The following is a 72,089-nucleotide window of genomic DNA, read 5'->3' as shown; positions in this document are numbered from 1 at the left end:
AAACCCTCAATCCTGGACATGTAATAGCAACCACCACCAGTAAAAACATTATGGCCTTAATACCAAAAAATACTGGATCCTGGGGTCCAGCTCTCTAAAAAGAGAAGTGTTACATGCAAGACCTTGTTTCTTTGGATACAAGGCCCGGGTACCATTCAATTTGGCCAAAAAGACACTTTGAATGGATTCGGCTGCATGGCTAGCCCCAGCAAGGATTGCTCCAGTGGAGCTCAGCACAGCGCATCTTCACTCGTGACCAACACCTTAGACACTGGCGAAAAAACTGAGGTATTCACAGTAGCGGGAGGGGTTATATAGAGAGTGCACTTTTTGTCTTAGGGCGTGCCAGTGTCCATCACCTAAAGGTGGCCTATAACCCACATAGTAACTACTATGGCTCTGTGTCCCGTGGTGTATGATAATAAAGATAGGCACGTACTTTGCTACATGTTGGACCTTCCCCCCCACTCCCCCCCCCTTCTGTTTTCCCCTCCTCTCTTCTTCCTTCCCTCCCCCTTTCCCCCACCCCTTCCACTCTCTTCCCTCCCTACCCTCATTTCCCCATCCCTTCTTGCCCCTCCTCCCTTACCCCTTGCTTTCTCCCTCACTCTTTTTCCCTACTTCTCTTGCTTTTCTCTACTTCTCTTCTTGCTTTTCTCTTCCCCTTCCCTTTATTAGTCCATATTTTTCTATACACCCTTTTATATACATATATATATATATATATATAAATATTTTATCCAGATTAATTACCCTCTGCATAAATCCCCCATCTCCGCCACGGGAGGAACCTTTGGTGGCTAATGTATCTGCTTGGTCATAGAGTTATTGGTAAGTAGCTATACCCTTTATTGCTTTTCACTGTTTTGTTATACCCATTGTATATGCTGTCTGATATACTATATGAGATTTATATACTTATGACTGTTGATCCATACCATTTATTTTATAGATTTATCCTCCTGAAGAAGCGGTCCTATGATCGCAAAACTGTATAAATCTGTGAACATACTCTTTAACCAGTAATCAGTCTGGAAGTCTACAAGCAGGGCAGCCATCAGAAATTGTGGGGTCCCTTATACAACTTTAGGCCTGGGCCCCCCCGAGCCTGACCACCAACATTCCCCAGGGTCCCACCCACTGGCCATCCCTCCAAGTCCTTCAGTGCCTCAGCCCTCCTCACACCTGTATGCTTCCAGCACCACTCACATGTGTATATATGACATGTACACATACAGAGATGTGTACACACATAGGCATGTACACAAACAGGCATGTATACACACAGCAAAATGTACACAGTCACAGGCATGTACACACACAAGATATGTACACACAGGCATGTACACAGTCACACACACAGCACCTCCCCCTTGCACAACAGCCCTTACTTGTAAGGTGGCCCTAGTCCCAGCTCTTGTTTCCACATGCAGAGGGATGCACATGCAGGAAATGGCCAGAGGTGGCAGCAAAGAGCACGATGTCATCTCATGACAGAGCAGCAGCCTTCTAACTCACACACATACAGGAGCTTCCAGAGCTCCTCTGCACCTGCCTTCTCACATCCCTGCCAGTCGGCCAGGCCCATTTACATGCTGGGGCACCTTACAAGCGTATGGGCTCTAGCCTCTGATAGCAGCCCTGTCTACAATTATTGGATCATTGTATTGACCTTCCTCTATTGCTATGATAATGTTGTGACTTATGTATTTATATGTAATAAATGAATATTATATGAAACTCTGTGGTTAATGCTGAGATAGTAAATTTTTTTATTTTTGGAGGCCATAGTAGACAACTTAAGTAATGCCGCGTACACACGATCAGACTGTCTGGCGGACAAATCGCCAGAAAGTCCGCTGGACTTTCTGAACGATCGGACCTGCCCACACACGACCGGACTTGCCGGACTATGGCAGGAGTCCGCCGTACTTTTGAAATGAACGGACTTGCCCACACACGGAGGAAAGTCTGTTCATTGTTGCGCTGCGACTTATATAGGGACAATGGGCGGGGTCACCGGGTGATGTCCCCGCACATTATGATGTCACAGTCCCAGAGGATGCCCATTATCCCTATATAAGACGCCGCTCAACACTTCCCTGTCATTACAGCCAGAGACAGCGTAGAGTCAACATCTCAAGGCAGAAGAAGAGAATAACAGAAGAAGAGAAGGCGGCAAAGACAGCGGTGACAGAAGACCGGGCCACCGCCAGTAAAAGAGCTTGAAGAAGGAGCGGAGGCCCGGCAAGAAGAACCGAAGAGGGGGACAAGACCCCCGAAGTCGGAAGAAGACCCCCGGACGGCGGCGGCGACGAAGAAGAAAGCCAGGCTCCTCCGCTAGTGAAAGAGCAGAAGATAGTGGAGGAGCCCGGCGAGAAGACCCCCCAAGACGGAAGGCCACCGGAGCTGTGCAATAAATTATTTTAAACCCTTGTGTTGTGCTTTTTTTTTACATTTTTTTCACCAGGTGAATGGGTAGGGGTACATTGTAAATAAAACAATAAGATTGCGCTACGGACTAATTCTGTAACTATTACAAACAGAAAAAAGAAAAAATTCCTGAGCAAAGTCTTAAAGGGTTAAAGCTGCCTATGCCTAGATCCTCCACCTTTACATAAAGGAGGGGGCAAAAAGTAGAAAATTAAAATTAAGCTTTGCCGCTAGAACCCTATGTTTGTGCATCTAAGTGCGTACAAATGAGTGTCTTAAGATTATTAGAAAAACTGTACGTGTTTAGCAATTATATATCCAGTGTCGGTGTTGGTTTGCTTATTTCTTATGTGCGTGTTTAAGAAAAAAATTATTACTTATAAATCCAGTATAGATACTGGTTTTCTTATTACATACTATATAACAGTGTGGGTGCTGGTTTACCATGTATATAACTGTGTGATGCTGTATATGTGTTTTCTGATGAAATACACACAGGTACCAGATAAACAAAGATAAACGACAAAAAATTATTTTACAATTGTGCACGAAAGTGCTGATTAGCAGCTGGTTTTTCTTATTACATACTATATATCAGTGTGGGTGCTGGTTTACCTAATATATAACTGTGTAATGCTGTATATATGTTTTCTGATGAAATACACACAGGTACCAGATAAACAAAGATAAACGACAAAAAATTATTTTACAATTGTGCACAAAAGTGCTGATTAGTAATCTTAAACAAGTGTCATGCAACTACTAGTGCAAAAAATAATAGTGCCAAATAATCGTGCAAAAAACAAGAAAAAAAGTCCTTCAATATGCAAAGAAATTTTCAAAAACGCAGCCTGAAGTTGCTAGAAAATTGCATGCTGCTGTATCTCTAGAGCTGATAGTGGGATAAGGTGACTAGTGCAGGAAGACTAAGGACATTCCTCCCCGGTGCGCCACTCAGTGCTGTAAAAATGTATTTGCGCTCACCAGATAAAACAACCTCAGAAGGGTTAGCCGAGCCTTCACAGTATAAGCCACTGTGCTGCTTTTTGGACTCTGCTACGGATGTTCTGGGGGAATATTCGCCCTTCACTCTGGTGAAGTCTTGTCTTGTAGGTGTTAAAAAGGGTTAAAAAGCCAGCTCATTTGAGATGCTAATGGTGCTGGTGTGGAGAGATTCTAGCACAGGGAGCCTCCTCCCATTCCAGCAGTAGAGGATGGAGAGATGGTGCCTGTGTGTGTGTACATAGAAGAAGAACAACATAGAAGATAACCGAAAACCTGCAGGAAGGAGTAAGGACCTTATGGCACATACTCTGCAATTTTACTTTTTAACATTTATGTTAAAGCATAGGTTTGCTATAAAAGGGAATTGGACAAGAATTTGGGAGATCCAGGTGGCTTAGATATTGATAAAGTGGTTACTAGAATCTGTGCAACATGAAATAAGCCTACGGCTCTTGCTGCTCCCTGGATAAAAGACTACCAAATACTGCTTGCTATACACAAGCAGTATCTGAAGCTTGTGGGAACAAGGCTCTGAAACAGCTCATACAAATCTGCAGCTGGGTAGAGACACCCTTCAATATGTACAGAGAACACAAAATTCCACCACTGATAAAGTATCTAACCACACAATGCAATTATATGGCCAGCGTACAAGTCATTTCCTTTCAAGTGGTTGTAAAGGCAGAAGATTTTTTTTTATCTTCATGAATTCTGTGCATAAAGATAAAAAAAAAACCTTCTGTGTGTAGCAGCCTCCCCAGCACCCCCTAATTACTTACCTGAGCCCCATCTCTCTCCAGCTGTCCACAAGTGTCTTAGCCATCTGGACTCTACTCCCGATTGGCTGAGACACAGCAGCGGCACCATTGGCTCCTGCGGTTGTCAAAGTCAGTTAGCCAATCAGAAGAGAGAGGGGGCAGGGCCAGGGCAGTGCTCTGTGTCTAAGAGGACACACGAAACTGACTCTGCTCACTGCAGAGGTACTCTCACAGGAGGGAGGGGTCAGAAGCAGCGAAGAAGGACCCGAGAAGAGGAGGATCCAGGCTGCTCTGTGCAAAATCATCTGCACAGATGTAAGTATAACATCCTTGTTTAAAAAATATATATTAATAAGTAATGGAAACATGCATTTTTTCAGAAAAGCAGGGCTGTTAGGTAAGACAAAAAGGGAGTCACCATCTAACAGTTGCTTTTCTAATGAACAGTGAATTGTGCTATCCTTGGTGGCCTGTAATTTAATCAATAAAAAGGGTGCATGGCAAGAAAACAACTGCAATTTAGAGTTATGTTGTAACTGCAGATAAAATTTGGCTTCAGGTTCTTATAAAGCTCAGGAGTAGTGGAAACCATTTGCTTTATTCCACAAATTGGATTTGTAAAATTCAATGCTTATTTAAAATAAAGCATTACACTTATGTAATAAAATACCACAAAGGAGGGGCATGGCCAAGACCACATTCAAATCTGCTGAAATGTTATCCTTTTTAAAACATAACTTTTTTTAGCATATCTGGGTATGGTATAGTTCAGGGGTGCCCAACCTTTTGAAGGGGGAAGGCCACTTAAGCGACTTGGTAGTCGATCACAGGCCACAATGAGAAGAGCGGGTGGATAACAGGTCTGTGTTCCCTCTGCAAATGTAGAGCAGACACAGCCCACTCTACCCTATGGGTCCTCCAATCCGCCCAGAAATGGATCCCCTTCTGTTTTTTTTTTTAGCAATCGGATTGGAAGTAGGTAGAAAACAGAAAGACAGACCCAACTGGACAGATCGTGTGAAAGGGGCCTAAGGCTGCTTTTGCACTAATGCGCTGCAGTTCAGCCACGGGTGCAGCACAGTACACCTGTGGCTTTCCTTAGGATAAGCTGCACTTTGCCATAGACTTCTATTACAGTGCCTTGAAAAAGTATTCATTCCCCTTGAATTTTTTTTTACATGTCATGTTAAGCAAAAACGTACATGTACTTTATTGGGATTTTATGTGATAGACCAACACAAAGTGGCACAAAATTGTGAAGTGGAAGGAAAATAATAAATGGTTTACAAATAAATATCTGAAAAGTGTGGTGTGCATTTGTATTCAGCCCCCCGAGTAAATACTTTGCAGAACCACCTTTCACTGCAATTACAGCTGCAAGTCTTTCTGGGGATGTCTCTACCAGCTTTGCACATTTAGAGAGTGATATTTTTGCCCATTCTTCTTTGCAAAATAGCTCCAGCTCTGTCAGATTGTGAACAGCAATTTTCAACTCTTGCCAGAGATTCTCAATTGGATTTAGGTCTGGACTTTGACTGAGCCATTCTAACACATGAATATGCTATGATCTAAACCAATCCATTGTAGCTCCGGCTTAATGTTTAGGGCCAATGTCCTGCTGGAAAGGTGAACTTCTGCCCCAGTCTTAAATCTTTTGCAGACTAATGCCACGTACACACGACCGGACTTTCCGGCAGACTAGGTCCGATGGAATCAGTCCGGACAATCCGATCGTGTGTAGGCTAATCCGATCATAAAAAAATTAAAATAAAAAAAATCAGATGGACCTAGAAATAGAACATGTTTCAAATCTGTCCGACAGACTCAATTCCTATCGGGAAAACCGCTCATCTGTATGCTGGTCCAATGGACCACATACGACGCAAGGGAAGCTATTGGCTACTGGTTATTGAACTTCACGTTCAAAACAAACGGACTTTTGAACGGACTAAGTCCGTTCTTGTGTGGCCAAGTCCATTAGTTCGGAAAGTCTGTCGGAACTCCGCAGAAAGTCTGTTGAGAAAACCGTCGGACCTAGTCTGCCGGAAAGTACAGTCGTGTGTACGCGGCGTAACAAGTTTTCTTCTAAGATTGACCTGTATTTGGCTCCATCCATCTTCCAACCAACTCTGACCAGCTTCCCTGTCCCTGCTGAAGAAAAGCATCCCCACAACAGGATGCTGCCAGTACCATGTTTCACAGTGGGGATCGTGTGTTCAGGTTGATGAGTTTTCTGTCACACATAGCGTTTTGCTTTTAGGCCAAAAAGTTCAATTTTGGTCTCATTTGACCAAAGCACCTTCTTCCACTAATAGTTGTCATGTGGACAGATTCCCTCATCTGAGCTGTGGATCTTGCAGCTCCTCAAGAGTTACCATGGGCCTCTTGGCTGCTTCTCTGAATAATGCTCTCCTTGCCAGACCTGCCAGTTTAGGTGGACGGCCATGTCTTGGTAGGTTTGTATTTTGGCCCATACTCTTTGCACTTTCGGATGATGGATTGAACAGTGCTCTGTGAGATGATCAAAGCTTGGGATATTCTTTTTTTTTTTTTTTTTATAATCTAACCCTGCTTTAACCACTTCAGGACCGCCGTATTGCCAATGTACGTCAACACAATGGCACAGGCAGGCACAATCACGTAGATCTACGTGATTGCCTTCCAGCGGGTGGGGGGTCCGATCGGACCCCCTCCCGCTGGTTACGGCGGTCCGGTTCGCTCCAGGAGCGCTCCGTGATGAGGGGATGGCCGTTGGTTTTCGGCCACCCCCTCTGGATCGCTCCTGGCCAATGAGAAGCTTCCTCCCACTGTGTATTGTTTACACAGGAAGGAGGAAGTGATGTCATTCTCCTCGGGGCGGTCTTTTTGACCGGACTACGAGGAGAAGACTAATAGTAAGTGTGCACCAACACTACACTGACATGTAGGTACACACAGGCACACAAAACCCCCCCCCGATCGCCCCCCGCCCCCCCTCCCCCCCCAGTCACAGTGTCACTGATTGCATTGATCATTTCTTTACTGATCAATGCATTCAGTGTCAGTTGTGACAGTAAAAACTGTCAGGACAGTTAGTGTTAGGTCCAGGGTAGCCCCCTATCACCCCCCAATAAAGATTTAACCCCCTGATTGCCCCTAGAGTTAACCCTTTCACCCCCTTTTGCCAGTGTCACTAACGATCATTTTTCTGATCGCTGCATGTGTCGCTAGGTAGCTAGTTATTTTTTTAGGTTCACCGCCAGGTTTTTATATCGCTAGGTACCCCGATATACTACCCAATAATGGTTTTAACCCCCTGATTGCCGCTAGTTAACCCTTTCACCCCCTTTTGCCAGTGTCACTAAGCGATCGTTTTTCTGATCGCTGCATTAGTGTCGCTACAGTCGCTAGGTAGCTAGTTATTTTTTTAGGTTCACCGCCAGGTTTTTATAGCGCTAGGTACCCCGATATACTACCCAATAATGGTTTTAACCCCCTGATTTCCGCTAGTTAACCCTTTCACCCCCTTTTGCCAGTGTCACTAAGCGATAATTTTTCTGAACGCTGCATCAGTGCCGCTAGTGTCGCTAGGTAGCTAGTTATTTTTTTAGGTTCACCGCCAGGTTTTTATAGCGCTAGGTACCCCGATATACTACCCAATAATGGTTTTAACCCCCTGATTGCTGCTAGTTAACCCTTTCACCCCCTTTCACCAGCGATCACAGTATAAGTGTCACTGGTGACGCTGGTTAGCCAGTTAGTTATTTAGGTTCCCCGTCAGGTTTTTATATAGCGCCAGGGACCCCCATATACTACCTAATAAAAATTTGAACCCCCTGATTGCCCCTAGTTAACCCTTTCACCACTGATCACCGTATAAGTGTTACGGGTGACTCTGGTTAGTTTGTTTTTTATAGCATCAGGGCACCCACCATTTATTACCCAATAAAGGTTTAACCCCCTGATCACCCGGCGGGTGATATCAATTAGGTTTTAGGGTCAGGGTCTGCGTCGCCCCAGGCAGCGCTAGGTTAGTGCCAGTACCGCTAACACCCACACGCAAAGCATACACCTCCCGTAGTGGTATAGAATCTGAACAGATCAATATCTGATCTGATCAGATCTATACTAGCGTCCCCAGCAGTTTAGGGTTCCAAAAAAACGCATTGTTAGCGTGATCAGCCCAAATACCTGCTAGCACCTGCGTTTTGCCCCTCTGCCCAGCCCACCCAAGTGCAGTATCGATCGATCACTGTCACTTACAAAACACTAAACACATACCTGCAGCGATCGCAGAGTCAGGCCTGATCCCTGCCATCGCTAACAGGTTTTTTGGTAGCATTTTATATTCAAATCCGGAAGGCAGTGCTTGGTTTTCGAGGTCCCGTACGTGGCTAGGCTCCCAAAAAGTCCCCCACATGTGGTATCCCCGTACTCGGGAGAAGCAGCAGAATTTATTTTGGGGTGTAATTTGACTTCTGCCCATAGCATGTGTGAGCAATATATCATTTAGTGACAACTTTGTGCAAAAAAAAAAAAAGTTTGTAATATTCCCGCAACTTTTGGCAAAATATAAAATATTCCATGGACTCAACATGCCTCTCAGTAAATAGCTTGGGGTGTCTACTTTCCAAAATGGGGTCATTTGGGGGGGTTTTGTGCTATTTTGGCATTTTATGGCCTTCGAAACTGTGATAGGTAGTGAGGAGTTAAATCAAAAATTTGCACCCTTAGAAATCCTGAAGGTGGTGATTGGTTTTCGGGGTGCCGTGCGCGACTAGACTCCCAAAAAGTCCCACACATGTGGTATCCCCATACTCGGGAGAAGTAGCGGAATATATTTTGGGGTGCAATTCCACATATAACCATGGCATGTGTGAGCAATATATCATTTTTTTTTTTTTTTGTCATTATTCAATCCCTTAGGACAAAAAAAATAAATATTCAATGGGCTCAACATACCCATCAGCAATTTCCTTGGGGTGTCTACTTTCCAAAATGGGGTCATTTGGGGGGGGGGGGGTTGTACTGCCCTGCCATTTTAGCACCTCAAGAAATGAGATCGGCAGTCATAAATTAAAAGCTGTGTAAATTCCAGAAAATGTACTCTAGTTTGTAGACGCTATAACTTTTGCGCAAACCAAAAAATATACGCTTATTGACATTTTTTTTACCAAAGACATGTGGCTGAATAAATTTTGCCCTCAATGTATGACTAAAATTTAGTTTATTCGATTTTTCTTATAACAAAAAGAAGAAAATATCTTTTTTTTTCAAAATTTTCGCTCTTTTTCCATTTATATCGCAAAAAAAAAAAATCGCAGAGGCAATCAAATACCATCAAAAGAAAGCTCTATTTGTGGGAAGAAAAGGACGCAAATTTCGTTTGGGTGCAATATTGCATGACCGCGCAATTACCAGTTAAAGCAGCGCAGTGCGAAATTGCAAAAAGACCTCTGGTCCTTAAGGTGTTTATTGGTCCGGAGCTGAAGTGGTTAAATTTCTCCACACTAAACAAGGCAATGTGTAAATAAACAAAATAAAATAAAAAATCCCAAACTTCTCCACAATCCCTGACCTATCTGGTGTGTTCCTTGGCGTTCATGATGCTGTTTGTTCACCAAGGTTCTCTAGGAAACCTCTGAGGGCTTCACAGAACAGTTGTATTTATTTATACTGAAATTAAAGTACTCACAGGCTGAATCTATTTAGTAATTAAGTGACTTTTGAAGGCAATTGGCTCCACTAGATGTTAATTAGGCATATCAGAGTAAAGGGGGCTGAATCCAAACGCACGCCACACTTTTTCAGAGATTTGTTTTGAAAAAAATAAAAATGAGGGGGGGCGTGGCCGGAAGAGGTGGGGAGAGGACGCATCTCAGCTGAGCTCCGCCGGCCGAGATACAATCTTCATCCATCTGCCGCTATTAGGCAGGATTCTGGCTGGCGGACAACTCAGCTTACTCCCCGTGAGTCCCCGGAGTGCAAAACTTACCTTCTTGGAGCCCCAGACCGTCCGCGAGTCCCGCGATCGGGCCCGAGGCCTGCAACACTCCGCAAGTGCCGGCCGCCATCTTGCGGCCTACAGGGACGCCGGAGCCTCCGCGCTCGAGAGTTGCGAGCCGCGCGGATAGTGGCGAAATACACGCACCCATCGCGTGTCAGAGGAGCCCCCCTGAGGCCTGCGACAGGGATTCGGCAGCGGGGACCAGGATCAACAGGCCGCACGCTGCTGTGGAGGACACACTGGAGGCTGAGGTAGGCGGTGGCCATCTTGGTACACCCAGTCCACCATTACAGGCCCCTCACACTCCCAAAGGCAGATCCTGCTTCCCCCCAGTACTGCATACCACCCAACCAGATTACAGTGGCCCTGGAGGGCCTAGGGATGGACATGTAATAATATATAAATTGACTGGGGGTGCATGTGCGGTCGCAGGGACAATGGCAGCATAATTCCCTAGCACTGCGCCGTCGGAACATTTCACTTGGCAGATAAGGCATATTCAGCTAACAATTACTGTCACATCTACCCCAACCACTGCAGGCGCTATTGGGTAACCGGCGGGTATGTATAATACGCCCCGGAACCGTCCCCGCAACAGATCACAACAGAAATCCTCTCTGGTCCGGGGGAAGGCGAAAGGGAAGGGCAGGATGGCGCCCGAACCGCCGGAACCTGATGATACCACACAGCACTCAGACGATAGCCTGTCACAGTTTCCCTCTAACCTAGCAAGCCCTGTGGACACTAACTCTGAAGCTTTGCTACAGAAATTCCGTACCATAGTAAGGGACGAGATCACCACAGCCTCTCGCAAACTGTCTGCTGAGCTGGTGAAGGGTCTTAAAGAACTAGGACACCGCACTAATCAGTTGGAGGAGCGGATGGACCTAACAACCACGGTACTGGAGGGAAATGAGGAAGAGGTGGAGAAACTGAATGCTGAACTTATAACTCTCCAGGACAAACTTGAGGACTCAGAAAATAGGGCTCGCAGAGGAAATTTGCGTATACGCGGCCTCCCAGAGACCATTACAGACCTCCAGGGTACAGCTACAGCGTTTTTCCAGGAGCTTGCACCTGATATTCCTACGGAACGCCTGGAATTCGACCATATCCATAGGTCCCTCGCTCCCAAGCCAACTGAGGGCCCCCCCCCAGAGATGTGATCATAAAATTTCACTTCTATAGAACCAAGGAATGGCTTCTCCAAGTGGCCAGAGAATTACCAGACATTACATTTCAGGGAAACTCCCTCCAACTGTTTGCAGATCTTTCCCCGGTCACTATCGCTAAAAGGCGGAATATGAATCCCTATCTGCAAATCCTGCAAGCCAGAAACATCCGCTATAGGTGGGGGTTCCCCTTTAAACTCTCCTTTTATCACCTGGGATGTCAGTTTCATGCCTCATCTTTGCCGGATCTGAGGCGGCAATTCCAGGAGCTGCCGTTTGACCTCCCTCCTTCTCAACCCGAAGCATCAGTGGCCCGCCCGGGTCCCTCCCGGGCCCCAGCGAGATCCTCACAGCATGGATCCCAAGCCCTCCGTTCTCTCAAGGCTCAGAGGTTTCAAGAAGTTTCTACAGACGGGCATCGTTAGAAAAATGCTGCTTCCGCCTTTTGTTTGTTTGTTTGTGCTTTGCTTTTGTTTTTTTTTGCTTTTTTCCCTGACTTCGCACAGCAGGCAGGCATCTGGCTCTTGAACAAGTTGCAATTAATGCCACCAGGAGGCTGGAGCGAGACACCTCCGAACCACAACTGTGAGAAGTAGTAAGCTAGTCTTTGATTACAGACAGATTGTGCTGATCCTCAACCCTGGACTGTACCGACCCACCTTGCCGGCTGGTGATGACGGGCAGGGGAATCGTCTTGATCTTTTCTTGGACAATTGTTGCACTCAGGTAATGACTGCCGTCCCCCCAATTACATAAGCTTTTTATATTCCCCACTTCCTTTTTGCTTTTTTTTTTGTAGTGTTCACATTTTTTCCTTTTTTTTTTTTTCTTTTCGGTTCTCCCAATATAGTCTATTTTTATATATGGAGTTCTAATTATTATTTTAATTTTCAATGTCCTCGCTTTTGAAGGGGAGGGTGGGGGAAAGGAGGCGGAAAGTGAAATTTTTCTTTTTTGTTTTTCACTTGTTCTTTGGGTTTACACCTATATGCCATTGTTGACATGTTCTTTAATATTCATGGTTATTGTTTCTGTTAAGCCGAGTGGTTTCCGACGGACCACTGCACCCTCATGATGTGGTACTTGATCCGAACTAACGTTCGAGTCAACACCCGACCAAGTAGTGGGATGTTAAACCCACGACCCATAGCAATCTTAATGTTACAGAGTTATATGTTCACAGCATTGCATGATTCTACTACCTTTTCTGACATGACACTTTATTTCTCTCTTCCCTCTCCCTCTTCGCTGCTTCTACCCCTTTCTTTCCCCTCTGGGTTTGCAGGGTGTGCACTCTGGTTCCAGGTTATTGGCCACCTAGTGCTGTCCCAATGACAATTAACTGGTTGTCCCTGAATGTCCAGGGCATGAACTCTCCCCATAAGAGGGTGAAGGTTTTTAAATATCTGCGCAAGCAACAAGTTGACATTGCTTGTTTACAGGAGACGCATTTTTCTGAGACCTCCCATCCTAGGTACTTCGATGCTCAGTTCCCTCAGGTATTTTTGGCAAATGCTTCAACTAAGCAAAGGGGGGTTCTCGTGGCTTTTCGCAAATCTGTTCCATTTAGTTGCACTAAACAGATTGCAGACACTGATGGACGGTACCTGCTGCTCCAAGGCACCATTCAGGACACGGAGGTTACCGTACTGACGTACTATGCCCCGAATGTAAATCCAGGGCCCTTCTTGACCCATGTCTGCGCCCTGCTTATGTCCCACTGCAAGGGCACCCTCCTTCTTGCGGGTGACTCAAATCTCATATTAAACCCCAAACCCCGAGAGAAACGGTCAGTCGGCAGGGGCTAAAAAATTCACGTCCTCTTTGCAAACACATGATCTAGTTGACCTGTGGAGGGAGTGTCATCCACAGGGCAGGGACTACACCCATTACTCTCACCCCCATCAGGTTCACTCAAGGATAGACCATATGTTTATGCTCAGACGTCACCTTTCGTTAGTGGTTTCGGCCTCAATCTTGGCTGTTCCTTGGTCGGATCACGATCCAGTGCTAGTCGTCTGCCACTCTATCCTAGATAGACCCAGATTTTCTCCCTGGGTGATGAATGATTCCCTTCTTTCCCATGCAGGGGTGACAGCAGATATTGTTAAGGCTTCGGAGGACTACTTTCGTGAAAATTTGGGTTCGGTGCAGTCTCCGGTGGTCCTTTGGGAGGCTTATAAAGCGGTGTTACGGGGTCGGATAATTGGTCTGGCTTTGGCCCGTAAGAGAGCTAGAGAGACAAAACAGAAAGAGCTTGAGTCCCGATTGGTCTCACTATCTGAGAAGTTTAAACAATCTCCCACCCCGGGCAACCGTAAGTTGCTGGAACTAGCCAGATCGGAGCTCGATCTGTGCCTCACTGAGGGTGCGGAGCGTATTCTACGCTGGTCCCGCCAGAGATGGTATGTGAGAGCTAATAAGCCAAACCGTATGTTAGCCAACAAACTCCGAACCTTTGCCCCTAAATTAAACCCAATCACCCTACGAGATCAAAACAATGTTCTATCAGGGAACCCGAAACATGTCCTGGAGAAATTTGGGTTTCGCCTTGCGAAGCTGTACGCGGCGCCAGAGGGAAATGCTGCTCAGAGTACGGCGGACTTCCTGGAAAGCCTTTCGCTCCCATCCTTAACAGGGGCTCACGTTACCCTCATGGATAGGGATATTCAGCTCTCCGAAGTTCTACAAGCAATAAAAGAACTTAAGGTGGGAAAACGTCCTGGGCCTGACGGGTACACCGCGCTGTATTATAGGAAGCTGGCATCGGTAGTAGCTCCCCACCTGGTAGCAATGTACAATTCGGTGAAAAACGGCTACCCTCTCACCCCAGATCTTCTGACAGCAAATGTGGCGATTCCCAAGCCGGACCGTGACCACTCATCTTGGGCCAATTTCAGGCCTATCTCGCTCATCAATGTAGATATGAAACTCCTGACAAAAATTCTGGCAACTCGACTAAACTCTTTTCTCCCCCGTTTAATAAAAAAAGACCAGGTTGGCTTCGTGCCACAGAGACAGGCAGGCGATGCAATTCGACGTATAGTACAACTCCAACATAAAGCCCAAGCTCGCTCTCTGGAATCCATGCTTCTCTCCCTCGATATCAATAAGGCCTTTGACTCCTTATCTTGGCCCTATCTCATGTCTGTCCTACGGCACTATGGATTCGGGACTTCTTTCATGACTTGGATGTCAGCCCTATATGATTCCCCCCGAGCAAAAATTAAATATTACGGATTTGAATCCCCCATTTTTGATATCCGCAGGGGAACACGCCAGGGGTGTCCGCTGTCACCCCTTCTTTTTGTGTTGGCACTGGAACCTCTGGCGGAGGCAATAAGAGCTCATCCGGATATCAGGGGCATTGAAATAGCAGGTTGCCCCATAAGATTTCCTTATTCGCTGATGACATTCTTCTTTCTGTCACCTCTCCTAGAACTTCCCTGCCAAACTTGCACACACTGTTACAGACCTTTGCATCTCTCTCAGGACTCCAGATTAACTCATCAAAGTCGAAGGCATTGTCGACTAACCTCTCTATGGAGTTGCTGGGGGACTTGCAGTCGGCCTTTCCTTACCAGTGGGTCTCCTCCTTGCCTTATTTGGGAATCCGTCTCACATCGACATATCAGGCTTTATATCAGGCGAATTATCCACCATTATTTAAAAAATGTACGGATATGTTAGCATGGTCCTCCTTACCTCTTTCATGGTTCGGGAGAATAACAGCCATCAGAATGGCGTATCTCCCAAAGCTACTATACTATTTTAGGGTTCTTCCTATCCCAATTCCTTCACATGTCCTCAATACCCATCAGCGTAGGATCCTGCAATTTATCTGGGGATCGTCTCGCCCCCGTATTAATAAACAAATCATGTTCGCCAACAGAAGTAATGGGGGGCCTCTTGGTCCCGAATATAAGAGACTACTACGTAGCTGCTACCATTGCTCCGCTCTCTCACCTCCATGAGACGTATCAACTCCCACTATGGGCTACTATTGATCTGCTTGAGACTGACCCCGTCCCAATCTCTTCATTACCATGGCTCCCACCTATGCACCGCCCTAAGATTACAGGGCCTTGTATGATTCATACGCTACGAGTTTGGGACTCGGTGAAGTACTCGGCGGGGCTGGCTTCTCCCCATCTCCCACTGCTGCGACTTCTACATTGCCCACTTTTCCCCCCGGGCCTTGATAACCCAGCGCAATTCAAGTGGTGGACCATGAATGGATTCGGGGACGTACACTCCTTGCTTACTCCCACTAGGATCTTAACATATGATGTTTTACGCTCGTCACATGACATACCTCTACGAGAATATTTCAGGTATCTACAGATCCGTCATTTCATCCGGAGTCTCATTAAATCTCAAGACGCCCCATACAGGTTGACACCGTTTGAGAGCATCGGTAGATCCAGGCCCCACTCTCCTGGTCTGATATCTATGATATACTCAGCTCTGATCACCAAGAGGAGACCTCCAGTGCGGTCTTATCATCATTTGCAGTGGGAGAGAGAGTTGGGGAAGAAGCTGGACCCGGAGGATTGGCAGGCAATGACCCTAGCCATATCCATAAGGTGTTATACCGGTGGTATTATACCCTGATGCACCTGGCTCGCTTTGTCCCAAGCTGTTCCCCTCTTTGTTTCAGGGAATGTGCCCAAGAGGGCACTATGGCCCATATTTGGTGGACGTGCCCGCGGGTGTGCAGACTATGGGTCAGGGTGTATGCATTGCTCCGTAGCCTACTTCGAGTAAATCTTAAAAGAGATCCGTTTGAGGCACTCCTTGGCAAACCAATCACTCCGCTATTACGCCCAGAGCGACAGTTGGCGCAACATCTCTTTACTGCGACTAAGTTGACAATAGCCAGAGCATGGAGAACCCCAGCCCTGAGTTTCGAGGCAGTCAAGAACCGACTGAATGATGTTATGGTCAATGAAAAATTGTCTTCTGTTGTTTCTGACACTCATGCCAAGTTCCTACGTGTCTGGCAACCCTGGATCACATACCATTATTCTCCTAGATTCGATGTTGCTATATTGTCAATGTAAGGAACGGTTGGGCACACCCTGTGAACCCATTCTCTTCCCTCCCTCCCCTCTCTCTTCCTCGACTCCTCTTCCTCTTTTTTTGACCCTCACTACTCCTCCCCTGCTTTTCATTCTACAATCTCTTTTAATCAGCTCTTGACTCTTAGAACATCTTCTTCTCTCCCTCTTCTTCTTTCGTCTTACCAATTTACTGTAGATGATTACTATGGGCTGTCTATGTATTGTACGACACGCTTCTGTTGCAGTCACGTGAAAACCCAGGAAATGTTGGCGTTACTTGGGCAACAGCCTGCTTTAATTAACACTATACTGTAAAAACACCTGAACTGTAATCTGAATGAAAGCCTATTGTATTGGAATGTAAACTTGTTAATAATAAAAATTTTTGTAAAAGAAAAAATAAAAATGTGAAAAAAAATATATATAATTTTCGTTCCACGTCACAATTACATGCCACTTTGTGTTGGCCTATCACATAAAATCCCAATAAAATAAAATTATGTTTTTGGTTGTACCATGAAAAAAAAAAAATTGGGAAAATTTCAAGGGGCATGAATACTTTTTCAAAGCACTGTATATCCTGCAGGTAACCGGCAGCTGCACTGCACCCGTGGTTCAGTTTAAAACAGATATGCCCATATACTGTACACACTATGATTTTATGTTTTTCAACTGAACAAGCTCTCCTGTAAAGAGAGTTAAAGTACCGTATTTTCCGGCGTATAAGACCTTTTACACTTAAAAAAACTGGCCAAAAAAATCGGGGGTCGTCTTATACGCAGGGTCAGCCCCTCGGATGCCTGCTGGGTGTTCGGTAATACTGTATATAACTTTGGCTACATACAGTATATTCCGCTGAGCCAATTCCGGTGAGCGATGTATTCAAATGAATACAGAGCCTGCTCGGATTGGAGTAGCAACCTCTGCCAATCTAAGCAGGCTACTCTGTAGCCTGCTCGGATTCGCTTTGAGAGTCAGGAAGGCGCAGGCTGATTATGTTATAGCCTCTGCCAATCCAAGCAGGCTTTGTATTCATTAATAGAATACATCGCTCGCCGTGATTGGTTCCAGCAGGAAGAAGGATATGGCGCCAGCTCCAGCAAGAAGGAAGAAATATCAAGCGTCAGAAGCCTCGGAAGGGCTTATACGGTAAGTACAAGAAAAAAAAAATGCTTAAACAACTGTAAGATTAGGGGGTCATCTTATATACCCGGTCGCCTTATACACCGGCATATACGGTATGCTAAGAGAAATCATTTACCACCGTCAGGGGTGCTTACAAGAATCAGTGTGAGTGTGTGTGTGTGTGTGTGTGTGTGTGTGTGTGTGTGTGTGTGTGTGTGTGTATATATATATATATATATATATATATATATATATTTCTATTTCTCCTTTATCACACAAAAAAAATGATTTGCTGTAACAGCAGTGGGAGCTGGGGTTGGGCTCTAATTTGTTAATGTATATAAATCTGCTAGTACATCTTACATTATCCTCCCCCTAGACTGACAATGTTGCTGTCCAAAGGTGTGTCTGTTGCTCATTCATCCAGAGTGGGGGCACTCTTAATACAGGTGGTGTGTTACTGGCCAGATCACCAGGTAAAAACAGAGGAGAAAAAGTCTAAGAAAAAAAAAAAGAAAAGAAAAGAACAAAAATGGAAAAACAAAATGCAGCCACCACATCTAAGAATTGTTAAGCTGCACTATATTCCATTTTTGATTCTTGGGTTTAATATTAATAAAAAAAGTAAACAAAGGGTTTCAAAGTTAGCAAAAATACATTGTTTCGTACTATATAATCTCACTGGGTGCTTCTCCAGTTTAGAAAAGTTTGACAGTGCAGTGAGTTCCGGTAACGGGACTGTGTGATGTGTGTCTCAGCGCATCGCACTATTTACTTGTTAACTGTATTTGAAGTGAACTTCATTCCTGCCTCAGTACAGCAGGGCAGTGTGTGGTGAATTTCTGTGCACTGCACCTCCCAGTTGCCTTGCAAGGTAAATGAGAACAATTGTTCTCTGTGCTGAAAACAAAGTGAATGAGCCCTGAATGTTTGGCGAGTGTCAAATTCACTGCTTCATAAATATGTCTTCAAATGTAATAAAAAAATAGAACGTAAATGATCAAAATGTGTACAAAAATGTTGCACAACTAAAAAGGAGAGAGAGAGAGAGAGAGAGAGAGAGAGAGAGAGAGAGAGAGAGAGAGAGAGAGAGAGAGAGAGAGAGAGAGAGAGAGAATGTATATATATATATATATACATACACACACATACTCAAATTTTCCTCCAATCGATTACAAGTTTAGTGTAGCAAAAACTGAAGAGTGAAGCAGCAGTCTTTCCTAAGTTCAATAAATCTACCAACAAAAGAGTTGCTCATTGCCCGTTAGGCTGCTTTCACACTGGGGCGGTATTCAGGCGTTACAGCGCTAAAAATAGCGCCTGTGTAGCGCCTGAAAAAAACCGGCCCCTTTCACTCCAGTGTGAAAGCCGGAGGGCTTTCACACTGGGGCGGTGCGCTAGCAGGACAGTGAAAAAAGTCCAGCTAGCCGCATCTTTGGAGCGGTGAAGGAGCGGTGTATTCACCGCTCCTTCACCGCTCCTACCCATTGAAATCAATGGGACAGCGCGGCAATACCGCCGGCAAAGCGCCGCTGCAGCAGCGCTTTGCGGGCGGGTTTAACCCCTTTTCGGCCGCTAGCGGGGGTTAAAACCACCCCGCTAGCGCCCGCAGACTGCCGCTAAAACGACGGTAAAGCGCCGCTAAAAATAGCGGCGCTTTACCGCCGACGCCCGCACCGCCCCAGTGTGAAAGCAGCCTTAGGCCGCGTACACACGGGCGGATTGTCTGCCCAACTAAGTTCGTCAGACAATCCGACAGACAGTCCGTTCAACTTTTGAATGAACGGACTTGACCACACACGATGAACAGACAGTCCGCTGAAAGCTTGCGCGATGACGTATACAGCACGTACGACGGGACTAGAAATACGACGTCCAATACACTGCAATGCAACCTTCGGCCGTGTAAATCCTTTCTGAGCATGCGCCATACTTAGTCCGTCCAACTTGCCTACACACGAGCGGACTGTCCGCTGAAACCAAGTTTGGACGGACAAAATTACGGAAATTCCGAAAGACTTAGTCCGTCAGACTGTCCGCTGAAAAAGTCCGCTGAAGCCCACACACGAGCGGATTGTCCGCTGAAACACGGTTCAGCGGACTAAGTTGGGCAGACAATCCGCCCGTGTGTACGCGGCCTGTCTTCGTTCCTCTACCAGAAAAAGCGCACTGTTAAAGCTTGAGAAGAAGTTAGCTAAAAGCTTTGGGCACTTGATGTGTACAAATAATTCTGGTATAAGGTTTTATTTCTCTGTTGAGCTGTACTAAACATATTATACATATACAATTTTTCTTTCTAAAACAGTAAAAGTTTTATTGAATTAGTTTTTCTTCAGCTGATTCAGAAGACCGGGACATAATTTAAAATAAACTATCAATTGTTATATAATACAAATTCAGTGTAGTATAGTACAAAATACTACACTATGGTATATATCCATACTGAAAGATGTTCATTTAATGCAGTAAGATTTATTTTTTATTTTGTGTCATAGTACAAAAATATTTTTTTTTATGTTCAAAGTATTTTGTACAAATCTGTTCCAAGCTAAAATCCACCCAAAAATTAGAATTCAGTACTGGGTGTATGCCAGTAGACTGAAACAGCTGCTAGCTACCGATACCATTCCTGGTCTAATGGAGCAAGTTCCCCATAAATGAAGCTCATGCCTTCTACCTTCACTAAAGCGCAAGTTCACCTTCAGAAACATTTTATTAAAAGCCCCCTATGCAGTTCCACGTCCCATTTACAGTACATACCAGTGCTTCCTATTTTCAAATGTTGCGCCTGTTTGCCATTACATATGCAGCCATAGAAGGGGCCTCTCTGCAGGAACCACTGGCCCCCTCAATACCCCTCTATCCTGTCAGTTGCAGGACAGGCTGGGGACTACAAGCGTGCGCCCCGTAGCAGCCACTGTAGCCCATTTAAACTGTGCTGCTTTTCTAGTTTCAGTGGCTAAGCTAAAGGTGAACTTACGCTTTAGAGCCACTGCATTTCTTGATAGGATTTAGACCACAAGAATTAGTTTACTCTAGTTGAAAATACACGGGATGGCAAAAGCCCAAATCAGCCTAGATATCAGTCTTGGGTGGACTTTGAATTTATCTACATCTAATCAAATCTGTTGGTAGAAATTAGTGTTGTGATTAGCTATAATGACCTGCGCATCTTACTGCCTCATCTTCCAATGTTCTTAGAAGATCCACATCAAATATATCAATTCAAATATTCTTTACAATGGTTTATAAATATTGCAATTACATAAATAGGATTGATATATAGCTGTTAAAGAGGCTTAATGTAACTTTTTTTTACATAAATGTCCATCATTGTCTTGCAAATTTGTACCTTTGCAGCTTAAAATTAAGTTGGACTTCCCAGTCCATTAATAACTCTACTGTGTGCCCAATAAAAAAAGAAAAAGTAATTTGAAAGCACAAAAAAAAAAAAAAAAAAAAAAAAAAAAAAAAAAAAGGTAAAAACAAGGTGCTCTGATAAGAAAAAAAGTCCTCTTCTAGTTAAGTCAGTGGCCACAAACGCTCCAGCATTGGTTTTCAGTAATGAGCATTGACAACTACTATATAATTATATCTCTCGATAAAGTTTGAATTCACCACTAGCGGCTGCGCTCAATACACAGATTTGTTTTTTTTCGGAGGCTTCCAATGTAGCAGAATCCAGCTACTTATACAGGTCTTTCAAAACAAACCACAGGATTTGAAAGACTTTATAAATGCATGTGTTGACTCTATACATAAACTAAATCCCTGTTTGGTGGCCTCTTTCCAATATTATTACTATGTTCAGTATCAGTTTGCCTGTAGCCATCGTCCTTTGTGTCATCATAATCATTTTCAAAAGGTTTGGGGTAGTTGTATGGGTGTCCATTATCATCAAAAAATCTCCTGAATGTAAACTCATAGAATGCATGTTCAGGGTGTTTGCCATTTTTGTACCAGCCATTTAGGGTATCATTTTTATTTCCATCTTTGTCTTCATCATTCCAGAGTTTGTCTGGATCTACTGGGTCAAAGTTGGAAGTGTCTGTAGAGTGTGTTATGGTGGGAATATACAAAGCAGGCTGCTGACGCAAGTCACTAGAAAAGTCTATAGTCTTGAAAAACGGATGAGCTTTAATCTCATCAACTCCATTCTTGCCTAACCGATCTTCAGGGCCTCGGCACAGTTTGACAATTAGATCAGAAGCTTCTGGCGATAGATTAGCTTGAGGGGGAATGTGTAATGCTGTCTGCCACTTGATTACCTAAAAAACAAAAATTATGCATAAAGTTCAAAGACACAGAATACGCTGTGCATAAAAGGAACTATCTCTTGGTGATTTCTCCACCTAAACATGTTTTGCCATGCTGGTCGAAAAATTTTAGTACCACAAATCAATTAGGCAGATCAAGAGGTCTGTATTCTGAACATTCTAATCTGCATGCTTGCTCCAAGCCAGTAACACAAAGCATTGAACGTTAAACAACTAGTATTTTAGAAAGAAGTCAGCAGTTTCTGTATTTTTATCTCTGAAGGGTATCAAAATATGTTAAAGGCAGTAATTGGCACTTGACTCACCTGTGTTACCAGTTTATGATGTGCTTTAACAGGAACTAAACTAAGCATAATGTCAAAATCAAAAAGGAAAAACAACAAGCTTTTTTTGGCCACACCTCCTCTGTGATCAACCCAGGTGCCAATAGGTCACTGGATAAACACATTACCACTACCATTTTCTTCTAGACAATGCATGCCAAAAAAAAGGAAAAAAAAAAAAAAAAGGGGGAAGAGAGAAGATATACGATTTAAATATTTCTGAACTTTGTGAACTACATGACACTTTAAAGCTTGGAATGAAAGAAGCACTAGTTACAATATTCACTGTTTCTCTGATGCTGCCCCTACAGGCTAAAACACTCACTGATCCAGTGCTGGGCCTCTTCCGGGTTAAATCACTTACTGTGTCACCAATAAACACAAGGCTTCCTCTCATCGGCCGAGGCGGAGACGCAGGTGAATGTCGTCACGATTTCCATCTTGGGCCAATCAGAGGAAGCCTTGTATTCATTTAGTTCTGGCTGCAGATGGGAAAGTTGCCGTATTGCTGCCAGAACACAGCACTGGTACTGTATGGGCAGTTTAGCCGAAACAAACTATTTCAAGTGAACTGGAAACTGAAATTTTACGTTAAAATTTATTAATCAAACTTTATACTACCCCTTTAGTTTTTAACGCAAAAGACTGAAAAAAATAAATACATTTCAACTTACTTTCATTTGCGTTTCCAGTGGTGAGCTTGCATGAAAAGGAGCTTTTCCAACAAGCATTTCATAAAGTATAACTCCCACACTCCACCAATCACAAAGCTGTGTATATCCTACAATAAGAAAGAAATAATCATTGAGTTCCAAACTTTGGTTGGAGCTGCTCCCGTAGAAAGACATTAACTTTACACATTAACACAATAAAAATCGCTGCCATTTATAAATACAAAAAAAAAAAAGTATCTCTTACTGGATGCAAAAAAAATAAAAATAAATATAAAAAGCTGGAGGGGATAGGAGGCTAAAAGCTAATTTTGAACCAGCTACAGTTATGGATTTGTTTCAGTGGTTAAAGTAAATGTAAACACAAACACGCAGGTTAGGTTTCCACTTTACTAAACAGCAAGACAGCGAGTGTAAATATTCCATACCTGTACGCAATAAAACCTCTGGTGCAATGTAATTCGGGGTCCCAACAAGAGAATGAGCTAAGCAGCGCTGATGTTGTCTTGCTGCACGCCACTCAAGTGGTTTCGGCCTGTCACCACAATGGCAATTTGCTGGATCTCCCCATTCATTACTAAAATCCATGCTGTCTTGTCTTAGGTGGTCACCTGAGCAAAAGAAAAAAAAAAAAAAAAACGTACACGTAATTATATTTTTTCTGCAAAGATGCAAATTTTGAAAATAAATTAATCTTGAAAAGATCTGGATGGTAAAAATAAAGTTACTGTAACGGAAAGCTTAAAAATGTACATTTCAAGACACAATCAATGCCACCTATCAATTGTAATCTTTAATTATACCAAAAAATGGCAACCCTAGCTAAATTACTGACATTAGTGATTGGACAACTCATCTTGAATGAGTAATCTCCCCATGGTACCTCTACTCTATCTCCTATCCCATATACCTCAACATCATTTCTTAGCAATGACTAAGGACCTGGACACTTCTTCTTTTTCAGTGAGTATTTAATGATCAGAGATCACAGATGCTAAAAGCTCATACTAAATTTGACATCATCAGTTAACTTGATCCTGACATCTGCCTACATTTTCCTTTCTCTTACGTCTGGTTTTGGCTATGAGAGAGGAAATTAAGGGATCTCCCTAATGGGGCACAAAAAATGGGTTAAAAAAAACCTGACAGGTGTTATATATTACTCTAGCCAAAATGAAAAAAAAAAAAAAAAAAAAAAAGTTTTCCCTTTAGTTTTGTTAAGTCTCTCGTTACTATTTTATGCTAGTTAGGGTCCTTTCACACGGGGCGGATCAGTGCTGATCCACCCCATGGATATCCGCTTGCTCAGCGGGGGTCGCCGGAGCGATCTCCGCTGAGCAGGAAAATGACAGGTCTGTCTCTACACACTGCGTAGGGACGGACTTGTCACAGCGGCGCTCTCCCCTATGTTAGATCGGGTGACGACGGACCGCAGTATCCATCGTCACCCAATCACGGATGGAAAAATAGCTTTTTCCTCCGTCACACTTTTTCAGATCACCGCTGACATCCAACGCTCCACATAGAGCTCTATGGAGCATCTGTTCAGGTCCGCCTGAAAAACTGACAGGCAGGCCTGAACGGATCGTCCATGTGAAAGGGGCCTTAATATTTTTAATCCAGCAACTCTTCCAAATACCGTATATACTCGAGTATAAGCCGAGATTTTCAGCCTCTTTTTTGAGGCTGAAAGTGCCCCCCTCGGCTTATACTCGAGTCATCGCTGTCTGCCTGCTCGATCAGCGTGTCGAGCAGACAGACAGCGGCCATTCTATTCTAATTCAAAAGCCGCGCCTCCGGCTCCGCCTTCGCCTGTGATAGGCGGAACACTGAATTTCCCAGCAGCCTGTGTTCCGCCTATCACGGACATCCGCTCATCCTCGTACTACGGACGAGGATGAAAGGATGGCCGTGATAGGCGGAACACAGACTGCTGGGAAATTGTGTTCCGCCTATCACAGACAGGGAGGCGCGGCATTTGAACAGGAAAATGGGCGCCGACGAAGAGCGGTGATCCTGGGACGGGACCGGACGGAGGCTCGGCTCGGCTCGGGACGGGACGGGACCGGACGGAGTCTCGGGACGGGACGGGACCGGACCGTACGGAGGCTCGGCTCGGGACAGGACGGGACCGGACGGAGGCTCGGGACCGGACGGAGGCTGGGGACACAGGTAGGCTGGACACACAAGGCCTCACACACACACACACACACACACACACACACACACACACGGATGGACACACACACAGGGATGGACACACACACAGGGATGGATGGATGGATGGATGGACGGACACACACACAGGGATGGATGGATGGATGGACGGACACACACACAGGGATGGATGGATGGATGGACACACACACACACACAGGGATGGATGGATGGATGGACACACACACACACAGGGATGGATGGATGGATGGACACACACACAGGGATGGATGGATGGATGGACACACACACAGGGATGGACAGGCATATCTCACCCTCGGCTTATACACGAGTCAATAGGTTTCCCAGTTTTTTGGGGGTAAATTGGGGGCCTCGGCTTATACTCGGGTCGGCCTATACTCGAGTATATACGGTACCTTTTTTTTTTTTTGCTTTCAATAACCTAACATCAACATTAAAGATGGATGAAGAGAACTAGATTACTAGTTGCTTGTGGTCTTAATAGTACTCTATTTTTCCTTTCCCTTAATAATGTAGCAAGGTTAGCTTCTGGTTACAATTTTTTTACATCAATACTTACCACTTTGATAATATTTTGAATCATGGGTCCACCGAAAACCAGTACATAAACCAAAATCGGTAAGTTTTATGTGGCCATCTCGATCAATAAGGATGTTGTCAGGCTTGATGTCACGATGAATAAAGCCCATCTTATGAACACTTTCAACTGCACATGTGAGCTCTGCTATGTAGAATTGGGCCAAATCCTCAGGAAAGACTTCCTTACGAATGAGAAGGCTCATCATATCTCCACCTGGAATGTAATCCATAACAAAGTACAAGTTGTCTCTGTCTTGGAATGAATAGTACAGTCGTACTACCCACTCATTGTCTGCCTCAGCCAGGATGTCTCTTTCAGCCTTGACATGGGCTACCTGGTTGCGCAATAGGACATCTTTCTTCCTTAAAGTTTTCATTGCATACAAAGCATTGGTATCAATTTTTTTGGCTAGACACACTTCTCCGAAGGCACCGATACCGAGAGTCTTGATCTTTACAAACATGGATTTATCCATTTTGGCTCTCTTAAGTCGTATGTAGTTAGATTCCTTCTGACATAGCATCTTTCTCATTTGGTCTTGAGCATCGGATGACAGTCCCACCTAATGGAAAGCAATGTTGTAAGATAAATTCCAGTAAGACCTTCCTAGGTTTAATTAGGTCTGGACATATGTTGAAATGAATATGCCCATGCCACTACATGATTTTATCACTGAATATTTGGTAACAGTGATGATGCAGAGCATGCTTGTCACAGAAATCCTTAGGAAAGTCAGTATTAAACCCAAACTGGTCTTCAATGTTATACATTTTTTACTGTGGTTACCTTTTTAAAAGGCCAGTGTCAACAGGCTTTTGTTGGCTTCACAACTGCTCCCTATCCAAGACTTTAGACACATAAAAGCAGCTGTATTTACCCCCTAAAGCCCTTGGACATTGGCCCCAAGGGAAAAGGGGTTGATAGTTGCAAGTGAACCACTATAAAACAATTTTTTATTAAGCCAATTTACATTGCACATGCAAATATTGATATTTACTATGCTACTTGAAATTGAGATGCTCATAACTGATTCCTTCATTATTTATTTTTGAGAAGATGATAAAGGTTTCTGTAACAAACATACCTGGCTTCATGATAGGCCACATGTTGTCACCCAGTTTTGAGAAACAATGTCAAGCATAGCTTAGTCATATTATATAAATATTCTGAACAAATTGAAATGGGAATAGGTGAATAATAAAAATAAAAAAATCCCACATTTTATACATTCTAAGGGATGCACAATGTAAAAATAAGTAGTTACATGGCGTTGCACAATAAATGTGTACTCACAAGCTTAAATATATAGATCAGGCCTTCAGTCTGTTAGTTAATTGTGCAGAATTTTGTGACAACCTCATGCTTTTTTAATTACATGCAGTGGCCTAATAAGATCATGCCATTGTTAACACAGCACCATGGCGCGGACATTTACTTGCCTACCCAGTAATGGAGGTTTGAAGAGCTCAGCCAAGCTCCAACCTTAAATTGTTTAAATCTGTTAGTGAGTAGGGAAAAAAGGGAGAAAGATAGAAAGGCTAAGAGAAGAAATAGACCGAGGAGGAAATGTAGTGAAAACAGCAAATAAAATAACAGCTAAGATTCCTTTTAAATAGATATGCAAATATGCTTTCATCAAATCATTGGGTAACAAAATATTGGCTCATAAAGGCCAGGAACAATTCTGACCTGATCACAACAATTCATCTGACCACTGAAATGTATTTGGTCTTTCCTGAAAAATCCTTTTCTTAAAAGTACATTACAGCAGTGGTCATCATCCCTGTCCTCGGGGCCCACTAACAGGCTAGGTTTGCAAGATAACTGAAATAAATCACTGGTGATATAATTTGATGCTCAGTGATTGCAGTATTCTAATCTGCACCTCCCCAAGGTAATACATAAAACCTGGCCTGTTAGTGGGTCCTGAGGACAGGGTTGAGGACTGCATTACAGGACACAGAATAAGGTACAGTGCTTTGAAATGGTATTCATACCCCTTGAATCTTTCCACATTTTGTCATGTTAGAACCAAAAACATTAACTAATTTTATTGGAATTTTATGTGATAGACAAACGCAAAGTGGCACATAATTGTAAAGTGGAAGGAAATAAATGGTTTTCAACATTTTTTACAAATAAAAGGTCTGAAAAATGTGGCCTGCATTTGTATTCAGCCCTCTTTACTCTGATATCCCTAACTAAAATCGAATGGAATCAATTGCCTTAGAAGTAACCTAATTAGTAAATAGAGTCCACCTGTGTGTAATTTAATTTCAGTATAAATACTGCTGTTCTGTGAAGCCCTCATAGGTCTGCTAGAGAACCTTAGTGAACAAACAGTATTATGAAGGCCAAGGAACATACCAGACAGGTCAGGGATAAAGCTGTGGAGAAGTTTAAAGCAGGGTTAGGTTATTAAATAAATATATTTTTTAATATATATAGTATATATATTTAATACACACACACACACACACACACATACATATATCCAAGACATGGCCGTCCACCTAAACTGACAGGCCAGGCAAGGAGAGCATTAAATCAGGGAAGAAGCCAAGAGGCCCATGGTAACTCTGAAGCAGATGCAGAGATCCACAGCTCAGGTGGGAGAATCTGTACACCAGAAAACTTATTTGTGCACTCCACAAATCTGGCCTTTATGAAAGAGTAGCAAGAAGAAAGCCATTGTTGAAAGAAAGCCATAAGAAGTCCCGTTTGCAAGAAGCCATGTGGGAGACACAAACAGGCTTCTTTGGTCAGATGAGACCAAAATTTAACTGTTTGGCCTAAAAACAAAATGCTATGTGTGGCTGAAAACTAACACCGCACATCTCCCTGAACACACCATCCCACCGTGAAACATGTTGGTGGCAGCATTATATTGTGGGGATGCTTTTCTTCACCAGGGACAGGAAAGCTTGCCAGAGTTAATGGGAAGATGGATGGATCCAAATACAGGGCAATCTTAGAAGAAAACCTGTAAAGCCCCATACACACTATCAGATTATCTGCAGATTTTTGTCTTCATATTTACCAAAACCATGTAGTGAAAGGGTCTGCCTGATTGCATACAAATTGAAACTCCCAAGGTTTGACCTCATATTATATGGTTTTGGTAAATCTGAAGGAAAAAAATAAATAAAAAATCAGCAGAAAACTGAGTGTGTATGGGGCTTTAGAATCTGCAAAAGATTTGAGACTGGGGTGGAGGTTTACTTCCAGCAGGACAACGACCCTAAACAAAAAGATCAGGGATCCTCAAACTACGGCCCTCCAGCTGTTGCAGAACTACACATCCCATGAGGCATTGTAGTGAGGGAATTGTAGTTCCTGAACAACTGGAGGGCCATAGTTTGGAGACCCCTGGTTTAGATCAAAGCATATTCATGTGTTAGAATGGCCCAATCAAAGTCCAGACCTAAATCCAATTGAGTAGAGCCGGCAACTCCAAGTCCATATTCAAATGTAGACACTTTATTGGCACATGTTAAAAAGGTACGGCGCGTTTTGGCACACCGTCTTGATCATGGCACAAGATTAAAATGAGAAACATACTATATATAGTGCAAAAACGATTTGTGTACAATTGTTTCCAGGATTTTAGTTCATTGTAACTTATAACTTTTGTGCATTTGGGCTTGCATATACAGATTATGCTAAATAAAAACAAATATTTTCAGTAGCTCATATTTCATATATATTTTCTATTTTTATTTTTAATTTATTAAGTTGTATTTTTTTGACAGCTGACAGCACATTGTTTGGAACATTTTGTAATATTTTCCCTTATGGTTTATTCTTGATATTTTTGTAGATTTCTCATTTTAAACTTGTGCAGTGATCAAGGCAGTGATGTCCTTTTTTCCCACAAATAGAGCTTTCTTTTGGTGGTATTTGATCACCCCTGCGGTTTTTATTTTTTGCGCTATAAACAAAAACGCATTATTTTTTACTTTTTGTTATAATAAATATCCCCCCCCCAAAAAAAAAAAAAAAAAATATTATATATATATATATATATATATATATATATATATATATATATATATATATATATATATATATATATATATAAAAATTCCCTCAGTTTAGGCCGATCCATAATCTTACATATTTTTGGTAAAAATCGCAATAAGCGATTGATTGGTGTGCGCAAAAGTTATAGCTTTTACAAAAAAGGGGATAGTTTTATGGCATTTTTATTAATAATTTTTTTTTTTTTTTTACTAGTAATGGCGGCGGTCAGTGATTTTTATTGTGACTGCGACATTATGGCGGACACTTCGGACATTTTTGACACATTTTTGGGAGCATTGTCATTTATACAGCAATCACTGTTATACAAATGCAGCGATTCCTGTGTAAATGACACTGGCAGTGAAGGGGTTAACCAGGGGTGGCAGTGTAGGGGTTAAGTGTTCCTAGGGGCATGTTACTAAATGTGGGGGGCTGGGCTTTGTTTTAGTGAACACTGATCTCTGCTCCAATCACATGGAGCAGAGATCAGTGTCACTTGTTGCTAGGCAGAATGGGGAGATTCTGTTTACAAGGGCATCTCCCAGTTCAGCCGCCCCGTGAGACGATCGTGGGTATCCCCGCGGCAATCGAGTCCACGAGACCCGCGACCAGACTCACAGGGGTCCCGACTGGCCCGCGAGCGTACCGCCAGTGGCACGCACGCGATGGCAGGGCGGCATTTAAAAATGGATGTACCTGTACGCCAATATGCCTGCCCGTGCCATTCTGCCGATGTACATCGGCGTGCGCCGGTCAGGAACTGGTTAAATATGGACATGGAGTTGTCGGCTTTTCTCTTTTCTACTATTGCTTGAAGGGTTGCCCAGAGCACCCTACTGTGGACTCTATCTTCATATCCAGGAGGCTTCCTTGATGAGAGCACTGCAATCTTTGGTCTACACACTAAATCCAATTGAGAATCTGTGGCAAGAGTTGAAAATTGCTGTTTACAGATGCTCTCCATCCAATCTGACAGAGCTTGTGCCATTTTGCAAAGAAGAATGAGCAAAAATGTCACTTTAGATGTGTAAAACTGGTAGAGACATAGCCAAAAAACCTTTCAGCTGCAATTGTAGCGAACGGTTGATCTACAAAAGTATTGACCGGGGGAGGTGGGGAGATTTGGGCTGAATATAAATGCACGCCACACTTTTCACATTCATTTGTAAAAAATGTTGAAAACCATTTATCGCTTTCTTTCCACTACAATTATGTGCCACTTCGTGTTGGTCCAATTAAATACATTTACTTTTTTGGTTGTAACATGACAAAATATGGAAAATTTCCAGTGGTATGAATACTTTTTCCAAGGAACTGTATTTGGAAACCAGTGAGATATAATTTCACTTTCAGACTAGCACACAAAGCAGTAACGGACAGCCCAGCATAAACCCTTCCGCACGCAGTATGCCTTGGCTTAGTAAGCAATAATAGGTGTGGTTCAGAAGAACAAAGGGAAGGGGAATTGTCTTGTAAATGTACTCCCAGAAAAGGATTTTACAGGTAAAACAAAAATCCTTTTTTACTAAATTGTACATTACAGGACACAGGATGAAATACAGGACCACCTGGAAAACCTTAAAAGGAGAAGTATGGGAATCAAACCATACATCTATACTCACCTTAATGCTGCAGACTTGGTCTATTGCTGCAGTTGTCCCCCACCTACTTCAAGTCCAAGAACTAAGCAATCACATGAATGCTGATCGCTGAATTCTTGGTCTTTCTGGAGCATAGAGCTCTTCCCCTTCACTACCCACTAGAGGAAAGGGGGCAGGAACAGCTGGCCCTGCCTCTCAACCTTATGCAAAGAGGTTGAGCCAGATGGCAATCAGATATCTGGTTGAATCCCAATAACATTGTTGGAATCCTTCCAGAGCCTGGAGTGGCTCTGTGATGTTAGCCAACATCAGTCTGCTGGTTGATTCTGGGTCACAGGTGGAGTGTAAAAATAAATGCACTCCTGTGAGCACAGCAGGGAAAGCTTTGTTCATACTTCTCTTTTAAGACCGAAACCAGCATCAGCTGAGGCCTGAACATGCACATGGTAAAGCTTAAACGGACATAAGTATGGAAGACCAGGTGGTAAGCCTTACAAACAAAACATATGGCTGATGCTGAAAAGCCCACAAAGCACTAACTGATCTAGTGACCGAAAAAAAAAAAAAAAAAAAAGGGCACAGTGCCCCTGGGTTCATAAGCTTGAATGATGAGCTAACAAATCTATCTAGCCACAGTTGAATAATAAGCAGGCTGTCCATTAAGGGGACCTTCAGGGGAAAACAAAAAAAGTCAGACTGATGAAAGGGAGCTGTAGTTGAGACACATTTGAACATGCATACCACATCCAGACAAGGAAGCAAAGTCCCTTTAGGATGTTTAGGAGCAGGACAGGGAGAGGGTAAAACAATGCTCTGGTTAAGGTTAAAGGAAGAAACCACCTTGGGAAGAAAAGAGGCCTCAAAACAACCTTGTCCTTATGTAGTATGAGAAAGGGTTTGTTGCAGGTTTAGACCACCAACTTTTTTGCTTAGCAGAATTGGTGGCAACAAGAAAGGCTAATTTGAAATTAAGGATTGACAGAGGAATATACCCAACAGGCTTGAACAGCTGACAGACCCAGGTTGAGATCCCACAAAAGTCACTGGGAAGTGAACAGGAGGAACAATGTCACCAACACACTACACAAAAGGCATTCACAAGAGTGAGGATAAAGCAGTCTCTAAATGTGAAATTGATAGGACTGAAAACTGCTCTTGATCGTACTCAACGCCAAACGCTGATTAAGACCAGACTGAAGAAAAGACAGGTTCATCCTACCAAATACTTCTTGGGTTGAATTTTTCTTGCCTCACACCATGACAAATATGCTTCCCAGATTCAATGGTAGATTATCAACTCCACTTCTTGCAAAGTCCAAGACCATAGTGATAAGTGAACTAGGTAGCCCCCCCCCCCAGTGCCAAGGACCTGGCCTTCAATAGCCAAGCCATTACTAAAGCCAGAGACCAAGAAGCAGGATGCTAATCCAGTCCATGGGACAGAAGATTCAAATGATCTGAGGAGGCCCCATAGAGGCCCCATAGAGTGTCAGCCAGAAGCCTGATGAAGTCCGATTACAAACCAGAGCAAGGCAGGATTTTTTAAACGAATTCAACTGAGTCATTAGGGCATACATCGCAAAGACCATCAGATCCCAGGACCTGGAGGCAAACCTGTCCAGCTTGTTGAACCTGGAAGCTAGAAAGTCCACATCCGTTATACCCAACTTTCAACAAAGATTTAAAAACCTTGAGGCAAAAAAAAAAACAAAAAAAAACCAAACAAACACTCTCGTGAGTCCAGACATTGACAACTGAGAAAGTCTACCTACTGGCATACAACTTTCGATCCATGAGAGAATCAAAGTTGCTTTCTTTTGAGCCATGAGACTTATGGTTCCTCTCGGATGGCTGATGCTAGTCACTGCCATGGCATTTGAGTACTCCTCCCAGATGGATGCGACAGTCAAGAGACTGAGCCAACCTGTCCAATGCTGCCAGAATGTTGAGTTTCAAAGGTCTGAAATGATACTGGGCATATGGTACTGTCTTGAAGAAAGCCACCATCAGGCCAAAACCCTCATGTAAAAGTGGAGGTTTGGTTTGCTTCTTTGCTGTCTGAGCATGGGATGGAGAGTGTGGGGTTTTACCTGTGGAAGGAAGAGCTTGGACAACACCGTATGCAGAACCAGGCACATATACTCCAACCCATGGGTCTTCAAACTATGGCCCTCCAGTTGTTCAGGAACTACAATTCCCATCATGCCTAGTCATGTCTGTGAATGTCAGAGTTTTACAATGCCTCATGGGATGTGTAGTTTCACAACAGCTGGAGGGCCGTAGTTTGAGGATCCCCGCTCCAACCGATGAGGTGGATCCAGCATTGATTTCTGGAGATGTAGGATCTACCTGAACTTCTGTTTGGTCTGGGCAGTCCAAAAGACATTTTCTAATAATGCTTATGTCAAAATGTTCCATGGGAATAGGGTCACCCAGATATCCCATGGAATAGTTCCAACTCTTGGTGCAGTAGACAGTCCAAAAGAAAGTGCCACAAATTGCTAATTTCATACACCCACAGAAAAAACTGCACGCAGAGTTGATGCAAAACGAAGAAGGGATGTGCAAGTACACAGAGACCAGAAAATCTTCCAGGTGAAGGGGAAGCCAAGGACTCTAAAAAGACTGAAACCTGACCCTTAAATTCTGACTAGAAATTTTTTTCCCCAATGGCAAACAATTGGAAATGGTCTCCCCCAAAAGGGATGAAGAAAGCCCCTGGGGAGGGAGGTGGGCCAGGCTGACCTTGTCAGGACCCTCCGGGAAAATACTGCAATCTCCATCTGCTTTGTTAGCCAAACATGAGCCAGCATGACCCCTGAGGCTGCCCCAACCTCCTCAGGGTTATGATCTTTCAGGCTGGCCCTGCATCTTCTTCCTGATGGGGTATGATCTACCAGGAGCACCAAGTGGCTGTGCAGCACTAAATCTAGATAGAAGAATAAATTGAACAGTTAAAAAAAATGGACAGGATTTGCCTCCCTCAGAGCCAAGAAAAGAGGTCTAGTGAAAAACTGAGGCATGGGGGTTTATCTTGGGCTGTCCTTACAGGTTTGCTTGTAGTGTCCACTTCTCCTGAAGGTTGCAGTACAACATATTGGTTACAGAATACTTAATCCTGTGTGCTGTATGATTTAAGGGCCAGTTCACACCAGAACACCATTTAGGAAATACAGGTTACATTCGAGTTTCCTGAACTGTGTTCAAAATGCACTGCACTTGCGATCTGCAGCGGATATCAGCACAATGCTAACAACACCCCAAACGCAAGTTCAGTTGTGATCCAGTTGCTCTGCATTTTGTAAAATAGCACAATCAATACTTTTGATGTGGTCCTGCATAATTGCAACACACTCAAATAAGCTGAAATCATACTGAACCCGGATCACAAGGAACCCACAGCATATTCCAGCGAGGTTCATGGTGTAAACTGGCCCTAAGCAAACACACATCTTTCATGAACTTCATAATATGCAGTAAATGGTTCATTTTGATCTCTTCACACTAAATAATAAGGGCAACATTTTCAAAGACTATCCCTTAATTCTACTTTCAGTATCCCAGGTAATAATGCATCCTAGATAAACTACAGCACATGCCAAAACTTGTTGAAATTTCTAGCATCAAGAAATTTTAAGTGTCAACAGGCCTTATTTACTCAAGAGTAAAGTAAAGCAAACCTAAAGCAGGCTTTGCAATAACAGATTTACATACAAAAAGTTGTGTGAAAACTCGCATACTGAAAAAAATTCAAAAAAATAAAAGAAAATTCCCATTCTTCTCTGTCAAAATGTATTGCTATTGCTGTCAAAACCGAATGCAGATTTGACCCAGCTAATGACTGGAGTAAATGTTCTTAAAAGGAAAATGTTTGAACAAAATTCTACCAGTGTATGGCCACCTTTAAGCCTGAGCGTTAAAAGGTCAGTTGACCATAAAGTATTCAGTTTCACTTTTTCTACATTTTATCACGTTACAGCCTTATACCAAAATGTATTAAATTCATTATTTTCCTCAAAATTCTACAAGCAATACCCGATAATGACAATGTGAAACAAGTTTTTTTAAATAATTTTACAAAGATTTCAAAACAAACAAAACATGTACATAAGTATTCACAGCCTTTGCCATGACACTCAAAACTGAGCTCAGGGGCATGCTTGTTTCCACTGATCATCCCTGAGATTTTTCTACAACATGTATTGGGAGTCCACACTTGTGGTAACTTCAGTTGATTGGGCATGCTTTGGAAAGGCACACACCTGTCTATATATAAGGTCCCACAGTTAACAGCACAGATCAGAGCACAGACCAAGCCATGAAGGCCAAGCAATTGTCTGTAGACCTCCGAGGCAGGATTATATCGGGGCACAGATCTGGGGAAGGGTACAGACATTTTTTGCAGCAAAGGTCCCAATGAGCACAATGGACCATCATCTGTAAATTGAAGAAGTTTAGAACCACCAGGATTCTTCCCGAAGCCACCTGGCCAAACTGAGCAATCGGGGGAGAAGGGCCTTAGTCAGGGAGGTGTCCAAGAACCCGATGGGCATTCTGACAGAGCCCCAGTGTTTCTCTGTGGGGGGGGAGGAGAACTTTCCAGAAGAACGACCATCTTTGCAGCACTCCACCAATCAGGCCTGTATGGTAGAGTGGCCAGACAGAAGCCACTCCTCAGTAAGGCCCATGATAGCCTGTCTGCAGTTTGCCAAATGGCACCTGAAGAATTCTCCGATCATGAGAAACAGAATTCTCTGGTTTGATGAAACAAATACTGAACACTTTGGCCTGAATGGCAAGCATCATGTCTGGAGGAAACCAGGCACTCTCACCTAGCAGTAAAAAGGGTCGCTGGTTTGAATCCCAACCACGACACTACCTGCCTGGAATTTGCATGTTCTGCCTGTGCCTGCTTGGGTTTCCTCTGGGTACTCCAGTTTCCTCCCACACTCCAAAGACATGCAGGTAGGTTAATTAGCTTCTGTCCCAAATTGGCCCTAGTATATGAATGGGGAACTTGGATTGTGGGCTCCTTGAGGGTAGAGACCGATGTGAGTGTGCAATGTACAGGGATAGGGACAATTGTAGACACTCACTCAGGTTGAACTGGGTGTACTGGTGTCTTTATTCAACCTTACTAACTATGTAACTATGCTGTGGGGATGTTTTTCAGCAGCAGGAACTAGGAGACAAGTCAGGATTGAGGGAAAGATGAATGCAGCATTGTACAGAGATATCCTTGAGGAAAACCTGCTCCAGAGTGCTCTGGACCTCAGAGCAGGGCGAAGGTTCATTTTTCAACAGGACAATGACCCTAAGCACACAGCAAAGATAACAAATGCAGTGTCTGCAGGACAACTCTGTGAATGTCCTTGAGTGGTCCAGCCAAAGCCCAGACTTGAACCCGTTTGACCATCTCTGGAGAGATCTAAAAATGGTTGTGTACTGACGCTCCCCATCCAACCTGATGGAGTTGAGAGGTCCTGCAAAGAAGAATGGCAAAAAAAAAAAAAAACTGACCAAAAATAGGTGTGCCAAGCTTGTAGCATCATATTCAAAAAGACTTGAGGCTGTAATTGGTGCTAAAGGTGCTTCAACAAAGTATTGAGCAAAGGCTGTGAATACTAATGAGCATGGGATTTTTTTATTTTTAATAAATTCGCAAAGGATTTCAAACAAATTTCTTTTACGTTGTCATTATGGGGTATTGTTTGTAGAATTTTGAGGAAAATAATGAGTTTAATCCATTTTGGAATAAGGCTGTACCATAACAAAATGTGGAAAAAGTGAAGTGCTGTGAATACTTTACGGATGGGTTGTACTAATTAAATTCACTGTGTCTGATATAACAGTTTTTTTCATGAATACATTCAATTCACAAACATTACTATTGCATAAGTGTGAAAGCATTAAAAGTTCACCTTTTCAGGCAGAATTTCACTTTTCATAAAAGAAGTCTTCTTTAAAGTCATTCCTGCCCTCCTGAATGTGCTCATCTCTCACTTACCTATTCCACGGCAACTTTTAATCTTCACCTCTCAGTTCAAAATCTAAAAAAATTGCATTTTGGAGGACCGTGGTATCATGTGACAATCCAGGAAACTTCATATCCCATCATGCACTGCCTTACTGCATCACAGAAAAGGGCGTGTTTACTTCTGTGGACCACACCTCCCTCAAAATAATCTAACTGTACAATCTGCTTTAGATCTACCATCAACTATGTGGTGCAAGAGTCTGCCTGATCTAATACAAATTGAATAGATTGTTCAGTTGGATCCTCCTATTACATCATTTTGGTAAATTTAAAGGAAATTGTACAATAAGATTGCACAGTATATGGCCAGCTTTACACTAATACATGGGAGGGAGACAATCAGCTGTCAAAGTTCTTGTAATCCAGGTCCAGCTCAGGGAGGGGGAGGGTGTAAACACACCAATTTCACTTTCACAGTGAAACTGAGGACTTTTTTTTACCTAGTAAACTAAACAAAAGAAAGCGAAAATACTTTTTCCCTTAAAAGATAAAACGTTTGTGTTTTTGTGACACCAACACAAAAAAAATAAAAATAAAAAAAAAGGAAGGAGGAAGAAATTCAGCTAGAATCAAGTAATCAATGCATCTACAAACTCACCAGCAGAGTATGGATGTAAAAACATTGGCAAGCCATGGTGAGAGACTTAACCACTTGCTTACTGGGCACTTAAACCCCCCTCCTGCCCAGACCAATATTTAGCTTTCATCGCTGATGCACTTTGAATGACAATTGCGCGGTCATACAACACTGTACCCAAATGAAATTTTTATCATTTTTTTCCCACAAATAGAGCTTTCTTTTGGTGGTATTTAATTACAGCTGGGAGTTTTATTTTTTGCTAAACAAACAAAAAAATTTTATAAAAAATCATGTTTAATAGTTTGTTATAAAATTTTGCAAACAGGTAATTTTTCTCCTTCATTGAAATGCGCTGATGAGGTGGCACTGGTGGGCACAGATAAGGCGGTACTGATGGGCACAGATAAGGCAGCACTGATGGGCACGGATGGGGGGCACGGATAGGTACCACTGATAGATGGGACTGCTGGGCACTGATAGGTGGCACTGCTGGGCACTGGTAGATGACAGTGATGGGCACGGATATGTGGCATATGAGGTGCAGCACTGTTGTTGAGGCAGATTGTAGGCACCGATAGGTGGCACTGTGGGCACTGATAGGTGGCACTATGGGCACTAAGGGGAGGTAATGATGGGTGGCACTTTTACCATATGTATGTTGCACTGGCAGGGGGCAGGTGGGCACTGATGACTTGGCCGTGATCGGGACTGAAGTCCCTCACACGGCCGCCAGTGATCGGATTTTTTTTCCCTCCTCGCACTGTCAGAGCGAGGAGGAAAATAGCCGATTACCGGCTCTGTTGTGATCACATGATCAGATGTCATTGGCTGACAGCTGATCACGTGGTAAGGGGTCGGGATCGACCCCTTGCTTCGATCCGGGATCAGGTGAGTCTCAGACTCGCTAACAGAGCGCGCCGCTCGTGCACGGGACGACGTCAATAGATGTAGTCCCGGCAAAGCAGGTCCGCGCTGTAGCCGTCATTCGGCTATAGTGCGGATCCCTAGTGGTTAAATAAAAAAGAAGCTGAGTGGGAGAACTGGGTAGCTTTAACAACTTGACCTTTGAAAGGTTTTACCCCCTTCATGATAATATTTTATTATATCTTTTCATGTGACAACACTGAAGAAATTACACTTTGCTACAAAAGTAGTGAGTGTACAGCTTGTATAACATTGTAAATTTGATGTCCCCTCAAAATAACACACAGCCTTTAATGTCTAAATTGCTGGCAACAAAAGCGAGTACACCCCTAAGTGAAAATGTCCAAATTGGCACCAATTGGCCATTTTCCCTCCCGATGTCATGTGACTCGTTAGTGTTTCAGGTGTGTTAAATTTGGTGTTATCGCTCGGACTCTCTCATACTGGTCACTGGAAGTTCAACATGGCACCTCATGTTAAAGAACTCTCTGAGGATCTGAAAAAAATAAATAAAAAATTGTTGCTCTACATAAAGATGGTCTAGGCCAGGGATATGCAATTAGCGGACTTCCAGCTGGTGCAGAACTACAAGTCTCATGAGGCATAGCAAGACTCAATTAGCCACAAGTATGACACCCAGAGGCAGAGCATGATGGAACTTGTAGTTTTGCAACAGCTGGAGGTCCGCCAACTGCATATCCCTGGTCTAGGCTATAAGAAGATTGCCAAGACCCCGAAAATGAGCTGCAGCACAGTGGCCAAGACCATACAGTGGTTTTAACAGGACAGGTTCCACTCAGAACAGGCCTCGCCATGGTCAACCAAAGAAGTTGAGTGCACGTGCTCAGCTTCATATCCAGAGGTTGTCTTTGGGGAACAGACATATGAGTGCTGCCAGCATTGCTGCAGAGGTTAAAGGGGGGTGGGGTCAGCCTGTCAGTGCTCAGACCATATGCTGCACACTGCATCAAATTGGTCTGCATGGCTGTCGTCCCAGAAGAAAGCCTCTTCTAAAGATGATGCACAAGAAAGCCCACAAACAGTTTGCTGAAGACAAGCAGACTAAAAACATGGGATTACTGGAACCATGTCCTGTGGTCTGATGAGACCAAGATAAACTTATTTGGTTCAGATGGTGTCAAGCGTGTGTGGCGGCAACCAGATGAGGAGTACAAAGACAAGTGTGTCTTGCCTACAGTCAAGCATGGTGGTGGGAGTGTCATGGTCTGGGGCTGCATGAGTGCTGCCGAGAAAGGTCCCCGTCGGATAGTGTCCACCCTGTTCTGCACAGGCGCAGCGCTTGCGCAGTACGGAGGACAAAGGAGACCCCAAAAGTGTTCGAACATGAACAGCCTGCGCAATTAACACTACATTGTGCCATGCTACCGATGCTCATGCAAGGGGCGAGTGTAGAGGTGGATGCATACAGAAGAGGCCGCATCGTATGAGCTCTGGAACATCATGCAGCCTCTTCTGTATGCATCCGCCCCTTACAGAGTTGCACGAGCAGCGGGAGCGTGTGGCACAATGTAGTGTTAATTGCACAGGCACCATGTACAGCTGACGAACAGCTGTTCATGTTTGGAGACTTTTGGCGTTTTCTTTGTCCTCTGTACTATGCAAGTGCTGCGCAGTACATGGCAGACACTATCCAACGGGGGACCTTTCTCAACAGGACACCGGTACTGGGGAGCTACAGTTCATTGAGGGAACAATGAATTCCAACATGTACTGTGACATATTGAAGCAGAGCATGATCCCCCTCCATTCAGAGACTGGGCCTCAGGGCAGTATTCCAACATGATAACAACCCCAAACACACCTCCAAGACGACCACTGGCTTGCTAAAGAAGCTGAGGGTAAAGGTAATGGACTGGCCAAGCATGTCTCCAGACCCAAACGCTATTGAGCATCTGTGGGGCATCCTCAAATGGAAGGTGGAGTGCAAGGTCTCTAACATCCACTACTGACTGGAATGGTACCAGGTGATTGGAGAAAAGCCAATGTAGCACAATATTTAAAAATGGCCCAAAATACATCCCTGGGAATTACAGACCGGTTAGCCCAACATCAATAGTATGCAAGCTCTTGGAGGGGATAAGGGACTATATACAAGATTTTAGTAATGAAAAAAACTGTATCATTAGCAGTAATCAACATGGATTCATTAGGCATAGTTCTTGCCAAACCAATCTATTAACCGTCTATGAGGAGGTGAGTTGCCATCTAAAAGGAAGGCCCGTAGACATGGTGTACTTTATTTTGCAAAAGCATTTGGACACAGTTCCCCATAGGCTCAGCAATGGCATGCAGTGCCAGGCTGCTGCTAACCAAGCAAACAGAATATTGGCATGCATTTAAAAGGGGATCAACTCCAGAGATAAAAGGATAATTCTCCCGCTCTACAAGACTCTGGTCCGGCCTCACTGGGAGTATGCTGTCCAGTTCTGGGCACCAGTCCTCAGGAAGGATGTACTGGAAATGGAGCGAGTACAAACAAGGGCAACAAAGCTAATAAAGGGTCTGGAGGACATTAGTTATGAGGAAAGGTTGCAAACACTGAACTTATTCTCTCTTGAGAAGAGACGCTTGAGAGGGAATACGATTTCAATTTACAAATGCCATACTGGTGATCCCACAATAGGATTAAACAGTTTTCTCAGAAGGGAGTTTAACAAGACTCGTGGCCACGCATTAAAGTTAGAAGAAAAGAGGTTTAACCTTAAACTACATAGAGGGTTCTTTACTGTAAGAGCAGCAAAGATTTGGAATTCCCTTCCACAGGCAGTGGTCTCAGTGGGGAGCACCGATAGTTTCAAAAAACTATTAGATAAGCACCTGCACGACCACAACATACAGGGATATAAAATGCAATACTGACATAATCACACACATAGGTTGGACTTGATGGACTTGTGTCTTTTTTCAACCTCACCGACTATGTAACCAGCTCTGTGATGTCATCATGCAGGAGTGGAAGAGGACTCCAGTGCCAACCTGTGAAGCTCTGGTGAACTCCATGCTCAAAAGGGTTAAAGCAGAGTTCCACCCAAAAATTGAACTTCCGCTTAATTTGCAAGGGAAGGTGACCCCCTGACATATAATTTTTTTGAGGGGGGAGCGAAAACACTCTTAAGAGGGTTCCAGTTCCCACTCCCCCCCGGGGCACCGTGGTGCCGGAAGAAAGTTCGCCTCTCCCCCTTCCTTCTCGGCAATGATCTGGGACACGATACAGGTCCCAGATGATTGCCTGGCCAGTCACAGCGCGGCTTGCGCATGTGCAGTCCTTCCCCGACTGTGAAGCCACAGCCGGGCGCCCACAGTGACAATGCCGACGCTGCAGAGAGCAGAGGGAGACAAGCGTGGCTTTCTCCCCCGCATCACTGGGTCGTGGAACAGGCAAGTGTCCGATTATTAAAAGTCAGCCACTGCAATATTTGTAGCTGCTGACTTTTAATTTTTTATTTTTTGGCAGAACTCCACTTTAAGGGAGTGCTAGAAAATAATGGTGGCCACACAAAATATTGACACTTTGGGCCCATTTGGACATTTTTCACTTAGGGGTGTACTCACTTTTGTTGCCAGCGGTTTAGACATGAATGGCTGTGTGTTGAGTTATTTTGAGGGGACAGCAAATTTACACTGTTATACAAGCTGTGCACTCATTGTAGTAAGGCCGGGTTCACACCGCTGCGATGCGGGAACGCCGCAAATCCGCGGCGTTTTCCCGCATCGCATTACTCCCGCCGGCAGTTCACACTGCCCTATGCGGACGGCTGGGAGTGTCAATATGTTAATGACACCCCCAGATCCGTCCGCATATCGCAGTGCAATCTGCCGACTCGCACAGGAATCGGATCGCATGGTGTGAACCCCCATGCGATCCGATTCTGTTGCGGACCAAAAAAAGGGTCCCGTGCGAGTTTGCTGCGGGAGCGATGCGAATTCAGCCATACTATCTGTATGGCTGTACTCGCATCGCTACGGAGATCGGATGTGATTTGCGGTGCGAATCACATCCGGATCTCCCCCCGCAGCAGTGTGAACCCAGCCTAAAGTGTGATTTCTTCAGTGTTGCCACATGAAAAGATATAATAAAATATTTACAAAAAATGTGAGGGGTGTACTCACTTTTGTGTGATACTGTATACACACACACACACACACACACACACACACATTCTACTTTCGGTTCTAAAACATAGTCAATAAAATCAAATTTCGTCATACATTTTGGCCAAAATGTATTCTACTACATGTCTTTAGTAAAAAAAAAAAAAAAAAAGTATTTTTGACTTGTAAAATCCATTTCTCTCAGCTCATTGACAGACACAGCCTTCTATATTCATAACGATAAAGTTATATCACCTGTATTAGGAGTAGGACTAGGCAGAATCAAAAAACAGATGAGCACCTGGCTATGCCCATGGGCCGCCCCCTTTTGGGAAGGGGTTAACATCAAGGGGCCAACTGTGTGCCTAACAAGTGTAATGTGTGTTGCATTTACTCAGGCCCCTATTCACACTGGTGTAACTTTTCTTGCAACTCTGGACATCAGAGTCGCATGACAAGTCGTACCCCATGATTTCCAATGATAACCATTCATATCTGTGCGACTTCAAGTGGTATCGACTTCAAAGTAGTCCCTGTAGTACACTTTGGTCTGACTTTGATGCGAGTTGAGGTCCATAGACCTCAAGGTTACACAAGCATTCCCTGAAATTGATGCAAAGTCATGCGACTTTCAAGTCGCAGCAGTGTGAAAGGAGCCTAAGAGATCTGGCTGCTTTTTCTCCCTGAACTCAGAGTTGATTTCAAGGAGAAGAAATAGCCAGATCGCTGTCTGTGTACAGAGTTCTGTGTGTTTGTCAACACAGAACTCCACAGCCAATTAGCAGGTTTCAGCCATAAATCATTGGCTGACATCTACTGAAAATTCATGCTGTGTCCAATCACAGCGTGGGTGGGCAGGGGCCACACGCATGCTTGCAGCCTGCAGTAAATGATTAAACAGGGGAGCTAGGTGTGTGTGTGAGATATATATATATATATATATATATATATTATATACATACACACACACACACACACACACACACATAGTCTATGTAATAGTATAATTATGCCTGATCCTAAGGGAACTAGCATTTTCATTTTGAGTACAAATCCCTACCGACCGCAAGGAATAAATTAATATATCAGAAACTATATAGTGACACTGCCTGGCAAAATGTTCTTTGAGTGCTCAATTTGCTCTGATAAAAGGTGTCAGCTTGGTTTGTGACTGGCCAGTTTATGTTTGTAGAAGTGTTTTCACAACCTTTTTCAGAGTTTTTTTTTAGTTTTGGATAGAGCGGAGATGGATTAGAACACCTGTCAGGTTTTTATTGTTGTCTGTGCCCCATTATGCTGATTTGTTAAAGTTTACCACGATCATTGAAAGTAAAGGAAAATTCCAAATGTTGGGTTTATGACAGAACTCTAACAGGGGTGGGATCTTTCAATGAGGATACTAGTTCTGGCGACTTGGGGGGGGGGGGGGGGGGGGTACTGGGGCCCAAGGGACTTCCTTAATTTGCAGGGATGTGAAGGTAAATTGCCCCAGTGGGACACAGATAGAAAAAGACTGAAAGGGGTTAGGACTACGGCTGCACCAATACATTTTTATTTTTTTTACCTGTAAGTAGGAGTAAGGATACTTTCGGTCAAGTACTTGTTGATACCTTTGCGGTATGACTGGAGCCCATACATAATGAATGGGCTCAAATCGCACTGTAAAGAAATCGCATGTGATGTGAACAGGAATGTGGTGCGAATCTTGTTTGAAATGCATGAAGCTTCCCTGCAGCACTCCTGTGTGAACCCAGGCTATGACAAGCCTGGGTTCACACCAGAGGCGTAGCTAGAACCTTTAGAGCCCCAGTGCAAGAAATCAAGAAAGGAGGTGGAGGAAGGAGGGCGCATGAGGAGTAAGCCCCTTTCACACTAGCGATCCGATTGGGGCTGCCTGTCTGGTTCAGACGAAAATGATCGGACCATCCACTTTCCTCCTATAGAACGGCATGTTCCATCCAATCAGATCTGCTAAAAACAGATGGATGGGGGATTTGATCCCCTCAATCTGGGCAGACCAGATGGCAGTAGTGTGTACGGACGGACAGGCGGTCCTGTTTACATCTGATCACCCATAGAGAAGAATGGGCTGTGTCTATGTCCGCTCTACATAAGCGGAAGAGCAGAAAAATAGAAAAAAAATGAAGAGGTGAAGCAGCAGGTGACTGTAGTGAATTGATCCCTGGTTTGGTTTGCAGTGACTACAGTCTGAATTGTGGGTATATGCCAGATGGGGGACACAAGGAGTTGTGGGTGGAGCAGTGAAGTGTACACAATCTGCTTGTATTGGAGATTCATATTACAGTCCCTCCAAGATGGAAGAGAAAGATTCACAATGGGAAGACAGGCTTTGCTGGGTGCCGGGGACATGTCCTAGAAGCTGGGACACCTATAGGCTGACACACACAGCGGTCAGTGAGCTCACACCTGTTGCAGAGGGACCGGGAAATAAAGTGAACACCTCCATGGCTCATCGCACTGACACGATGGCTGCTGGCAGATCAGAACCCAGGAAGAGCACCCTCTGAGCCCTTTCAGCTGGGGAGCTGTCTCACATGGAAATCCCTGCTGAATGCAAAGTTTCCACTTGGAGAGCCATAGATCATGCAGAGTAAACGTGTGGTGTGCTCCATGGCCGTCTTGCAGTGGCCACTTCCTGTCTTTGCCCCCCCCCCCCCCCACCCCCACAGTGGCGGAACTCCAGGGCCTGGTCACAAGTATGACCTTTGCAACCCGGTAGCTCTGCCACTGTATCACAGGAGCTGTGGGGGAAACCACATGCGTCTCGGACAGGAATTTTGTATGGGCTCAAATAGCACCACAAAGGTATCAGTTTCGGCTATTGGAGTATTTTCATGAGAAATCGTGAAAATACTCGGTATAGTTCTACTTTAATGTCATCTCATAAGGAATGTGTCACTGGAAACCTATGCACTAAAAATAGATAAAGTCTTTAAAAAGTACAGATATACAGTCATGATTTTGTGCATATAAAAAGCATTCTCTGCTTTCATTGATGGACTAGAATATATTTTGGCTTCATACAATGAAACTCTTAAAAGACATAAGAAAATGGCACTTACTCGCATCATCTCGCTTTCCAGCTGCTTCTTGCGGTGCAATCTTTGATGGTGAGACTTTAGAATATTTTCAACATGTTGCTCCATGAAGAACTTAAAAGCCTGTGGTGAGTAGCTCTGGATGCGAGACTCCCTTCTCTCTTCATCTCTCTTATTCTTCCTGACCGGCACAGGTGATGTAGTTATTTGTTTCTTCTCTTTCTCAGTGGTTTCCACAGTTGATTCAGATGCCTTTTCTCCTTCTTCCTGAAAATTAGAAGTTCCAGGAGACAGATCATCTTTGTTGGATTTTTGTCCAGTTTCATAACTGGGAGAATTTTGCTGGAGCAAGTGCTTTGGGTATGGCGGTGGTGGTCCTTGGTAATTTGGTGCTTCTGTTTGGGTAGGCAACAAAGGACTGTTGTGAGGGATTCCTTCTGAATAAAGCCCTCCTTGTACATTCTGGGTTACCCATGATGGATGTGCTGGTGCCAGTGCAGTCTGAAGTTCTGGCTTTAAAACCCTCATGCTCTTTACAGGTTGCTGTATAGGGGCAGGAGTTATTGCAGTCACAGTTGTAGCAGAAGCTTGTGAATTAGAAGGATGCACTTGGCGAACTGCCATTGGGTTATTGAAAGAGTTGGACCTAACCGGAATATTATTCTGCCATGATGGCATCTCATGATTCCCAGGAGGTGACTGCGTAGAGGTGGACTGAGACCAAGAAGTTGGATGGTTTGGAATACTCATGTTATATAGCTCCATGTTGTGGCTATTTCTATTTGGTACTAGTACAGACTGTGGCAAATTGCCATTATTATAAGCAGAAGAGGACATTGGTACATTATTGCCTTGCATCTGCAATGCAGTATTATTTGGACCATTTGACATAGGATAAGGTGGAGGTTGTGGTCTTCCAACACCATTACCCGCTTGATGTGTTATATACTCAGTTTGTCCATTACCGTTCTGAATGCCAGCTCTCCCCGAAAAAAACTTGCTGTTGCCAGATGTTTGCATGATAATGGGTTGTCTTCCAACAGGAACAGCATTCATAGGTCTCTGTGGCTGTGGGTTCATCATCTGTGCAGAGTTAATGTTAGAGGATGGATAGCCCTCTTGCCAACCTCCAGGTGGGATTGGGGAAATGCGGGAAACAAGAAACTCCATATTACCAGAGTAACGCTTAGTTTGGGAGTTGGGCTCCCAAGATTGTGGTGATGGAGTAGTTCCTCTAGGAGGAGGTTGTGGTGGTGGTGTAACACTTCTTACTTGTGGTGGAGGAGGTGGGTTCACTCTATGGCCATTGACTGGAATCTGTTGAGCAAAGGCTGGAAGGCCTGATCCAGATAATGGCCTTCCCATCTCTGACTGGGAACCAGGCATTTCCGATCCACCATAGATAACACTATCAGATAAGGGTGAAATGTGTCTCTGTGGAACCAGGGACTCTTTTGAACCCTTCCAGCTCTGTCTGCGATTCACAGAATGCTGGATGTTGCCTGTAGAAACAATATTAAAAAAAAAAAAAAAAAAAGGTTAGAAAAAGCACATGCACAGAAAACCCTATGAAACTGCAATGCCATCAACTGATTTTCCAGGTGTAAGGAGATTTTATAAAATAATGTAATAATCATATGCACAAAAGCAGTAAGTATAACACTTTGGGCAGGACTTCATCTTTTTATCTTGCTGCCTCTTCTAGTAACCAATGTGTATGGATGCTTCTGCCATATTCTAGAAATGTGCCAGCATATGCATTGGCACAATCTTAGAAGCAGCACCGCACTAAGAAATCCTCAGTCAACCTGTACTCAGGCAATAAAGTGAACATGTGTTTTTTTTTTTTTTTATTTGATATTAAAATACTTTTAATTAAAAGTCAAAAAACCCCACACACACAGCAGGTAGGCTTAGGCTAAGAAAAATTTTAAGGAACTTTTAAATTATATATTTTACAGCTGAAACGGGTTAAACAATATTGTATAAATACAAGAGCCCTGTACAATCTTAATTTCCTTTATTTCTTTTAGAGCTGTGCAATAGTCATGCATAAAACAACTCATGCACGTTACCTTTATTACAGGGGATTCCTATAAAAAAAAATAAAAAAAATGCTGCTCCCACTCCACGTGCAACCTTCCCAAGGTTTGGAATTTGGTGAACACAAAGTGGACTATACCATTTGTTTCTATTGAGGAATCAAAGTTTGTGTGTCTGAAGTTTAGTTTAAAAATATATTGTTAAAGGGGTTGTAAAGGTAAATGTTTTTTCACCTTAATGCATTCTAATGCAGCCATTGGCTCGCGCTGCTGTCAATCACATCCACTGACGCGGAGCGCCGGGGGGGCGGGGCCGTGTGATACAGCGAGCGGCTATAGCCGCCGGCTGTATCACGGGAGCGCGCCCGCAGATGCTTCTCACCATGCGAGGGAGCTCGCATGAACGTGAGAAGCATCTGAGGGAAGAAGCAGAGACAGCCGCCGAGGGACCCCAGAAGAGCAGGTTCGGGGCCACTCTGTGCAAAACGAGCTGCACAGTGGAGGTAAGTATAACATGTTTGTTATTTTTAAAAAATAAAATTTTTATCTTTACAATCCCTTTAAAGTTTAACCATTTTGCCGTCCAGTGAAGTACCGAAGTACATTGCTGGATTGGAAGAGTGATATCTCAGTCATTGCTGCAGCAATGATCACGATATAATTTTTTAGGGCTGGCGATTCCCTTCAAAATGTAAAAGTGATGCTAGCAGCTAAGCTGCTGCATTACTTTTACAGGTGGCAGAAAAGGGTCCCACATACCCCCTTCCGCTGATTTTTTTTTTTTTCACCAGGCTCTCCTATGCGATCGGGGAGCCTGGTAAGAATGCAACTGGCAGCATCCAGTTCCTGAGACACAGTAAGAGTAACTGATGTTGTTCCTCCCACTGTGTGTCTTCAGAAACTGGAAGCGATGAGGGTTTTGTCACTTGTTTCGTGTTCAAGTAAACAAGCTGTTACTGTTGGGCAGAAGCATCTGATCAAACCGATCTTGGTTTCATCAAGTACTTTGGAATGCAGAGGAGAGATCTGGGGTTTAAAAGAATCCAGATCTCTCCATAAAGAGGGGAGAGAGAAAACCGGTGCAATGACCACCATAGTGTAGTATATAAAACAAACACTACTTTGAAAAACTGTAAGTTGCATTTACAAGAGGAAGTGAAAGACCGTCTCAGTGTATAAAAGGGAAGCCGACCGGTAACAGCCAAAGATGGTGTAGGGCGCAGGGTGTTGCTGAATAAAAGTCAGGACTTATCCATCCAATCGGGAAGTGGCTGTTATGACAGGGAACGTCCTCCTCCGCAGGGTGCCCAAGTCACCTTTTCATCAGCATGACTGACTTGATAGCTTGATGCATCCATTGGCTGTGCATGCTCCTTGAGTGATGTCGGCAACAGGTGGAAAAGGACGTTCCTCAGTCATCACAGCCTCTTCCCCACTGGATGGATGAGTTCTGACATCTATACAGTGACACCCGGCGAACTACACCATCTCTTTGGTTGTCACTGTCCGCTTCCCTTATGGTCAGACGCCGAGCCCTGATGCTGTGAATTAGGGCTGAAACAGCTAATCGATAACTAATAGATTATGAAATTAATCAATTACTATTTTCATAATCGATTAATTGGCCAGTAACATAATGGGGTTAAAAAAAAAAAAAAGAAGAAAAAAAGAGCAAATAATTGCTACTGTAAATATTACTTTCACTGTTCTACAGTAAAAAAAATGAACTCCTTACAGTAGTGATTATCTTTTTTTTTTCTACTATAAAGGGCTATTTTTTTTAACCCCATTATGTTACTAAACGTCTTAGACCTAGTTCACATCTATGTGTTTATTGGTGCTTTTTGCAGAAATGCACTACAGTTCATTTACATGGTTTCCTATGGGACACGTTCACATCTGAAAGGGTCAGGGACTTTTAAATGCAAAATGGTGCTTTATTGGTTCAATATACTTCAATGGAGAAGCTGCACAAAAAGCATGTAATGCGTTTTTGCTGCAATTTGTGTTTTTTAATCTGCCCAAAGAAAAGGCAAAAATGCAAATTGCCGTAAAATCATGTGCGCAAAAGTCAAAACGCACAGCAAAAAGCACTGCAGCAACAGATCAAAAGCAAACTGCATAGGTGTGTACGGAGCCGTATGCTGGCCACACAGATCAGTTTTCAGATGAGAATATTCCGACGAAAAATCTTTGTACATTCGCTGAATGAAAGAATTTTGTTTGAAATTTTCACTTGTTTTTAACATTCTGTTTTTAAAATGAATGTAATTTCTGAACAAAAACCACAAACAGTGTCTGAAAATTCCTTTGACTAAGAAGTTTTCTATTATTTCTAAATTTTCCTGTCACTGTGATTGAAAATGAACGTCAATTTGACCCACTTTTTCTTTTTTAAAGGTTATTAACCGATTAATCGAAACAATAATCGGCCAACTAATCGATTATGAAAATAATCGTTAGTTGCAGCCCTACTGTGAATCTTGTCACTTCCGCCTGTCTCCTACTTGCTTGTGAGTGCAACTTACAAATTTTAAATAAAGCGTTATTGTGTGCATCCTAGATGGATTATCCCTATCCTGATTTGCGAGCTGCAGCACCCACCTGTGAGTGTAGCATTTAATTAAAAAATGTTGGCTACTCACTATACAGATTTAATTTGTGTATTAAAGTTTTGTTATTGGAAAAAAAAAAAAAAAAAGAAAATAGAAAAAAATAACAAAAAAAACCTACAGTTCCCTCCGATATATAAATCGGTAAGCTCCCCAGTGGATGTCATTCATAAAAATATTTTGTATTATAGCTTACTTCAGAGCACCGTTCTGCGCTCAGCTGACAGCGCACTGTTCTGTCCCGATGCGATAGCTGCGTGGGGGGGGTGTCTGGAAACCCCCACTGACATCAGCCAAAAAGAAGAAAGAGGAGGGGAGGAGACCAGCGGGCAGTCACATGAGCGCCAAACAATGCTCTGAAGTAAGCTATTATACAGCACATTTTGAAAAAAAAAAAACATTCACTGGGGAGCTCATTGATATAAAGGGAACTGTAGAGAGGAGCAGCAGAGGATTGGGGAGCCTTCAGGCAGACAGGGGAGAGCACACAGGGGGAGGGCACCTACTAATGACTCCGGTGTCAGGGCTCTGCAGCCCTGATACATGGGAGTCAGCGCAGAGAGAATTTTTTTTTAGGCATTACAAAAGGGGCCAAATGACACAGCACAGGCACTTTGCTGAAAAACATGCTTTAGGGGAACCGTATCTGTTTTTGTTTTTTTGGGTTAACAAACACTTTAACTATATATTGATTTGTGGTATCACATTTCCTTTTTGAGATTATTAACTGGTATACTACCATGCTGAGGTCACAAATTAACCATTTGGCTTTACTATTTTGTTTTCGTCTAACCATTCAGGGGCTGCTTTGTGGACTGCTGTGGATTTCTACTGGCCATTTTTTGTGTCACATACTCTACATAAATAGATCCTGTCATGGCCCATGCTACCAGAAAGGATGCTGTTCATCCCTACTGACAGCAACAAAAGAGATAAAAAATAAAAAGTGTAAAATGTATTTTTAAATAAAAAAAAGAAAAAATTGAAGTTCCCGTGTCCCCCCCCCCAATCAAACATAAGTAGGTTTTGCAGGCATTTGTAAATAGTGCCCCCCCCCCCAAAAAAAATTTAAAAAAAAATTGCGTTTTAGAAAATGCTGCGCAAATATTGTGTGACATTACAAATTGAAACACCCACCGTTATATTCTCTATAATGTTTTTCAAGGGATATTTTTTTGGAAAATAAATACACCGAATTTTAAATGCACAAAAACGCTACATAATATCCAATGGTTTGGTAAAATATAAAAGCTGATGTTATGCTGAGTAAATAGATACCCCACAGGTCACTCTTTAAAATTGCTTACGCCAGTGGAATGGAGCCAAACTATAGTACCTGCAAATCTCAGGCAATGCTTAAAAAGCTTGTTAATGTTACCAGCTTAGAGTTACACAAGAGGCTTGGTGTTAGAATTATTGCTCTCGCTCTGACATTCCAGCAATATATCATGGGTGTGGCGCTATTGCCATTTATATATGCCTGCAGGACCTATGTGCATGTAGGGACGGGGCGCTTTAGCAAAATATTATTTATTTTGCTTAAATTTTTTTTTGGATCAACTTTATTGCTATGACAAGGAATGAACATGGGTCATGACAGGTCCTCTTTTTGGATCAAAGAATCTGTTCGGTTTGATCAGATGCTCTCACAAGCTGTTTACATGAGACCGAAATCATAAGTGACAAAATTCTCATTGCTTCAGGTTTCCGACATCATGCAGTGGGAGGAACATCATCAGTTTCTCTCACTGTGTCCCAGGAAGCGAATGCTGCCAGTTGCATCCTCACAGGGATCCTGTCCCAGCACCTTCTGTCATTTTGAAAACAGTGCAGCTGTTCAGGGTTCTGCCCCACAGCCCATTCATTCCAGGAAATCTGTGAATGAGAAAAACATTAGTTATTACCTGAAAACTACTTTTCCAGGAATCCTCCAGGACGGTTACATGAGCGTATTGTCCAGAAAGATGATTTGGGAAACTACAAGTTTGTAGCTTATGGTTCTAAATAGACAGCATGTGCCGATCAGCACGCTTGTAGTCCATTCTCACTTCCTACAGCTCTGTAACAGAAAGCCCATACAAAAGTTATGGGCATCAGAGCTGCAGGCAATGTGTGCAGGAGCCTGACATTATACATGCAATGCACCAATTGTGCGTGCATTGCTCTGCAGGCTCCTATGGAAAAAAAATATAGAAAAATCACATGCTTTTCCGTGCAAAAATATGGGCATTTATTATTTATTCAAAAAGGTGAACTTATCCTTAAAGAATATGTGTGGAAAATACTGTACTTTAAATCCACATTACAGCAGCTGGTGGCATTGAAATCCCATAGCATTTGTGATATCATAAGATTACCTTCAATATACACAGGAGACAAGCATTCCATATTAAAAAAGAAAAATTATATTTTGCCTATGCATTGAATAATCCTATGACTACAAACCACATTTTGTCATTTACACTCCCCTCTTGACCTATGGTGGCATAATCATGCCTTCTTGCGGAAGACATTTTTTACAATGTTCACATTGGGAGATAAAACCCACACATGTAGCCAGCAAAATCTGAAAAGTCTGAACCGATCTGTGCACTTGCTCTAGGTCACTGCCAGAATCAGAATGACAGCCCTCCAACCAGCACCACTGCTCAGCACAATGTCTATCACCTCTGGCACTCCCAGGTACAAAACTCTGCACGAGTTCTGACCATAAAGATCAATACCTAAAAGTACTGAGCTCTTAGCATTGTTGCACATGCCGAGAAGAGTAGGTGTAAGTACACACAATATTAATGCATGAAAAGCAGTAAAGAACTACTGTATTGCTGATTCTTCATCCAGAGCACAAAGACACAAGAAATTAACGTTCATCATCCACCTGGAGGTTTCATGCCAGGATTCAGGGGTCTTGCTGCAGCAACTTGTGGCTCTCGATAGGGTTCTTGATAACTCATAAACTCAATGGCAGCTTCAATGCTACGACTGTTTGTTTGCTGTAAGGCTCGGATGACCATATCCTATTAAAAAAAAAAAATAATAATATATAATAAATAATAATAATAATACGATAGAAGCCGATTTACAAAAGGAATGATTTTAACGTTAAACTCTGTTGATTTACAAATACCCAAACATTTTGCTAACATAAATAAATATACAGGGTCAAGGAAGTGAAACTAAAAATTGTATTTTAGTAACTAACTCTATAATGTTCTGCACATTACTAAATTATCCTACCAAACAAAAGGTGCGACAAAGTATATGGACACCATCAATTTTTTCTAATTACGTGTGAAAAGACGATAAGATTCTAAAAGGCAAGACTTATAAAATAAAATAAATATTGTCTGGCACATGAACCACACATGTGGGACACTGATGTTTAAATAGAACTGAAGGCAATACATTTTTAGTTAGAGTGGAGAATTATTAGAACAGCTGTCAGAATTTAAATTCTTGACTGGGTCCCATTTAAGAAGACCCTGTTTTGGCTACAGGACAGGAAGTGAGGGGAATCTCCACAATAGGACACAGCTGGAAAAAAAAAAAAAAAAAATCACACCACAACTGACTCTAACAAAATAATAATATTTTACTTTTATGGCAATTTAGAGTCAGCCAGCCCCTGTATAACCCACCTCAGTTTTACGAGCAAGCAATACCTTTGTTCCTCAATGGACTTCAAGAGAAATTTTTATGAGAAAAGCTAACATTTTAAATTTTATTCACCGAGAACTGGAGCACAGTCATAAATTCAGAAACAACTGGGATATCCAAAACAGTCCAGCAGGGGGCAACAGGCAAGAGACACAGAGATCCAAGATAGAACCAGGTACTGTCTGCAACAACCCGAAGAACCACTGACCACATCTGAACCTACAGGGCAGGGGAATGGCTAATGACACACAGAAGGCAAGAGAATAAATCTAATGCTCAGACTTGGATAAGAATTTTGCCAAAAGAAAGGACTAGCTTGAAGTAAACGGATTCAACAACAGAAGCTGTGAGCTAAAGAAAACCATCAACAGGTCAAGAAATATAACTAGAACAGACCAAAACCAAGAAGGGTCAATAAAATGAAACACCGAGTGGGTTACCAGCCTTAAAAACAATCCCCAAGCGAAAAATGGACACAAGGTCCACTAGGTTAACCCCTTGGCGCCTACAGCACACATATGCAGCCTCTTGGCGGGTAGGCCTCAATGCTGAGTGGCCACATACATGTGGCCCTGTGTAAGCAACTTACCTTGCTTTTGAGCGCATTCCCTGCACAATCCTAGCACGGTAGCCAGCGGGTATCAGTGAGCTCCTGATGCATACTTGCAATCAGGAGCTTTCCAATCATGTGACTGCTTTGACAGGCAATCACAGTGGTCACATTATCCGAATGCACTACTCTCAACTTTAAGAAACCTTAAAGGCTGAGAGGCGGTCGTTGGGAAGGGGTTAAGACCAGCCAGTCTGAGGAGGACAAAAGGCCCAAACCCTAAAGTGGTTCTAAAAGGCAAAAGGTTTTCTTACTTTAATGCGTTTTATACATTAAAGTGGTTGTAAACATCAAAATATGAAATAAGCAAATTCCTCTTGTCTAAATTAAGAGCATAAAGTGTCATTTCTGTTTGCTGCTTCATATCTCTGCTATCAACATGAATCACTTCTGACAATCTGTCCTGACTCCAAGAAAAAGAAAAAAAAGTGACAGGGGAAAGTGCTCCATCCAACTGCCAGCCTCAGCTTTGTACCTGTGTACAAGGGGGTGTGTCTCTTCCCTCCAATCACCTGGCAGAGCTCTCCAAACTGAGCTCTGCAGTGTGTAATGTCAGCTCTCTGCCCCCTTTTTTTCTGATGGCTCAGACAAGCTTTATACATTCTGGACTCTGAATGGCTGCCAATAAACAGGTACAACTGATGTAGAAGGCTTTTTCATCTCTGTATCACCCGAGGCTAGTCACTGGTATATGCAAGGGTTTACAACCACTTTAAGGTAAAAAAATAATAAATAAATAAATAAAAAAAACACCTTTCAATAGCAGCTCCCCAGCACAATGAAACATTTTGGCAAACATAACATTTAACAGATAGCTTTGAATGAAGCCTTTGGCATCCTAGATAAATTACACATTAAATGTCAATAATTACCAGCTCTACCTCATCAAATCCAGCAGTCTGCAGATCATGAAGCATTTTTCTATTGACTTCATTTCCTCCTCTCGGAGTTGAATTCGAGGAATTTGCAAAAGGCTGTAGGGAGTTGCGAATCTCAGCCAGGGCTTTATGATATGTGACAAACTTGGGTGGGTTCCGTCCTTGCCTCGAATCTTCATTTTTGGCAAGTGGTTGTTCAACCTTAGCAGCATCTGATGGTTTAGGAAGATGACGGAGGCTTTCACGAATTTCCAGCAGCATCTGTCTGCTATTGCCAGTATATGTGCTTGCTGGGAATGTCTTGGGCCTCATTTGCCTGTATCCCTCTGGCTTCTCCACCCTCTTCATGAAAACACATGTATGTTGGTGACGTCTTTCAGAGATAAAGCTAAAATTACAACTAGACTTTGTAGTGTAAACTTAGAGCTGGTTGCGGAGACGTTATCTTCTCAGTAGAGTTGTGTGTAGCTATGTCCAACATATACACAAAATCTTGACCTGTATTGGTAAATATATTAACCATAGCATCAGCCAACTAGATAGGAAATACAAATTGTATCAACTACAAAGAATGAGCGATACTCAAAAAAAAATAACTAAAAAAATCTGAAGAAAAATAGTGCCAAAATATCAATCAAGATTATCAGGTCTACTATACAGCATGCACTGTGGTTATAAATGCAAGTTGGGCAAAAATCACAGCAAACATAGGTAAAGGTGACTGCACTGCTGGATAGGGGTGAGGAGCAGAAATGAGCTCTGCCATTGTTCAGACATGAGTCTGAACCTTCATGAGCTATCCCACCAGGAAGTTGTCACTGTGGACAGCCAATCATAGGCAGCTGAGGCATTCCCCATCCCGCTGCCATATGTATACTCATCCATTGCATAAGTTCTGTGAACCAGTAGTCCACAGAGAGGGGATTAAGTCTCCCTTCAAAAAGTTATAATTCAGCAACTACAAATACTGTAGCTGCCGGCTTTTAATAAAACAGACACTTACCTGTCCTGGGACCCAGCGCTGTCCTCACCTGGGCTGGTTCTTCACCAGTCTTCAGTTCCCAAAGGCCAGCATGCTTACTAAGGGAAGTTGACTGGGATTCTTTGTGGCTTCACAGCCAGCTTCCCACTGCGCACGAGTGTGCTGCGCTTTCTGAATGGTCCCACAACCTTCTGGGACCTGTGACGTTCCAGAAATCTGCAGGCAAAGGCGGGCAGAGATGAGAGCAAGTACAATGCAGGTGAGGGCAAATATAAGCACGCTAGTAAATGGAACTATTATCACTCAAGGTGTGTGTGTGTGTGTGTGTGTGTGTGTGTGTGTGTGTGTGTGTGTGTGTGTGTGTGTGTGTGTGTGTGTGTGTGTGTGTGTGTGTGTGTGTGTGTGTGTGTGTGTGTGTGTGTATTTTTTTTTTTTTTATTATCTCGGAGTTCATCTTTCAAAGCAGGAAAAGTATGAACATTTAGACAATAACGACAAAATAAATAAAATCTGTCTCAGTAGACAATAGGGGGGATTTACTAAAGTTAGAGTAGACAGAATCTGGAGTGCATCCTCAACAATTGGCTTCCATCTTCTCCAGTCTGTTCGGTTAAAGGCTAATGCCTTTACAAATGCCACCATACAAATTCATGGCTCAAATCGCATCCCAGAGACACTGCGTGTAATTCGCACAGGAATGTGCTGCAATTCATGTGCGAATTACATGCTGTGTCCCACACCACATCAGTGTGAACCCAGGCGCAGTACTTTGCAGACTTCTGGGGAAATAAAAAAAATAAATGTACATTTTTTTTTTCCCCCTGCAGAAAATAGGCAATTTTTTATTTTTTTTTAAAGGTGGACTTTATTATTATTATTACACAGAACTTACAAATCACCAACAGTTTGTGCAGCACTTTACAATATAAAGAGAGACAGTACATCAATACAACTCAATACAAGAAAGTTAGGAAGGTCCTGCTCCTAAAAGAATACTAATGCCTTGTTTCCACTGAGCGGATTGGTTCGGTATGGTATGCTATTTTGAGTGTTTCCATTATGAAAGTGGCCAATACAGCCGAACCTTACCGCACCATTCATGGTCCTGCTTCAGATGTGGGGTCATAGAAAATGGTACAGTACGGTTAGGGCGGAGCTACTGGCATCACACAATACATTCCACTGATTGACGGACAGAAAAAACGTCAATGCTCACGTCAAAGGCATTTTTCTAAATATTGTATGGCTCCTGTTGGTCCGACTTGCAGTGGAAACGCTCACCTGAATAGACCGGACCATTCTAACCCTTCCAAACCGTTCCGCTCAGTGGAAACGAGGCATAACATGGGTAGAATTTTGAAAGAATTTTCGTTAAAATTTCCCACCATTAGTGGGCTGCAGCAACAGACGATTTTCGTGCGGCCATCAAATTTTAGTAAATCGGGCATGCTGGAAATATTTTGAAAAACAAACTAATGATTTTTTAACCACTTGAGATCCGCGCTATTGCCAAATGACGGCATTAGCGCGGATCTACTTTTCCGGGACTACGTCTATTGACGTCGTCCCGGGTACGAGCAGCCTGCGTGCCCCCTGAGGGGCGCGCGCGGCGCGCTCTGTGATCGGCGAGTCCATGAGACTCGCCTGATCACCGATCCGTGAAAGGGGTCGATCCCGACCCCTTATCACGTGATCAGCTGTCAGCCAATGACAGCTGATCATGTGATAGAACGGAGCCGGTAATCGGCTATTATTCCTCCTCGCGCTGACAGCGCGAGGAGAGAAAAAAAAAGCCGATCACCGGCGGCCGTGATCGGGACATCAGTCCCGATCACGGCCAGCAATACAGCTGACCACCTGCCCCCTGCCAGTGCCCACCGCAGTGCCATCCTGAATGAAAGTAAGTGCCCCCCATCAGGGCCACCCAGCAGTGCCCATAGTGCCCACAGCGCCACCCACAGTGCCACACACGCCACCCACAGTGCCATCCAACAGTGCCACCCACAGTGCCCACAATCTGCCTCAAAGGTGCTGCACCCCAGTGCCGCCCATCAGTGCCGCCCATCAGTGCCCATCAGTGCCGCCCATCAGTGCCCAGCAGTGCCGCCCATCAGTGCCACCTATCAGTGCCACCTATCAGTGCCCATCAGTGCCATCTATCAGTGGTACCTATCAGTGCCCATCCGTGCCACCCATCCGTGACACTTATCCGTGCCACCCATCCATGCCATCTTATCTGTGCCCATCTTTGCCCATCAGGGCCGCCTTATCTGTGCCCATCGGTGCCGCCTTATCTGTGCCTATTAGTGCCGCCTTAACTATGCCTATCAGTGCCCACCAATGCAGCCCATCAGTGCCCACCAATGCAGCCCATCAGTGCCCACCAATGCAGCCCATCAGTGCCCACCAATGCAGCCCATCAGTGCCCACCAATGCAGCCCATCAGTGCCCACCAATGCAGCCCATCAGTGCCCACCAATGCAGCCCATCAGTGCCGCCTAATCAGCGCACTTCAATGAAGGAGAAAAATGACCCGTTTGCAAAATTGTATAACAAACTATTAAAACATGATTTTTTATTTATTTTTTTTGCATCTTTTTTTGTTTGTTTAGCAAAAAATAAAACTCCCAGCTGTAAATAAATACCACCAAAAGAAAGCTCTATTTGTGGGAAAAAAATGATAAAAATTTCATTTGGGTACAGTGTTGTATGCCCGCGCAATTGTCATTCAAAGTGCATCAGCGCTGAAAGCTGAAAATTGGTCTGGTAATGAGGGGGGTTTAAGTGCCCAGTAAGCAAGTGGTTAATCAATGATGGGAGAATCATGCGAGAAATGCCATCAAAAAAGAAATGTGCATGTGCAAGAGAAGAAAATTCCCGGAAATAAAAGAAGATTCCCAGCCACGAAAATTATTTTCTGTAGCAACAGGAGGTGAAACTGAAGGCTTGGTTGGTGGAATTTCTAAATTAATCGTGGTACCATTGGATCACAAAACAAACAACATTTCTGATTTTGAAAAGAAAATAATTTCGAAATGCAACCATGTATGGCCAGCCTTAGCCATCATCTTTTATTTTAAAAGCTTAGAGGCTGATTGGTTGCCATGCGCTGCTGCTCCAGTCTTAAACTCAACACACACATTACAATCCAATTGCACATTCTCCTTTAGATCCACAAATAACTATATAGTGCAAGGGCCTGCCCAGTTGCTTCCAAAGTTTAATGGATAGGTTATGGTGGTCCTTGTAGTTCAAAGGTTTTAGCTAAAGCAAAAACTGATTGTGTGCACGCACAAATTGTATTGTGAGACTGTAATGTGTATGATGACCCTAAAGGCCCATACACACGATCAGACTTTTTGACAACAAACATGCAAATTAGCTGTTTTGAGGCAACATCCGACCGTGTGTACGCTCCATTGGACAAACTTTTTCGGATTTCATTGGACTTTTGTTGGCTGTGCGAACGGACAAACTTTTGGACAACATAAGTCCGATGGAGGAAAGTCTGATCTAGAGGTCGACCGATATGGGTTTTTCTCTGGCCGATGCCGATATTTAGAAATCATGGCGGCCGATAGCAGATATATGATGCCAATTTTTTTGGGCCGATATGTTAGGCAGATTTTTATTTATTTACTTTTTTCCCTTTTTTATTTATTTATTTATTTTTTAATCCCCCTTGATCTAACACACCTTTCCCACTGGGGCATTTTTCAGGCGCTTTTGGGCTAAAAATAGCGCCTGTAAAGTGCCTGCAAAATGGCTCCCCTGCAGTCTGTGTGAAAGACAGTGCTTTCACAAGGAGGCAATGCGCTGGCAGGATCTTAAAAAAAAGTCCTGCAAGCAGCACGATTGGAGTGGTGTATACAATGCGATTTGGCAGCAGTGCTTCATGGGCGCATTTAACCCCTTCCTTGGCCGCTAGCTGGGTTATATGTGCCCCACTAGCAGCCAAATAGCACCGCTAAAATGATGGTAAAGACCCGCTAAAACTTGCGTTTTACCATCAACGCCTGCCCGCTCCAGTGTGAAAGCAGCCTTCATAAGTGATACAGAAAATGTATTACACTTAAACATTTATTAAACAAAACAAACCTCCAATCAGTTTACTTGTATGTATGATTTAGATAAAAAAAAAAACAAAAAAAAAAAAAAACTATATATTAAATAAAAACAGGTAGTCAAAACTTTTGGACGAGAAAAAAAAAAAAAAAAAAAAAAAAAAAAAAAAAAAGAAGGATGGGCTAACTTTACTGTTTTTATTTTATTTTTTAAATAGTGTATTTTTTTCCCAAAAAAATGCATTTGAAAGACCTCTGTGCAAATGCCGTGTGACATAAAATAATGCAACAACCGCTATTTTATTCCCTAGGATCTCTGCTAAAAAAATATATATAATTTTTGGGGGGTCTAAGTGATTTTCTGGCAGAAAATACAGGATTTTTACTTGTAAGCAACAAGTGTCAGAAAATATTTAGTCTTTAAATGGTTAAACTGAGAACTTCTACACACAGAGATGACTTCATTCATTGAAGTGTAAACATTGTATCATTTAGTTCTTTTCTTGGCAGCCTGCCCAGAGAGGAGGAAAGAGTTTCTATGATGACTCAGGCAACTTACACTGACTTCTATTACAGAAGTCATTTCAAAGTCCCGCTGTAGTTCTAAAATCGGCTTTTTATCAGCACAATCGGCCGATGCCGATTAATTAAAAAACTGCAAATATCGGCCGATATATCGGTCGACCTCTAGTCCGATCACGTGTACACAAAACCATCTGACTTTTGTACAAAGTACAAACACGCATGCTCAGAACCAATGCAAAAGATCAGACAACAATACAGAAGTTGACCAAAGGTGGCGCTGGAGTAATTGAACGTCTTCTTTTGAAGTGTCTTCGGTACGTTGAAACGTCACTACGTTCGTGTTTGTTGCCTAAAAAGTCTGATGGTGCGTATGCAATACAAACTTACGGCCAACGCCCTTTGTACAAAAATCCAAAGGAAAGTTTGTACAAAGTCCGATCGTGTGTATGGGGCTTTAGGTTGATTTCCCATCAACTAATGTAGACCAGTTTAAAAAAAATAAATAAAAATAAAATAAAAAAGAAGCTATGTAGTGCAAGGGCCTGTCTGATTTGATGCTATTTACCATTTGATTGCCGGACACTTTCACCCACTTCCTGTTTCCCGGCCAATTTTCAGATTTTAGCTCTGTCAAGCTTGAATACCAATTACTCAGTCATGTAACACTGTACCCAAATGACATTTTTAGCACTTTTTCAGACAGATAAAGCTTTCTTTTGGTGGAATTTAAATCACCACTATTTATTTTAATTTTTTTGCTATATAGATAAAAATAAAAAAAAAACTAACATTTTGAAAAAAATAAAACATGTTTTTCTTAGTTTCTGTAAAAATAAATAATCTGGTAACTTTCTCTGCTAAAAATAACCCAAATCGGTATTTATCATTTAGTCTGTGTAAAAGTCAGAGTCTACAAACTATGAAACTGTTGAAACTTTAAAAATCCTGATAACGTCTTTTCTTCACATCTTGCAGACTGTCCCACGCACATAAACTGAAGCAGGGCGTCCACTCTGTGTCAAATCACATATCCAGTACGTGATCTGACACTTCCAAGTCTGGGGGGCGTGCGCCGTCGGTGAGCCACACCTGCTGTGATTGGACACAGCAGGAGCCAATCAGCAGGTCTGGCAGACTCGATGTCCGTCAAGACCTGCCAATCATTCAGGACACAGACAGAACGGCAGTCTGGCTATGTGAACAAGGCAGACCGCCATTCTGTGAGGGGAATGCACTGATCCTGTGTTCCTGCTAAGCAGGAACATGGGTCTTTACCTTCTTCTGGTCAAAATACTTCCTCCACAGTTAGCAAGTACAACTTTGGCATACATTTAACCTTTTGATTTTGATCGCCCCTGATGTTAATCCCTTCCCTGCCAGTGTCATTAGTACAGTAACAGTGCATATTTTTTAGCACTGATCACTGTATTAGTGTCACTGGTCCACAAAAAGTGTCAGTTAGGTGTCTGATTTGTCCGCCGCAATATCACAGTCCCGCTATAAGTTGCCGATTGCTGCCATTGCTAGAAATAAAAAAAGAAAAAAAAAATAGGAAAGAAAATTAAAAATATCCCATAGTTTGTAGATGCAAAAATCAATCAATATACGCTTATTGGGATTTTTTTTTTCACAAAAAAAAAAAAAAAAAAAGTACCAGAATACATATAGGCCTAATTTTTTTTATTGGGTAGGTTTTATAGCAGAAACCAAAAAAAGTTTTATTTTCTTTTTTTTTTTTAATTGTGTCTTTTTTTGTCTATAGTGCAAAAAAATAAAACCCCAGGAGGTTCTCAAATGTCACCAAAAGATAGCTCGATTTGGGGGGGGGGGGGGAGAGGACATGCATTTTATTTGGGTACAGAGTTGCACAACCGTGCAATTGTCATTTAAAGTAACTTAAAAAACTTAACTTAAAAAAGGCCTGGCCATGAATGAGGGTAAATCTTCCAAAGCTGTAGTGGTTAAGGTCCAAAAATGCCAAGACAGTACAAATAACCTCCAAACGATCCCTTTTTGGAAACTAGACAGTCCAAGGTATTTAATAAGAGGCGTGGCAAGTTTTTGAAGTTGGACGTTTTTGTCACAATGTTTTTTGAAAAATACATTTTTACAAACTGTCACTAGAGCAATACAATGTCACGATACTAGTGACACTATACTGCTCTGGGAAGGTGATCAGGATTTTTTATTGTACACTATGATGTTCACTGTATACGTAATCCTTTCTACACTGTGAAATTGAATAGCATCTATTCATGTGTCATTGTGTACCAATTGTGATAGCTGTGATTAGCCAGATCTGCTGTGATTGGTCATGGTGATTGCATGGTACTGGGCCAATCACAGAGTGCATCAAAATAGTACACAATGGCTATGGATGAAAGCCATTGTTTACAATTGACATGTAATCGCTGTGATTGGTCACAGTGATCACTTGGTTCCAGGGCCATGCACAATGGTCCAGTACAACAATCTCTGTTCTGCTGTGTCTTGTGGACACCGTGGGGTTAATTTACTAAAATTGGTGCAGTTCTGTATACAAACCAATTAGCTCCCAGATTTTGTTGTCAAAGCTTAACTAAACAAGCTGACATTGGAAGCTGATAGGCCACCATACACAGCTGCACCAGTTTCTGTGTGCTTCAGTTTTAGTAAATCTCCCCAGTGGGTCACAGAGGGCGCAGCTGCATGGCCCCTAGGGCACATATGAGCCACGTAAAGGTGAAAAAGTCATGATATTCACCTTATCAGTTCGTACTGTAATAATACGGCCAGGTGGGAGATGGTTACATTTAGGTTTGTCCTCATATTACATAGATTTGGTAATCTAAACTAGATTGTACAAGCCGATTGTATAGCGTATGACCAGTTTTGTAAATAAATGTCACCAATTAGCTTTATTTTCGGGGCAGTAAAATATGAGCAGTTACTGCAATGACCTCACACTGCAAAAGTTTGAAAATTAAATCGGACTTGGCAGCAATGTGATACTAAGTAAACTGATCAAGAGGACAGAAAGTGACAGTTGTACTTATATATATATATATATATATATATATATATAATGTTTGGGGTTTAAAAAAAAAACCTCTCAGCTGTTCACAGAGCAGTTCCATATTCCGGTACTTGGCTGCTAGGTGTAAGTCAGCTAAAACACACACTGGCTTCAGCCATATATCAGCAAGCAGGCAGAGGCCGGGGTGATCGGCACTGACAGGCAGAGGCCGGGGTGATCGGCACTGACAGGCAGAGGCCGGGGTGATCGGCACTGACAGGCAGAGGCCGGGGTGATCGGCACTGACAGGCAGAGGCCGGGGTGATCGGCACTGACAGGCAGAGGCCGGGGTGATCGGCACTGACAGGCAGAGGCCGGGGTGATCGGCACTGACAGGCAGAGGCCGGGGTGATCGGCACTGACAGGCAGAGGCCGGGGTGATCGGCACTGACAGGCAGAGGCCGGGGTGATCGGCACTGACAGGCAGAGGCCGGGGTGATCGGCACTGACAGGCAGAGGCCGGGGTGATCGGCACTGACAGGCAGAGGCCGGGGTGATCGGCACTGACAGGCAGAGGCCGGGGTGATCGGCACTGACAGGCAGAGGCCGGGGTGATCGGCACTGACAGGCAGAGGCCGGGGTGATCGGCACTGACAGGCAGAGGCCGGGGTGATCGGCACTGACAGGCAGAGACCGAGGTGATCACCACTGACAGGCAGAGACCGAGGTGATCACCACTGACAGGCAGAGACCGAGGTGATCACCTCTGACAGGCAGAGACCGAGGTGATCACCTCTGACAGGCAGAGACCGAGGTGATCACCTCTGACAGGCAGAGACCGAGGTGATCACCTCTGACAGGCAGAGACCGAGGTGATCACCTCTGACAGGCAGAGACCGAGGTGATCACCTCTGACAGGCAGAGACCGAGGTGATCACCTCTGACAGGCAGAGGCCGAGGTGATCACCTCTGACAGGCAGAGGCCGAGGTGATCACCTCTGACAGGCAGAGGCCGAGGTGATCACCTCTGACAGGCAGAGACCGAGGTGATCACCTCTGACAGGCAGAGACCGAGGTGATCACCTCTGACAGGCAGAGACCGAGGTGATCACCTCTGACAGGCAGAGACCGAGGTGATCACCTCTGACAGGCAGAGACCGAGGTGATCACCTCTGACAGGCAGAGGCCGAGGTGATCACCTCTGACAGGCAGAGGCCGAGGTGATCACCTCTGACAGGCAGAGGCCGAGGTGATCACCACTGACAGGCAGAGGCCGAGGTGATCACCACTGACAGGCAGAGGCCGAGGTGATCGCCACTGACAGGCAGAGGCCGAGGTGATCGCCACTGACAGGCAGAGACCGAGGTGATCGGCACTTACAGGCAGAGACTGAGGTGATCGCCACTGACAGACAGTAGCACATCAGTGCCGGGAGAGCTTCTCTGTGCAGGGAAAAAACAAACCAGAACCTCTCCAGGCCCGTGTCGTCATCACGTCCACGTAATGCTGTCTCCAGGCCGCTTCGGCCTCTTTGTCCTGAACGTGCGCGCTGTGCCGAGAAAGTGTCACAGCCGTCCTAATGAGCCCGGCGGCCTGTGAGGAAGAGACCCTCCCACTACCCCGTACAGGGGGTGACAGGACAGGGAGAGCGTGTGTGTTGGGGGAACGGATACTCCGCCCCCTGGCCGCCTTACAGTAAACGACATAGACACAAGCACCTATGTGCAGCGCTCACCCCGGTCCCCAAAAGCCTTCCCACCCCCTCTCTATAACAATGGTTTGCTCCAATCCGTGCTGAGTACGAGTTCACAGACTGCCCCCCCTCCCCACAAAGCATTCTCACTGACCACTAATTCCTGCCAGGATCCCGGATGTTGCTATGTCGTTCCCCTTCCTCGCTCCGGTTCGTCCCACTGTCATCCACCGGACAACCGAGATACGCCCCTCAAACGTCATTACGTTCCTTCCACTGGCGTCACTTCACGTACAGAGGGAAGTGACATAGAAGACCAGCGATATGTGGAGATAAGCCATGTCGGCTTCCTGAAACACAGCGCCACCCCCACGACTGCCGGTACCTGTCAGAACAGCTAATACCTTACCTGATATTAAAGCGGGACTCGGCGTTTTTTTTTTTTTTTTTTTAAAAGCCAGCAGCTACAAATACTGCAGCTGCTGACTTTTAAAATAGTGACACTTACCTGTCCAGCGCGCCCGCGATGTCGGCACCCGAAGCCAATCTCTAGATCGTCTCTCAGGTGCTGCCGCCGCCATCTTGGGTATGGGAATCAGGAAATGGAGCCTTTCGGCTTCATTTCCCGATTCCCTACTGCGCATGCGCGAGTTGCGCTGCGCAATAAGGACGGTCCCCGCTGCCTCTGGGATCTGTGTGTTTCCCAGCAGGCAGCGGGGCACTTGCGGAAAGGGGCGTAATCTACGCCCCTTTCCGCAGAGAGCTATCCCGGAAGTGGGTGCAGATACCTGTACTGTACAGGTATCTGCACCCCCCTCCCCCCTGAAAGGTGCCAATTGTGGCGCCAGAGGGGGGGAGGGTTCCGATGAGCGGAAGGTCCACTTTAGGGTGGACCTCCGCTTTAAAGTGGTTGTAAACCCTTACAAACCACTTTGACCTACAGGTAAGCCTAGATTAAGGCTTACCTGTAGGTCCAAGCAATATCTCCTAAACCTATATGGTTTAGGAGATAGTTGCCCGAAAACGGGCACCGCTGTCTACGGCGCATGTGCCGTAGACAGCGGCGCACTGAGCGCGGCATTCTCAGCGACGGAGCTGCCGCGCATGTCGGCTCCCGTGCGCATGCGCGGGAGTGACGTCATTGCGGCTTCGCCGAATGACAGCGGCAGAGCTGCGAGACCTCACCAACAAGATGGATGCGGTGGACTACAGGGGACAGCGGCGACTTCGCTGGCTCCTGTGTCAGGTAAGTGACACATAATGGGCTACTATGCGATGCATAGTAGTCCATTATGCTTTGCCTTTGCAGGGAATGAAAGAGGAAGTAAACTCATCAGGGTTTACTTCCTCTTTAACTACTTAAGGACAAGAAAGTTTTACTTTGTGCTAAAATAAATATCCCCAAAATGATGTAAAAAAAAAAAAAAAGGATTTCTTCATCAGTTTATGTATTCTGCTACATATTTTTGGTAACAAAAATTTGCAATAAGCGTATACTGAATGGTTTGCACAAAAGTTGTAGCGTCTACATAATAGGGAACAGATTTATGGCATTTTTATTATTATTTTTTTACTAGTATAGCGAAGATTTTTAGTGGGACTACAGCAGGCAGATTGGACACTTTTTTGGGATCAGAGACATTATTACAGGGATCAGAGCTAAAAAAATAGCCCCTGATTATATATAAATATCACTGGCAGGGAAGGGGTTAACACTAGGGGGCAATCAAGTGGTTAAGTGCTAGGTGTTTCTAACTGTGGGGGCAGTGTAGTGTCTGGAGGAGAAAGATCGCTGTTCCTTAACACTAGGAACCAGTGGCGTCGCTAGGGGGTGGCTTTTGGGGCTATAGCCTGAATCTAGGTTCCATAGTCCTGAGTCTCTGCCTCCCCTCCCCTTGGGACCCTGATGCAAGGGGGAGGCTCTCGGGGGACCCTGATTTTAAGGGGGAGGTTATCTGGGGACCCTACTGTAAGTGGGGGGCTCTCTGGGAACCCTGATGTAAGTGGGGGGCTCTCTGGGAACCCTGATGTAAGTGGGGAGGCTCCCTGGGGACCCTACTGTAAGGGAGAGGCTCTCTGGGAACCCTGATGTAAGCGAGGGGCTCTCTGGGAACCCTGATGTAAGTGGGGAGGCTCCCTGGGGACCCTGATGTAAGTGAGGGGCTCTCTGGGGACCCTACTGTAAGTGGAGAGGCGCTCTGGGGACCCTACTGTAAGGGGGAGGCTCTATGGGGATCCTGATGTAAGTGGGGGACTCTCTGGGAACCCTGATGAAAGTGGGGAGGCCCTCTGGGAACCCTGATGTAAGTGGGGAGGTGCTCTGGGGACCCTGATGTAAGTGGGGTGGCGCTCTGGGGACCCCGATGCAAGTGGAGAGGCTCTCTGGGAACCCCGATGCAAGTGGAGAGGCTCTCTGGGAACCCCGATGCAAGTGGAGAGGCTCTCTGGGAACCCCGATGCAAGTGGGGGGGTTCTCTGGGAACCCCGATGCAAGTGGGGAGGTTCTCTGGGAACCCCGATGCAAGTGGGGAGGTTCTCTGGGAACCCCGATGCAAGTGGGGAGGCTCTCTGGGAACCCCGATGCAAGTGGGGAGGCTCTCTGGGAACCCTGATGTAAGGGGGAGGCTCTCTGGGGACCCTACTGTAAGGGGGAGGCTCTCTGAGGACCCTACTGTAAGGGGGAGGCTCTCTGAGGACCCTACTGTAAGGGGGAGGCTCTCTGGGAACCCTGATGTAAGTGGGGGGGGGGGGCCTCTTTGGGGATATATACACACACACATGTATATTACTGTATATACATGTGTATGCTCACCCAAGCATATGACTTTCTGTACTACGCTGCTTTGGGCTCTAGCCCCAGATCTTTTGTAGACATAGGAACAGACAGACAATCTGTCTATCCTCCCCTGACAGGGGCAAATCGCCATGTACCTGCCCATTGTACAATGACGCCGATTCTCGCAGAAGAGCCAACTTGCCCCAGTACAACTGCGGCTGGGGGTCCGTAACTAGGGAACGGAAAAGTATAGTCAAAACTCTTTTAGCCATACTTCTCCTCTGGTACACAGGAGTGCACTTCCTTCTGCAGTCCAAGAACCTAGGGTTGCCACCTCATTTCTTTAAAGCAGTTGTATACCGCTAAATGTTTTTTTTTCTCCCGGCAAGGTAAAGTTACAATGTGCTAGTATGCATTGCAACCTTAAAACAAAGCTCTTCCAGTGCCGACATCCCAGTGCTGCAGGCGCTCTCATCTTCACCATAGTTGCCAACTGTCTCGAATTTCCCGGGACATTCCCAGGATTAGGACCCTTGTCCCAATTTAATTTTGCCCTGGGAAATTCGGTTAGTCCCGATTTTCACCACCAGCCGCTAGAGGTCCGCAGCCGGTGTCCGGGCACCTGATGTAAGGAGGGACTCTGCTGGGGGCACCTGATGTAAGGAGGGACTCTGCTGGGGGCACCTGATGGCAGGCAACATGGCTAGTGATACGCTCATTGCGCCCACTAATTCGGCATTATGGTGAGTTGAATGATTTCATTTTATATTACAATGTAATAATAGAAATAATGCGCTTCAATCATCCTGACACCATAACAATCATGGCGCAGGGATGATTGAAGTGCTAACACCAGGTATTTGGAATATCTTTATCTGCTGATTGTCAAACTCTGGAAAACACGTATTGTTATTGTGGTGTAGGATCTGAGGCTGCTGTCCCTTCATCCCCCCCCTTTCCCTCTCCATCCCGCATTCATATCAGACTCTAACCACACCCCTTTGAGCCACACCAATGTAAGCCACGCCCACTATTTTACATAAACCAAGCCCGCATTTCCACCTTTTCCTGTGCCACAACTATAACCGCATGTCCCGTCCCCTAATTATAATACAACTCCACCTACAGCCAAAAAAAAGTGTCCCGGATTTTTTTTTTTTTACAATGTTGGAAACTATGCTTCACCCATCTTGATTCCAGGCTCCGGCTCTGTGATTGGCCGCAGCGACGTCACTGCCATGTGTGCGCCCTCATTCACAGCATGGGCAGCTGTTCCTGCAGAGTGCATGTGCCAGTGATGTCACTGGCTGCATGTAATGTAAATATCTCCTAAACGGCGCATGTTTAGGAGATATTTACACTACCTATAGGTAAGCAAAGGATGTTTACTTTCCCTTTAAAACCAAACACATATGAATTACACAGGTTCGGAGGCTAATTTATTGCAGATAAGGCACTGAGTTTAATTTCCACCTTAATCAGCCTCAGAACCTGTGTAATTATTACGTGTTTGGTTTTAACCGCTTGCCGACCATATACTGTACATATACAAGAGTGTAACAGGCAGCTCTCCTGTGCAGGATCATGTACCTAGTATGTGTTCCAACACTTCCGGGTCTGGGTCGCACACTGCAGACGACCTAATTCCGCTATGATTGGACACAGCTGGAACCAATCAGCAGCAACACCGCAGACTGCCGTTCTGTCAGTATGAAAGGCAGTGGTCCAGCAAAGCAGGAACACAGACCTCTGCTTTCCCATAGTACAAGCACAGTTTAGGCACACATTGCCTTGTTAACCCCTTCCTTGCCAGCATCATTAGTACAGTGACAGTGCATATTTTTTTTAGCACTGATCACTGTATTAGTGTCACCGGTCTCTCTCCTCCCCCCCCCCCCCCCCCAAAAAAAAAGTGTTACTTCATGTCCAATTTGTCTGCCACAATGTCACAGCCCCATTATAAGTCACTGATCACCGCCTTCACTAGTACAATAAATAAATACATATATATCTCAGTTTGTAGATGCTATCACTTTTGTGCAAACCAATCAATATACGCTTATTGGGGATTTTTATTTAAAAAAAAAAAAAAAAAAAAAAAATGTAGAATACATTTTGGGCTAAACTGATGAAGAAATTAGATTTTTTTACATTTTTATTGGATATGTTTTATAGCAGAACGTAAAAAAAAATATATTTTTTCAAAATTTTCGTTTTTTTGGTTTATAGCGCAAAAAAACCCCCAAAAACACAGAGATGATAAAATAGCACCAAAAGAAAGCTCTATTTGTGGGGGAAAAAAAAAAAAAGGACATCAATTTTATTTGGATACAGTGTCGCACAAATACCAGTTAAAGTAACACACTGCCGTATTGTGAAAAAGTGGCCTGGTCATGCAGGGGGTTAACCTTCCGGAGCTGAAGTGGTTAAATGAATCAGATGGAAACCCTACTGTGACCCAAAGCAGAGGGATGTTGTCAGTCACGGCTCTCTGCTCAGAGAGGATAACTGAGCAATCAGTGGTGTTTGATCACTCAATTGTCAGTGTATAGCCAGCAGGGGTAGCTGCAGCATTGGTTCGATGCTGCAGCCATCTAGGGGTACAGTATGTTTGTTTTTCTTACATCCCCGGGCTAATTTTTTTTTTTTAGATTGATATTAAGCTTTTTTTCACACCAGTGTGACTTATGCAACTTGACAGTTCAGTCGCAAGACAAGCCACACCCCATTTTCGGCAATGGAGCCGTTCGTAACACAGTGAGTGGAGGCTGACATGACGACATCAATGACGGCCAGGGCTCACAGAAAATAGGCTAAATGATACTGGCCGTCATTCAGCTTGAAAGAGCAGCACCACCTGCTGGAGCAGCGGAACCATTCATATCTATACGATTGTGCAGGCAAGCTCAAAACATTTTTTTTTTTTTTATAAAACATCTCAGTAAAGTTGGTAGAAATTCTCATGTCCTAAATTAAACACGTTCCTCAAAATTTTTGTCGACAATACCAATGCAAATCTAACAAACTTCTAAGTACACCAGTAGAAAGAAGAAGAATGAAACTATGATATAGAGCAGTGGTGGCGAACCTTGGCACCCCAGATGTTTTGGAACTACATTTCCCATGATGCTCACGCACTCTGCAGTGTAGATGAGCATCATAGGAAACGTAGTTCCCAAACATCTGGGGTGCCAAGGTTTGCCATCACTGATATAGAGTAAACAAAAAATACTGGCAAGCAGACCAAATAGATATTAACAATTACTCCAACTAAAAATAGTAGGGACCATAGCTCCCAACTGTTCCAGATTTCGAGGGACTGTCCC

At 43.9% G+C, this 72,089-nt stretch overlaps 1 protein-coding gene across 3 annotated transcripts; it reads right to left on the bottom strand.

Annotated features, from left to right (window-relative positions):
* Window positions 1-19,994: 19,994 nt before the first annotated feature.
* Window positions 19,995-66,267, bottom strand: LATS1 (large tumor suppressor kinase 1). 3 transcript variants are annotated; one of them, XM_077486674.1, is made up of 9 exons: window positions 66,142-66,267; window positions 56,732-56,926; window positions 55,723-56,226; window positions 53,462-53,600; window positions 45,954-47,431; window positions 25,572-26,154; window positions 23,242-23,424; window positions 22,817-22,923; window positions 19,995-21,810 (listed from the first exon to the last, which is right to left on the bottom strand). In XM_077486674.1, the coding sequence occupies exons 3-9, from the start codon at window positions 56,074-56,076 to the stop codon at window positions 21,295-21,297; spliced, it is 3,360 nt and encodes a 1,119-aa protein (XP_077342800.1). In that variant the 5' UTR covers window positions 56,077-56,226; window positions 56,732-56,926; window positions 66,142-66,267; the 3' UTR covers window positions 19,995-21,294. The 3 variants fall into 3 exon arrangements, with proteins under 3 accessions (XP_077342800.1, XP_077342803.1, XP_077342802.1); XM_077486677.1 differs by having other exon boundaries at window positions 55,732-56,226; XM_077486676.1 differs by lacking the exon at window positions 56,732-56,926.
* Window positions 66,268-72,089: the final 5,822 nt, after the last annotated feature.

The sequence above is a fragment of the Lithobates pipiens genome, unplaced genomic scaffold (assembly GCF_037356315.1).
Source record: "Lithobates pipiens isolate NorthernLeopardFrog02 unplaced genomic scaffold, aLitPip1_a1.2 Scaffold_18, whole genome shotgun sequence".
Taxonomy (NCBI): domain Eukaryota; kingdom Metazoa; phylum Chordata; class Amphibia; order Anura; family Ranidae; genus Lithobates; species Lithobates pipiens.
This window is presented reverse-complemented; position numbering and strand designations above follow the sequence as displayed.

Excerpts from the sequence above, each read along its gene's own strand:
- LATS1 (XM_077486674.1), bottom strand. The coding sequence starts at position 56,076 with ATGAAGAGGGTGGAGAAGCCAGAGGGATACAGGCAAATGAGGCCCAAG. Across the intron at positions 53,601-55,722 it reads GATTTGATGAGGTAGAGCTG|GATATGGTCATCCGAGCCTT; the intron begins GTAATTATTGAC and ends TTTTTTTAATAG. Across the intron at positions 22,924-23,241 it reads AGAGGTTTTATTGCGTACAG|GATATACACAGCTTTGTGAT; the intron begins GTATGGAATATT and ends TTCTTATTGTAG.